The sequence below is a fragment of the Heptranchias perlo genome, chromosome 29 (genome assembly GCF_035084215.1).
Source record: "Heptranchias perlo isolate sHepPer1 chromosome 29, sHepPer1.hap1, whole genome shotgun sequence".
In the NCBI taxonomy this organism is placed as follows: Eukaryota; Metazoa; Chordata; class Chondrichthyes; order Hexanchiformes; family Hexanchidae; genus Heptranchias; species Heptranchias perlo.
In genome coordinates, this window is record NC_090353.1 from 2,800,163 (window position 1) to 2,871,158 (window position 70,996).

Consider the following 70,996-nt stretch of genomic DNA (forward strand, 5'->3'; position numbering starts at 1 on the left):
TTGTTCTGGGGGTGCCCGGGTTGTTCTGGAGGTGCCTGGATTGTTTTTAGGGTTGCCCGGGTTCTTTTGGGGGTGCCCGGGTTGTTCTGGGGGTGCCCGGGTTGTTCTGGGGGTGCCCGGGTTGTTCTGGAGGTGCCTGGATTGTTTTTGGGGGTGCCCGGGTTGTTTTGGGGGTGCCCGGGTTGTTCTGGGGGTGCCCGGGTTGTTCTGGAGGTGCCCGGATTGTTTTGGGGGTGCCCGGGTTGTTTTGGGGGTGCCTGGGTTGTTCTGGGGGTGCCCGGGTTGTTTGGGGGGTGCCTGGATTGTTTTGGGGGTGCCCGGGTTGTTCTGGGGGTGCCCGGGTTGTTTTGGGGGTGCCCGGGTTGTTCTGGGGGTGCCCGGGTTGTTCTGGAGGTGCCTGGATTGTTTTGGGGGTGCCCGGGTTGTTTTGGGGGTGCCCGGGTTGTTTTGGGGGTGCCCGGGTTGTTTTGGGGGTGCCCGGGTTGTTCTGGAGGTGCCTGGATTGTTTTGGGGGTGCCCGGGTTGTTTTGGGGGTGCCCGGGTTGTTCTGGAGGTGCCTGGATTGTTTTGGGGGTGCCCGGGTTGTTTTGGGGTTGCCCGGGTTGTTTTGGGGGTGCCCGGGTTGTTTTGGGGGTGCCCGGGTTGTTTTGGGGGTGCCCGGGTTGTTTTGGGGGTGCCCGGGTTGTTCTGGAGGTGTTCGGATTGTACTGGAGGCGCCAGGATTGTTCTGGGATGCCCGGTTTCTTCTGGGTTTGCCCGGAATGTTCTGGGGGTGCCCGGATTGTTCTGGGGGTGCCCGGGTTGTTTTGGGGGTGCCCTGCAGTTTGAGCCTTTACATTGTGGGTTGTGTGCTGCATGGGGCTGTGATTCAGGGACATCAATGCAGAGATCACGGAGGGTCATGTCCATGTAGGAAGTCGAACAGCCTGTGTTGGAGGGATAGGCACTAACATTGGCCAGGGATTGGTTGCTGTGATTAGACAACACCTCCACTATCGTTGTATCATTGCGAGTACAAGGATGGTGGAAGGTGAACTAAATGGATCGTGGTCCTTTTTTTTGTCTAATATTTCCTATGTTCCTATGTTAACTTGTTCAATAGCATTCCAAGTGAATGGCTGCCTGCTTCCAATGCAAACTTCTGCACCTATACCATCTGTCTGTGGTGATGCCAAGTGGTACAACCCACAAACTGCATTAGGGTGCCAGGCGTCATTATATCTGCACTGCCGTAACTGTTACTGGCATTATCATAAAATATCCTCAGCTCTGCCTATGGCCTAGATATGTTTTCACGATGCACGGGCACGTTTCGAGGTGCCGATATGTCTCTGACCCTTTGCTAACAGCACCAGTGGAGGGGGCGCGGGGGGGACGGAGTCCCAGCCAAAAGGTGATGTTCAATTTGATGGAGGAATCAGCAGCAGTGGCCATGGGAGCACAAAATGGCCTGAACTCTCCGCCTGTCCAAGGGTTAGCGGCAGGCAGGACTTCTGCTCCTCATTGTTTAACCACTGCTGGAGGGAGGAACATTGAGTGCTGTTGCAGCCCTTTAAAATGCTGCAGCTAGTTAATGGGGGACCATCTTTACAGTTGCAGCCAGAAGAACTGCAAAAGTCTCTGAAGGAGCTGCAGCCTTGGGGGGAGGGGGAGGCGGTCAGTAGCAGGAAGGGCTCCCAGATCTACAGGTACACCTGTGGAGGTGTTACAGGCTGAAATCAGGGCCAGAAAGGAAGGACACTTGGGCACTGAGGGCAGGAGGCCCAATAAGAGGATGGTACAGGCTGTGTGGAGGGAGATGGCAATCAGTCAATGCAACTTCCACCACCTCAAGATCTGCCACATATGACAGGAAGTGGTACAATGACCTCACAAGGGCAACCAAGGTGAGTCAAGGCTCTGGGCTAACACAATAATCCAGCTTCACTCATCTCCCTACCTAGCCTACATTTGGATGTCAAAGATCGACCTCTGAAAACACTCAAGCACCATTCGAACTCACAACCACTCTGTCAACTCACATCGCCTACCACGAGGGAGTTCAAGGCCAAGTGATTTAAAGGGACAATGTACCTCCACCCCTCATTACCAAGGGGTCATGGGGGAAATCGTCTCCATGGCAGCCACATTCCTTCAACATTATCTTCTCTCCCCGCAAAGGAAAAGGTGATGCAAAACCACCGAGAGATACCAGCAACTGGGAGAGCAAAACCATGAGTCTGTTTGGACGGAAGGCTCTGCAGACAGACAGAAGAGACTGTGGGAGATGACAAGGTTACAGGTGAGGTGGCGAGAGAAGGTTGGTAAAGGCAGGCCGAGGCTCCTCGTAAGTAGTGTCAGCTGCATGTGCTTTCTCAAAGTATTGCAATACCCTTACACTCAGCTGCCATTTCTTCAAGGGAAAATGTCACTGTGTGCACAGCTAAACAAGCTTTTCTGTGTTTCACAGGACGTGCTGTGGGGGAAGGGGCTCACCACTCCCACAACTACCAGGCACTTCCAGAGTGGCTGCAGCCACTTCCACATCTGCAATTCCTTCCACTTCATCACCAACTCTGTCATTGCATCTTACCTGCACAAGTGCTAGCACTGAGACACCCACTTGGAAGGAAGTAGCTGGTGAGTCAGAAGGGTTTTCAGTGGGTGAATCACTGAACACTAGTGAGAGTGAGGACCTGGGAGTGGAAGAGGGGGATTGCCGTTCCTCCACGGCGGGGTGGGGGAGGGAGGAATCATAGAATCATAGAAAGTTACGGCACAGAAGGAGGCCATTCAGCCCATCGTGTCCGTGCCGGCCGAAAAAGAGCTATCCAGCTTGATCCCACTTTCCAGCACTTGGTCTGTAGCCCTGTAGGTTACGGCACATCCAGTACTTTTTAAATGAGTTGAGGGTTTCTGCCTCTCCCACCCTCTCAGGCAGTGAGTTCCAGACCCCCACCACCCTCTGGGTGAAAACATTTCTCCTCAGCTCCCCTCTAATCCTTCTACCAATTACTTTAAATCTATGCCCCCTGGTCACTGACCTCTCTGCTAAGGGAAATAGATCCTCCCTATCCACTCTATCTAGGCCCCTCATAATTTTATACACCTCAATTAAATCGCCCCTCAGCCTCCTCTGTTCCAAAGAAAACAACCCCAGCCTATCCAATCGTTTCTCATAGCTAAAATTCTCCAGCCCTGGCAACATCCTTGTAAATCTCCTCTGTACCCTCTCTAGTAGAGTCATAGAGTCATAGAGTTATACAGCACGGATAGAGGCCCTTCGGCCCATCGTGTCCGCGCCGGCCATCAAGCCCAGTCTAATCTAATCCCATATTCCAGCATTTGGTCCGTAGCCTTGTATGCTATGGCATTTCAAGTGCTCATCCAAATGCTTCTTAATCACATCTTTCCTGTAATGTGGTAAGGTATAGAGGAAGTGAGGGACCTTGGAGTGCATGTCCACAGATCCCTGAAGGTAGCAGGACAGGTAGATAAGAAGGCATACAGGATACTTTCCTTTATTACCCGAGGCATAGAATATAAGAGCAGGGAGGTTGTGCTGGAACTGTATAAAATATTGATTAGGCCACAGATTGAGTACTGCGCACAGTTCTGGTCTCGAATGACTGCCCTCGGCTAAGGAGCCCAGGAAACCAAATCTCAGGGGCCCAGGGCGTTAAATTGGACTGTGCAGTGCCCGTTGTTTCAGGGCTACGCAGCCTCCCGAAGTGGCAAGATGGCGTCTTGGATGTGCACGCACGTTTCCTGCGTGACGTACGCCGGATGCCATCTTGGTATAGGAGTTAGCTCAGGCGCAGATAACGAACGCTGGAATCATGTAAAGTAGGGAGAAAATGGCTTCAATCAGTGTGCAACGCTGATTTAAAGTGATAGACACCATTTTGGGACTTAACGCTCAACTCAACGCACAGTCTTATCCCTGACCATCTGAACGTGTCTTAGAGTGCCTGGAGGACCCCCCCCACCAGCGCTATTTAAAGGGATAATGCAGGACTTAGTGGCTGGATTATTGCTTCTGGCTGCCGAGACATTTGTAACTGTTTTTGGAGGTCTTCTAGACTTGAATACTAGGACACGGGGACATAGCCTAACATTTAGAGCCAGGACGTGCAGGAGTGAAGTTAGGAAATGCTTCTACACGCAAAGGGTGGGAGACGTTTGGAACACTCTTCTACAGACAGCAGTTGATGCTCGCTCACTTGTGAATTCTAAATCTGAGATTGATCGATTTCTGTGAACCAAGGGTATTAAGGGATATGGGGCTAAGGTGGGTATATGGAGTTAGGTCACAGGTCCACCATGATCTCATTGAATGGTGGAACAGGCTCGAGGGGCTAAATGCCACTGCCACTTGCTGCCTCCTGATATGCGCCACCTTCTCCTGCAAGAAAGCGGGACGTGTGTCTGGGTGATGTGCCTGTCATGGTTGAATAGCTGCCTGTGTGTGTGGCCTATGAGTTGTGGGTGGGCGGGTTGCAAGAATGGTAATGTGTAAGGGTGAGTTGAGTACTGATGGAAAGAGTTTGTTGGTATGTGGGTGATGGGGGTGTAGTGCGTGGTGCAGTTGATGGGAGACGCCACTTGACACTTGACCTCACTCACCTTGACCACTCCTGTCAAAGCATTGAACTTCTTCCTGCACTGCATCCATCTTCATGATGCTGTGCGCCTGGCATTGACTTCGTCCCCCGCTGCCTCCCGCCGCCTCCCACTGCCTTTTGAGTATATGTCTGGAGGGCCTCTTACCTTCACCACCCCCCCAACCTGTCGATATAGGATGTCCCTCCTTCTGTCCACCTCTTGCACCAAGGTCTGTAGTGCATCAGCAGAGAACCTTGGTACACGCTCTCTCACAGGCCTGGTAGCAACTCAGATCGGCAGATTGGTGAGGTCTGGTGTGCAGATTGGAGGATGTGGGATTTAGTAGTGCGCAACCTTTATTCAATGTTTGAACATAACTCATCTGTATTTTACGTGTGCGATATCTGATCTCCGTTCAGACTCTGTGCAGATAGCAGACTGTTATTTTCAGCAAATAACAGGTACCAGCTACCTTTAAGAGATTTCTAATGGACAGCCTGCCTTTAAGAGATTGGAGCTTCCCCTGCTGGTGGAAAGTGCGAATCGCATGGAATCCTCCTTCACGCTGATTCCCAATGCTGATTGCAGTAAGTCCTCAGGCCTGACGAAAGTCTCGTCCTGCCTACGCAGGGGCCATTGGGAGTGGGGTAAAAGCAGATTGTGCCTCCCCTGCCCAAAAACAGGCCCTATCCAATTTCCCCTCCCCAGTCTTCCAAAGAACTGTGATTAGGGGGCACTGATCTCATGAGCGAGCACTGGAGGAAGAGGCCAGCTGCTCGGAGGGAGGAACAGCTGGATACATCAAGATCCATAACTCTTGCCCCAGCTGTACCAACTCTGTCCTGGGATCTCACCCTGACCCAGCGCCTGCCCGGATACACCTACTCGGGAGGAAGTGGTGAGCGAGTCATTGGGTGCGGAGCCGAGCACTAATGAGCATGGGATTGGAGGAGGGGGAGAAACAATATCCTCAGCCAAGGACCCTGGGGACCCTGGTATCAGGTGCCTGGTCTTCAAAACAACATTGAATTGGGAGCATTGATCTCACTTGTAGGCAGTGGAGACGGTTTCTATGGATACGGCTGGGACGATGGAGTCCATTACTCGCTTCTGCATCACATTACAGGAGGTTTCTCACGACCTGCAGAACACCCTGGAGATAGCGACAATCCGGGAATTCTCCATAGCAACAAGGCGGAAAGAGGAGGGCCTAAAGATAGTGGTGGATTCAATAGATGCCTTGGGGGTCAGTCTGAACATTTTCACAGGGCTTCCAAGACCTGTTTGGGACTATTCATTCTGTAATAACACTAATCAGTCGTAACTCTGAGCCTGTGTCCAGCACCAGTGGGCTATGGGGAGTGGGCGCAGATATCACTGCCTTTCCGGAAGCCTGTTGTCTTAAGACCCCCTCCAATGCCTGCACATGAGGCAGCTTCAGACGTGGGCCTGGCACCCCTTGACACTGCAAGAGAAACGTCCCTCTGGGATAGCTAATTCACTGAGAGCACAGTCGCCTGAGGCCTCGACAGCTCCAGGGGAACCATCCCAACCACTCACCTCACTCAGGGCTGTGTAGACACAGCTGACCAAGGGCTTAAGCAGGAAGTTGGCACAAAGCGCAGACACAGAGCTGGACACTCCTTAAAATTGGGCGGCTAGCAGCGGAGAATGTAGTAACATTTTTTTTATTCGTTCATGGGATGTGGGCGTCGCTGGCGAGGCCGGCATTTATTGCCCATCCCTAATTGCCCTTGAGAAGGTGGTGGTGAGCCGCCTTCTTGAACCGCTGCAGTCCGTGTGGTGAAGGTTCTCCCACAGTGCTGTTAGGAAGGGAGTTTCAGGATTTTGACCCAGCGATGATGAAGGAACGGTGATATATTTCCAAGTCGGGATGGTGTGTGACTTGGAGGGAACGTGCAGGTGGTGTTGTTCCCATGTGCCTGCTGCTCTTGTCCTTCTAGGTGATAGAGGTCGCGGGTTTGGGAGGTGCTGTCGAAGAAGCCTTGGCGAGTTGCTGCAGTGCATCCTGTGGATGGCACACACTGCAGCCACAGTGCGCTGGTGGTGAAGGGAGTGAATGTTTAGGGTGGTGGATGGGGTGCCAATCAAGCGGGCTGCTTTGTCCTGGATGGTGTCGAGCTTCTTGAGTGTTGTTGGAGCTGCACTCATCCAGGCAAGTGGAGAATATTCCATCACACTCCTGACTTGTGCCTTGTAGATGGTGGAAAGGCTTTGGGGAGTCAGAAGGTGAGTCACTTGCCACAGAATACCCAGCCTCTGACCTGCTCTTGTAGCCACAGTATTTATATGGCTGGTCCAGTTAAGTTTTTGGTCAATGGAGACCCCAAGGATGTTGATGGTGGGGGATTCGGCGATGGTAATGCCGTTGAATGTCAAGGGGAGGTGGTTAGACTCTCTCTTGTTGGAGATGGTCATTGCCTGGCACTTATCTGGCGCGAATGTTACTTGCCACTTATGAGCCCAAGCCTGGATGTTGTCCGGGTCTTGCTGCATGCGGGCACGGACTGCTTTATTATCTGAGGGGTTGCGAATGGAACTGAACACTGTGCAATCATCAGCGAACATCCCCATTTCTGAATTTATGATGGAGGGAAGGTCATTGATGAAGCAGCTGAAGATGGTTGGGCCGAGGACACTGCCCTGAGGAACTCCTGCAGCAATGACCTGGGGCTGAGATGATTGGCCTCCAACAACCACTACCATCTTCCTTTGTGCTAGGTATGACTCCAGCCACTGGAGAGTTTTCCCCCTGATTCCCATTGACTTCAATTTTACTAGGGCTCCTTGGTGCCACACTCGGTCAAATGCTGCCTTGATGTCAAGGGCAGTCACTCTCACCTCACCTCTGGAATTCAGCTCTTTTGTCCATGTTTGGACCAAGGCTGTAATGAGGTCTGGAGCCGAGTGGTCCTGGCGGAACCCAAACTGAGCATTGGTGAGCAGGTTATTTGTGAGTAAGTGCCGCTTGATAGCACTGTCGACGACACCTTCCATCACTTTGCTGATGATTGAGAGTAGACTGACGGGCAGTGACGTGTCCAACCCTCGCCGCCTGACCTATGTCTCCCTCCCCGCCCCCGCTGGGACCACTGCTGGCCTCTCCTTCCCCGCCCGCCTTGTGTAAATGGCAGTGGGGGCAGGGGATGGGGGGTGTGGTGGCGAGGGGACAGCGGGGCACGGGGGCAACGGGGGGGCACAGGGGCGAAGGGTTGGGGAGGGCAGCAGGTCCTGGCAGAGCTCCCTCCCGCCCGGGCACCTGTGTTTCCGCTGCTTCCAGGGGACGCGAAAAATAGGCAGTAAATCAAAGAGAAATCCTGCCCAGAGTGAGAGGTAGAGAAAGAGAGGGGGAGAGAGAGAGAGAGAGAGAGAGAGACACGGAGAGAGAGAGAGAGACGGAGAGAGAGAGAGAGAGAGAGAGAGACGGAGAGAGAGAGAGAGAGACGGAGAGAGAGACTGAGAGAGAGAGAGACGGAGAGAGAGAGAGAGAGACAGAGAGAGAAAGAGAGAGACGGAGAGAGAGAGAGAGAGACGGAGAGAGAAAGAGAGAGACGGAGAGAGAGAGAGACGGAGAGAGAGAGAGAGAGACGGAGAGAGAGAGAGAGAGAGAGACGGAGAGAGAGAGAGAGAGACGGAGAGAGAAAGAGAGAGACGGAGAGAGAGAGAGAGAGTCTGTCTACTTTATAGCTTCTATAAATATGTCAAGAGAAAAAGATTAGTGAAGACAAATGTAGGTCCCTTACAGTCAGAAATGGGGGAAATTATAATGGGGAATAAAGAAATGGCAGAACAATTAAACACATACTTTGGTTCTGTCTTCACAAAGGAGGACACAAATAACCTGCCAGAAATGTTAGGGAACCAAGGGTCTAGTGAGAGGGAGGAACTGAAGGAAACCAGTATTCGTAAAAAAAATAGTGCTAGGGAAATTAATGGGGCTAAAGGCTGACAAATGCCCAGGGCCTGATAATCTACATCCCAGAGTACTAAAGGAAGTGGCCCTGGAAATAATGGATGCATTGGTGATCATCTTCCAAAATTCTATAGACTCTGGAACAGTTCCTACAGATTGGAGGGTGGCAAATGTAACCCCACGATTTAAAAAAGGAGGGAGAGAAAAAACAGGGAATTACAGACCAGTTAGCCTAACATCAGTAGTAGGGAAAATGCTCGAGTCTATTATAAAAGATGTGATAACAGAACACTTATAGAATCATAGAATCATAGAAGTTACAACATGGAAACAGGCCCTTCGGCCCAACATGTCCATGTCGCCCAGTTTATACCACTAAGCTAGTCCCAATTGCCTGCACTTGGCCCATATCCCTCTATACCCATCTTACCCATGTAACTGTCCAAATGCTTTTTAAAAGACAAAATTGTACCCGCCTCTACTACTGCCTCTGGCAGCTCGTTCCAGACACTCACCACCCTTTGAATGAAAAAATTGCCCCTCTGGACCCTTTTGTATCTCTCCCCTCTCACCTTAAATCTATGCCCCCTCGTTATAGACTCCCCTACCTTTGGGAAAAGATTTTGACTATCTACCTTATCTATGCCCCTCATTATTTTATAGACTTCTATAAGATCACCCCTTAACCTCCTACTCTCCAGGGAAAAAAGTCCCAGTCTGTCTAACCTCTCCCTATAAGTCAAACCATCAAGTCCCGGTAGCATCCTAGTAAATCTTTTCTGCACTCTTTCTAGTTTAATAATATCCTTTCTATAATAGGGTGACCAGAACTGTACACAGTACTCCAAGTGTGGCCTCACCAATGCCCTGTACAACTTCAACAAGACATCCCAACTCCTGCATTCAATGTTCTGACCAATGAAACCAAGCATGCCGAATGCCTTCTTCACCACCCCATCCACCTGTGACTCCACTTTCAAGGAGCTATGAACCTGTACTCCTAGATCTCTTTGTTCTATAACTCTCCCCAACGCCCTACCATTAACGGCGTAGGTCCTGGCCCGATTCGATCTTCCAAAATGCATCACCTCACATTTATCTAAATTAAACTCCATCTGCCATTCATCGGCCCACTGGCCCAATTGATCAAGATCCCGTTGCAATCCTAGATAACCTTCTTCACTGTCCACAATGCCACCAATCTTGGTGTCATCTGCAAACTTACTAACCATGCCTCCTAAATTCTCATCCAAATCATTAATATAAATAACAAATAACAGCGGACCCAGCACCGATCCCTGAGGCACACCGCTGGACACAGGCATCCAGTTTGAAAAACAACCCTCTACAACCACCCTCTGTCTTCTGTCGTCAAGCCAATTTTGTATCCAATTGGCTACCTCACCTTGGATCCCATGAGATTTAACCTTATGTAACAACCTACCATGCGGTACCTTGTCAAATGCTTTGCTGAAGTCCATGTAGACCACGTCTACTGCACAGCCCTCATCTATCTTCTTGGTTACCCCTTCAAAAAATTCAATCAAATTCGTGAGACATGATTTTCCTCTCACAAAACCATGCTGACTGTTCCTAATTAGTCCCTGCCTCTCCAAATGCCTGTAGATCCTGTCCCTCAGAATACCCTCTAACAACTTACCCACTACAGATGTCAGGCTCACTGGTCTGTAGTTCCCAGGCTTTTCCCTGCCGCCCTTCTTAAACAAAGGCACAACATTTGCTACCCTCCAGTCTTCAGGCACCTCACCTGTAGCGGTGGATGATTCAAATATCTCTGCTAGGGGACCCGCAATTTCCTCCCTAACCTCCCATAACGTCCTGGGATACATTTCATCAGGTCCCGGAGATTTATCTACCTTGATGCGCGTTAAGACTTCCAGCACCTCCCTCTCTGTAATATGTACACTCCTCAAGACATCACTATTTATTTCCCCAAGTTCCCTAACATCCATGCCTTTCTCAACCGTAAATACCGATGTGAAATATTCATTCAGGATCTCACCCATTTCTTGTGGTTCCGCACATAGATGACCTTGTTGATCCTTAAGAGGCCCTACTCTCTCCCTGGTTACCCTTTTGCCCTTTATGTATTTGTAGAAGCTCTTTGGATTCACCTTTGCCTGATCTGCCAAAGCAATCTCATATCCCCTTTTTGCCCTCCTGATTTCTCTCTTAACTCTACTCCGGCAATCTCTATACTCTTCAAGGGATCCACTTGATCCCAGCTGCCTATGCATGTCATATGCCTCCTTCTTCTTTTTGACTGGTGCCTCAATCTCCCGAGTCATCCGAGGTTCCCTACTTCTACCAGCCTTCCCCTTCACTTTATAAGGAATGTGCTTACCCTGAACCCTGGTTAACACACTTTTGAAAGCCTCCCACTTACCAGACGTCCCTTTGCCTGCCAACAGACTCTCCCAATCAACTTCTGAAAGTTCCTGTCTAATACCATCAAAATTGGCCTTTCCCCAATTTAGAATTTTAACTTTTGGGCCAGACCTATCCTTCTCCATAGCTATCTTAAAACTAATGGAATTATGATCACTTGTCCCAAAGTGATCCCTCACTAACACATCTGTCACCTGCCCTTCCTTATTTCCCAAGAGGAGGTCAAGTTTTGCCCCCTCTCTAGTCGGGCCATCCACATACTGAATGAGAAATTCCTCCTGAATACACTCAACAAATTTCTCTCCATCCAAGCCCCTAATGCTATGGCTGTCCCAGTCAATGTTGGGAAAGTTAAAGTCCCCTACTATTACCACCCTATTTTTCTTGCAGCTGTCTGTAATCTCCTTACATATTTGCTCCTCAATTTCCCGTTGACTATTTGGGGGTCTGTAGTACAATCCTATCAAAGTGATCTCTCCCTTCTTATTTTTCAGTTCTACCCATATAGACTCCGTGGGCGAACCCTCGGATATATCCCCTCTCACTACTGCCGTGATGTTCTCCCTAATCAAGAACGCAACTCCCCCTCCTCTCTTACCTCCTGCTCTATCTTTCCTATAGCATCTGTACCCTGGAACATTGAGCTGCCAGTCCTGTTTCAGTAATAGCTATAACATCCCAGTCCCATGTACCCATCCATGCCCTGAGTTCATCTGCCTTGCCCATCAGACTTCTTGCATTGAAATAAATGCAGTTTAATCTAGACTTCCCTTGGTCTTTGCCCTGCTTTCTCAGACCATCTGTCCGGTCATGTTCTGTACACTCTCCCTTACTGCCTTTTGTTTCTGTCACCATTTTATTTCCCACTGACTTCCTGCATCGGTTCCCATCCCCTTGCCACATTAGTTTAAACCCTCCCCAACAGCACTGGCAAACACTCCCCCTAGGACATTGGTTCCAGTCCTGCCCAGATGCAGACCATCCAATTTGTACTGGTCCCACCTCCCCCAGAACCGGTTCCAATGGCCCAGGAATTTGAATCCCTCCCTCTTGCACCATCTCTCAAGCCACGTATTCATCTTAGCTATCCTGTCATTCCTACTCTGACTTGCCCGTGGCACTGGTAGCAATCCTGAGATTACTACCTTTGAGGTCCTACTCTTTAGTTTAACTCCTAACTCCCTAAATTCAGCTTGTAGGACCTCATCCTGTTTTTTACCTATATCGTTGGTACCTATATGCACCACGACAACTGGCTGTTCACCCTCCCCCTCCAGAATGTCCTGCAGCCGCTCCGAGACATCCTTGACCCTTGCACCAGGGAGGCAACATACCATCCTGGAGTCTCGGTTGCGTCCGCAGAAACGCCCGTCTATTCCCCTTACAATCGTGTCCCCTATCACTATAGCTCTGCCACTCTTTTTCCTGCCCTCCTGTGCAGTAGAGCCAGCCACGGTGCCATGAACCTGGCCACTGCCACCTTCCCCTGGTGAGCCATCTCCCCCAACAGTATCCAAAACGGTATACCTGTTTTGGAGGGAGATGACCGCAGGGGACCCCTGCACTGCCTTCCTACTCTTCCTCTGTCTGTTGGTCACCCATTCACTATCTCCCTCAGTAATTTTTATCTGTGGTGTGACCAACTCACTGAACGTGCTATCCACGACTTTCTCAGCATCGCGGATGCTCCAAAGTGAGTCCATCCGCAGCTCCAGAGCCGTCAAGCGGTCAAACAATAGCTGCAGCTGGACACACTTCCCGCAGGTGAAGGAATCAGGGATACAGGAAGGATCCCTGAATTCCCACATCCCACAAGAGGAACATGACACGGCTCTGGGATCTCCTGCCATGACTTAACCCTTAAGTTAGCTTAACAACAACTGCAATGTCAAGAGAAAAAAAAGGAAAGAAAAACTACTTACCACTCCCTTTAAGGAGTTTACTCCTTTAAATTGTTCTTAATTTAGAGAATGTTAACTACACTAGGGACCTTGATTCACTAAAAAATAAACGCTACTTCTTATAAGACCTGCAGACCTTCCCTTTCCTTTCACTTCAGTTACTGTCGATAAGTAGAAATACTCACCTGAACCTACTCACCAATCAGGTGCCTCCCCTGTGTCGCGTCCCGATCTTGGAAGGCATTAACGGGATTGGACAAAGTCAGCATGGGTTTATGAAAGGGAAATCATGCTTAACAAATCTACTGGAGTTTTTTGAGGATGTAACTAGTAGAATAGATAGGGGAGAACCAGTGGATGTGGTGTACTTGGATTTTCAGAAGGCTTTTGATAAGATCCCACACAAGAGGTTAGTGTGCAAAATTAAAGCACAAGGGATTGGGGGGAATATACTGGCATGGATTGAGAATTGGTTGACAGACAGGAAACAGAGAGTAGGAATAAACGGGTCTTTTTCCGGATGGCAGGCAGTGACTAGTGGGGTACCGCAGGGATCAGTGCTTGGGCCCCAGCTATTCACAATATATATCAATGATTTGGATGAGGGAACGGAATGTAACATTTCCAAGTTTGCAGATGACACAAAGCTGGGGTGGAATGTGAGCTGTGAGGAGGATGCAAAGAGGCTCCAATGTGATTTAGACAAGTTGGGTGAGTGGGCAAGAACATGGCAGATGCAGTATAACGTGGATAAATGTGAGGTTATCCACTTTGGTTGTAAAAACAGAAAGGCAGATTATTATCTGAATGGTGATAGATTGGGAAAAGGGGAGGTGCAACGAGACCTGGGTGTCCTTGTACACCAGTCGCTGAAAGCGAGCATTCAGGTGCAGCAAGCAGTTAGGAAGGCGAATGGTATGTTGGCGTTCATTGCAAGAGGATTTGAGTACAGGAGCAGGGATGTCTAACTGCAGTGTACGGGGCCTTGGTGAGACCACATCTGGAGTAATGTGTGCAGTTCTGGTCTCCTTAGCTGAGGAAGGATGTCCTTGCCATGGAGGGAGTGCAACAAAGGTTTACCAGACTGATTCCTGGGATGGCAGGACTGACATATGAGGAGAGATTGGGTCGACTAGGCCTATATTCACTAGAGTTTAGAAGAATGAGAGATGATCTCATCGAAACATATAAAATTCTAACAGGACTAGACAGACTAGATGCAGGGAGGATGGTCCCGATGGCTGGGGAGTCCAGAACCAGGGGTCACAGTCTCAGGATACGGGGTATGCCATTTAGAACCGAGATGAGGAGAAATTTCTTCACTCAGAAGGTGGTGAACCTGTGGAATTCTCTACCACAGAAGGCAGTGGAGGTCAAGTCATTAGATGTGTTCAAGAAGGAGATAGATATATTTCTTAATGTTAACGGGATCAAGGGATATGGGGAAAAAGCGGGAACAGGGTACTGAGTGAGACGATCAGCCATGATCATTGCGAATGGTGGAGCAGGCCCGATGGGCCGAATGGCCTACTCCTGCTCCTATTTTCTATGTTTCTATGTTTTATTTGATCATTGTCATGTGGACAATCTCGTGAAACTACTTCAGTGACAAATAAATATTGTTTTTAACCACGCTCTCTGCTGACTGTAGAGCCAACACAGAGAGAGAGAGAGAGGGTGAAGGAGAGAGAGAGGGTGAAAGAGAGAGAGAGGGTGAAGGAGTGAGGGTGAAGGAGTGAGGGGGGGAAACAGTGAGAGAGTAAGAGAGGGTGAAAGAGAAAGAGAAAGAAGGTGAAAGAGAGAGAAGGTGAAAGGGAGAGAGAGGCCAAATCCATCGATGAAGGAAAAGTGATGAGTGCAGAAACACAGCGCGGGGTACCTATAAGAACTGGTCAGATTCTTAATGGAAAGTCAAAACTATACCTGTGCAAACTGGGGTTGCCAACTCTGGCTGGACGTATTCCTGGAGATTTTATCACATGACCTCCACCCACCCCACCCCGTCAAACAGCCTTTCCCCCGTCTCCAATATTTTTCGAACTAATAAATGAAAGCTGTGAAAGAGAATGAAGAGAGGATTTTTTGAATGTCCCTGTGATGTTTGTGACAGTAATGTCGAGGAGATGAGGAGATGAATGTTTAATTGGTGGAGTGTAAGTTGGGGTTGTAGTTTGTGTGTGGGGGAAGCTGAGCAGCAAGAGAGCACGGTGGGGAAGGGGGGAGAGGAAAAAACAGGAATATAAGGTCTCAAAAAGAATGAGCGACAGGACTGCAAGCCTTTTAGTAAAGAGAAAAGCAGCCCACTCCTGCCTACAGCCACACTAGGCTCAGCACACCCGAGGGAGTAGCTGGAGTGAACAGGTGTGAGCAGGTGTGAGCAGGAGTGCTTGGTGCACGATTCCTGTGGGCAGTTTGAGTGAGTTTGGAAAAAGTTGGTGATGAATTTTGATTTATTTCTTTGGGTGGTTTTAGGGCCTTTTTGGGCCATAAACAGTAGCTGAATGGTGGCGGAGAGGCCCAGAGAGTCAGAGAGGCCCAGAGAGTCAGTGAGGCCCAGAGAGTCAGTGAGGCCCAGAGAGTCAGAGAGGCCCGGAGTGTCGGAGAGGCCCGGAGAGTCGGAGAGGCCCGGAGTGTCGGAGAGGCCCAGAGTGTCAGAGAGGCCCAGAGAGTCAGAGAGGCCCAGAGTGTCAGAGAGGCCCGGAGTGTCGGAGAGGCCCAGAGAGTCAGTGAGGCCCAGAGTGTCGGAGAGGCCCAGAGAGTCAGAGAGGCCCAGAGTGTCGGAGAGGCCCGGAGAGTCGGAGAGGCCCGGAGAGTCGGAGAGGCCCGGAGAGTCGGAGAGGCCCGGAGAGTCGGAGAGGCCCGGAGAGTCGGAGAGGCCCGGAGAGTCGGAGAGGCCCAGAGTGTCGGAGAGGCCCAGAGAGTCAGAGAGGCCCGGAGAGTCAGTGAGGCCCGGAGAGTCGGAGAGGCCCGGAGAGTCGGAGAGGCCCAGAGAGTCGGAGAGGCCCGGAGTGTCGGAGAGGCCCGGAGTGTCGGAGAGGCCCGGAGTGTCGGAGAGGCCCGGAGTGTCGGAGAGGCCCGGAGAGTCGGAGAGGCCCGGAGTGTCGGAGAGGCCCGGAGTGTCGGAGAGGCCCGGAGAGTCGGAGAGGCCCGGAGTGTCGGAGAGGCCCGGAGTGTCGGAGAGGCCCAGAGAGTCAGTGAGGCCCAGAGAGTCAGAGAGGCCCGGAGAGTCAGAGAGTCGGTCCCTCAGAGGGCGATACTCCCGGAGTGTCGGAGTGTCGGGGAGTCGGTCCCTCATAGAAACATAGAAAATAGGAGCAGGAGTAGGCCATTCGGCCCTTCGAGCCTGCTCCGCCATTCAATATGATCATGGCTGATCATCTATCTCAATACCATATTCCCGCTCTCTCCCCATACCCCTTGATGCCTTTTGTGTCTAGAAATCTATCTGGCTCCTTCTTAAATATATTCAGTGACTTGGCCTCCACAGCCTTCTGTGGTAGAGAATTCCACAGGTTCACCACCCTCTGAGTGAAGAAATTTCTCCTCATCTCAGTCCTAAATGTCCTACCCCGTATCCTGAGACTGTGACCCCTCGTTCTGGACCCCCCCAGCCAGGGGAAACATCCTCCCTGCATCCAGTCTGTCTAGCCCTGTCAGAATTTTATGTGTTTCAATGAGATCCCCTCTCATTCTTCAAAACTCGAGTGAATACAGGCCGAGTCGACCCAATCTCTCCTCATACGACAGTCCTGCCATCCCAGGGATCAGTCTGGTGAACCTTCGCTGCACTCCCTCTATGGCAACTATACCCTTTCTTAGGTAAGGAGACCAAAACTGCACACAATACTCCAGGTGTGGTCTCACCAGGGCCTGTATAACTGCAGTAAGACATTCTTGCTCCTGTACTCAAATGCTCTTGCAATGAAGGCCAACATGCCATTTGCCTTCCTAACAGCTTGCTGCACCTGCATGTTTGCTTTCAGTGACTGGTGTACAAGGACACCCAGGTCCCTCTGTACATCAACATTTCCCAATCTATCACCATTTAAATAATACTCTGCCTTTCTGTTTCTCCTTCTGAAGTGGAGAACTTCACATTTATCCACATTATACTGCATCTGCCATGTATTTGCCCACTCACTCAACTTGTCTAAATTGCCTTGAAGCCTCTTTGCATCCTCCTCACAACTCACGATCCCACCTAGTTTTGTGTTGTCAGCAAACTTGGAAATATTACATTTGGCTCCCTCATCCAAATCATTGATATATATTGTGAATAGCTGGGGCCCAAGCACTGATCCCTGCGGTACCCCACTAGTCACTGCCTGCCACCCCGAAAAAGAACCATTTATTCCTACTCTCTGTTTCCTGTCTGTTAACCAATTCTCAATCCATGCCAGTATATTACCCCCAATCCCATGTGCTTTAATTTTGCACACTAACCTCTTATGTGGGACTTTATCAAAGGCCTTCTGAAAATCCAAATAAACCACATCCACTGGTTCCCCCTTATCTATTCTACCAGTTACATCCTCAAAAAACTCCAGTAGGTTTGTCAAACATGATTTCCCTTTCATAAATCCATGTTGACTTTGTCTAATCCCGTTGATATTTTCTAAGTGTCAGAGGGCGATATTCCCGGAGAGTCGGTCCCTCAGAGGGCGATATTCCCGGAGAGTCGGTCCCTCAGAGGATGATATTCCCAGAGTGTCGGAGTGTCAGAGAGTTGGTCCCTCAGAGGGTGATGTTGGAGGTTGGGGTAAGATCATTAATGAAAGTGGGGAGATTCTAGAGACGGCTAGTAGTTTTTATCAAGAGTTATATAAAAAAGACATTTCCAAATTGGCAATGGACAAAGTCAGGGCTTTTATTGAAAAGGGTTTAAAGGAGGATGAGAGAAGCATGTGTGATGAAGAAGTAGGTTTAGCAGAAATAAAAGTAGCAATAAGTGGAAGGGGGAAAAGCCTTGGTTCCGATAGACTGACTGCAGAATCTCATAAAGAATTTTTAGAGACTTTAAGGAGATAGACCAAGAGAAAGCCTTTGATAGGGTCTCCCATGAGTTTTTATTTATGGTTTTGGAAGCATTTGGTTTCGGGAAAAGTTTTATTGAGGTATTATTGGATAAGGATTTTTTATTCAACTATTTAAATGGCTGTGTTAAATGCAATGGATTTTTATCAAAGTATTTTCCAATACAGAGGGCAGTGAGATAGGGTCGTCCCCTGGCCCCATTGCTGTACACATTGGTAACAGAACAGTTAGGTTACATGATGAAGAAAGAAAATGGAGTAGTGGGGATTGCAATTCCCAGTTCCGGGATTCACCAATATGCAGACAGAACCATAGAACCATAGAAAAGATACAGCACAGAAGGGGGCCATTCGGCCCATCGTGTCCACACCGGCTCAAAGAACAACCAGGTGCCCATTCTAATCCCACCTTCCAGCACCCAGTCCGTAGCCCTGCAGCTTACAGCACTTCAGGTGCAGGTCCAGGTACTTTTTAAAAGAGTTGAGGGTCCCTGCCTCTACCACCAACTCGGGCAGCGAATTCCATACACCCACCACCCTCTGGGTAAAAAAGTTTTTCCTCATGTCCCCTCTAATCCTGCCACCAATCAGCTATGTCCTCTAGTTCTTGAACTCTCCACCATGGGAAACAGGAACTTCCTGTCTACTCTATCTGGGCCCCTCATAATTTTGTACATCTCAATCAAGTCTCCCCTCAGCCTCCTCTGCTCCAAGGAAAACTCCAGCCTATCCAATCTCTCCTCGTAGCTGCAATTTTCAAGCCCTGGCAACAGTCTTGTAAATCTTCTCTGCACTCTCTCCAGAGCAATTACGTCCTTCCTGTAAAGTGGTGACCAGAACTACGCACAATACTCCAGCTGTGGCCTTACCAGCGTTTTATACAGTTCCATCATTACATCCCTGCTTTTGTATTCTATACCTCGGCTAATAACGGAGAGCATTCCGTATGCCTTCTTCACAACCTTATCTACCTGTACTGCCACCTTCAGGGACCTGTGCACATGCACTCCAAGGTCTCTCACTTCCTCAACCCCTCTCAATATATTCCCGTTTACTGCGTATTCCCTTTCACTGTTTGCCCTCCCTAAGTGCATTACCTCACACTTCTCCGGTTGAACTCCATTTGCCACTTTTCCGCCCACTCCACCAACCCATTGATATCTTCTTGGAGTCTACAGCTATCCTCTTCACTATCAACTACACGGCCAGTTTTTGTGTCATCTGCAAATTTGCCCATCATGCCCCCTACATTCAACTCCAAATCATTAATATATACCATAAACAGCAAGGGACCCAACACTGAGCCCTGTGGCACACCACTGGAAAACGGATTTCCATTCGCAAAAACATCCATCGACTTTTACCCTTTGTTTGCTGTTACTGAGCCAATTTTGGATCCAATTCGCCACATTTCCCTGTATCCCATGGGCTTTTACCTTTCTGACCAGTCTATCATGTGGGACCTTGTCAAATGCCTTACTAAAATCCATGTAGACAACATCCACTGCACTACCCTCATCAATCCTCCTCGTCACTTCCTCAAAGAATTCAATCAGATTTGTAAGGCATGACCTTCCCTGAACAAATCCATGCTGACTATCCCTGATTAAACCATGCCTTTCCAAGTGACAGTTTATCCCATCTCTCAGTATTGATTCTAATAGTTTGCCCACCACTGAGGTAAGACTAATCGGCCTATAATTGTTCAGCCTGTCCCTCGTACTCTTTTTAAACAATGGTACTACGTTTGCAGTCTTCCAATCCTTCGATACCTCCCCTGTATCTAGTGAGGATTGGAAATGATCCTCAGAGCATCCGCTATTTCCTCCCTGGCTTCCTTCAATAGCCCAGGAAACAATCCATCCGGCCCTGGTGACTTATCAACTTTCAAGGATTCCAGTCCCTCTAGTACTTCCTCTCTCGTTATGTTTACCTTATCCAATATTTCACACCTCTCCTCTTTAACTACTACGTCCGGATCATCCCTTTCCTTTGTGAATACGGAGACAAAATATTCATTTAAAACCCTACCCACATCCTCTGCTTCTACACACAAGTTACCCTTATCATCCCTGATAGATCCCACCTTTTCCTCAGCTATCCTCTTGTTCTTAATGTACTGATAAAACATCTTTGGGTTTTCTTTAATCTTACTAGCTAATATTTTTTCATGCCCTCTCTTTGCTTTCCTTATTTCCTTTTTTACGTCATCCCTGTACTTTCTATACTTCTCTAGGCTTTCTGCAGTATTTAGTTTTCTGTTTTATCTTGCCCCGTATACTTCTAGACAACTAGGGGGCTTTAAATTTGGCAGTCCCACCCTTTTTCTTTGAGGGCACGTGTCTGCATTGTACCCGTAGAATTTCACTTTTTTGTGCCTCCCACTGGCTTGCCACTGATTTCTCCTCAAGTAGATGTGTCCAGTCCACTTCTGCCAAATCACTTCTTGGTTCTGTAAAATTTGCCTTCCCCCAATTTAAAACATTTACTCCTGATTTAACTGTCCTTTTCCATAATAATGCTAAAACTAACTGAATTGTGGTCACTATCCCCAATATGGTCACCCACTGTCACTTCACCCACTTGCCCATCTTCATTTCCCAGGACTAAATCTAGAATTGCATCCCCTCTTGTTGGGCTTGTCACGTACTGGCTAAAAAAGTTCTCCTGGACACCGATCAAGAATTTTGCACCCTCTGTGCCCCTCACACTGTTTGAATCCCAGTTGATGTTAGGGTAGTTGAAGTCCCCTACTATTATTGCCCTCTTATTTTTGCACTCAGAAATTTGCCTGCATATTTGTTCTTCTATCTCCCTTTCGCTATTCGGGGGTCTATAGTACACTCCTAGTCGTGTGACTGCCCCTTTTTTATTTCTTAGCCCAACCCATATGGCCTTGATTGATGATCTATTTAGCATATCATCCCTTCTCACAACTGTAATTGATTCTTTAACCAATAATGCTACCCCCCTCCTTTTTTATTACCCATTCTATCCTGCCTGAAAACTCTATATCCAGGGATATTGAGCTGCCAATTATCCCCCTCTTTAACCAGGTTTCCATTATGGCAATGATATCATGCTCTCTCGTTTTATCTATCTCTCGCTCTCTCTGTCTCGTTCACTTTCCACGGCTCATTTGCTTGCAGCATGTTCGCAGGAACAGGAGGAGGCCATTCAGTTAGACTGTATCTTGACTCCATTTACCTGCCTTGGTTCTGTGTCCCTTAATACTCTTGTCTAACAAAAATCTATCAATCTCTGTTTGAAATTTTCAATTGACCCCCAGCCTCAACAGGTTTTTGGGGGAGAGAGTTCCAGATTTCCACTCCCCATTGTGTGAAGAAGTGCTTCCTGACATCACCCCTAGCTCTAATTTTAAGGTTATGCCCCCTTGTTGCCCCAGTACCATTCTGGTGAATCTGCACTGCACCTCCTCCAAGGCCAATATATCCTTCCTGAGATGAGGTGCCCAGAACTGAACACAGATTGGGTCTAACCAGAGCTCCATACAGCTGGAACGTAACTTCCACCCATTTCCAACCATCCACCCCTGAGATGAGCTTCCGACCCCATGTCCACTCCATCACTAAGACCGCCTACTTCCACCTCTGTAACATCGCCCGTCTCCGCCCCGCCTCAGCTCATCTGCTGCTCCCGGTCCAACACCACCTCGATTTTTAAATTCTCATCCTTGTTTTCAGTTCCCTCCATGGCCTCACCCCCTCCCTATCTCTGTAACCTCCTCCAGCCCTACAACCCCCCCGAGATCTCTGTGCTCCTCCAATTCTGACCTGCTTTTATCCATGTATGGAAAGGCCATCTTCTTCCGGTCTGAATTGAGCAAAGGTGACTGGAAGTGAGGCCTGGGCCCTTTCTGAGCTGTGGGGCCTGGGAGAGGAGAAAAGGCTGCTCCCCAATCATCTGTATTTTGAGACATGAAGCAGCAGCGTTTTTACAGGAGTGAGTGAATGGGTGAGTGAGTGAGTGAGTGAGTGGATGAGTGAGTGAGTGAGTGGGTGGGTGAATGAATGGGTGAGTGAGTGAGTGAATGGGTGAGTGAGTGAGTGAGAGAGTGGATGAGTGAGTGAGTGAGTGGGTGGGTGAATGAATGGGTGAGTGAGTGAGTGAATGGGTGAGTGAGTGAGTGAGTGAGAAAGTGGATGAGTGAGTGAGTGAGTGGGTGGGTGAATGAATGGGTGAATGAGTGAGTGAGCAAATGGGTGAGTGAGTGAGTGAGTGAGTGAGTGAATGGGTGAGTGAGTGAATGGATGGGTGAGTGAGTGGGTGGATGGGTGAATGGGTGAGTGAGTGAGTGAGTGAGAGAGTGGATGAGTGAGTGAGTGAGTGGGTGGGTGAATGAATGGGTGAATGAGTGAGTGAGCGAATGGGTGAGTGAGTGAGTGAATGGGTGAGTGAGTGGATGACTGAGTGAGTGGGTGAGTGAGTGAGTGGGTGAGTGAGTGGATGGGTGAGTGAGTGAGTGAATGGGTGAGTGAGTGAGTGGATGGGTGAGTGAGTGAGTGAATGGGTGAGTGAGTGAGTGGATGGGTGAGTGAGTGAGTGAATGGGTGAGTGAGTGAGTGGATGGGTGAGTGAGTGAGTGAATGGGTGAGTGAGTGAGTGGATGGGTGAGTGAGTGAGTGGGTGTGAGAGGGTGGGTGTGAGTGGATGGATGGGTGAGTGGGTGGGTGTGAGTGGTGAGTGAGTGGATGGGTGAGTGAGTGAATGGATGGGTGAGTGAGTGGGTGGATGGGTGAGTGAGTGTGAATGGGTGAGTGAGTGGGTGTGAGTGGGTGAGTGAGTGAGTGGGTGGGTGTGAGTGGGGGGTGAGTGAGTGAGTGGGTGTGAGTGGGTGGGTGAGTGAGTGAGTGGGTGGGTGTGAGTGGGTGAGTGAGTGGATGGGCCAGTGAGTGAGTGGGTGGGTGTGAGTGGGGGTGAGTGAGTGAATGAGTGGATGGGCCAGTGAGTGAGTGAATGAGTGAGTGGGTGGGTGAGTGAGTGAGTGGGTGGATGGGCCAGTGAGTGAGTGAGTGAGTGGATGGGTGTGAGTGGGTGAGTGAGTGGATGGGCCAGTGAGTGAGTGAGTGAGTGAGTGAAAGAATGGTGAGGCTAATGCGCTTTTGAAGGATGCGGCAAGGGGCAGGCAATGAAGGGTCGGTGGGGGTTGCCAGCTCTGGTTGGATGTATTCCTGGAGGTTTCATCACATGACCTCCTGCCTCCAACCGCCCCACCTGGTCAAACAGCCTTTTTCCCATCACCAATATTTTTCTAATTTATAATCAGAAATGTTCAAAGAAAATGAAAAACACACAATTTTGTTTAATTCCCCTATGATGTTTCTCCCGGGTTTCTCGCAGCTGTGTCCAGGAGATCAATCTTTAAATCCTGGAGGGTTGGCGACCCTATTGCAAATCGGATGGGATAACGGGGGAAAATGCAGGAAAATCAGGCTGTGAGACCGACTGTCACATCGCCAACTGATGTCGAGTTTCCCGCCCCCTGCCCCAGTCGGGGGACGCTGCCTGCTGCCCTATCACCACCTGCCTCGTTGAAGTGATGGGGAGTTGGGGCTTGGCCCTTTGCCCAATGACCCTCCTTACTGCCCCTGGTAGTGACTCCAGGAGCCATTGGGAGAGGGTCATGGTGGCAGCAAGTTCCCTATTTGATTGGTCAAAGGGAGAGGGTCTGGCAGTGGCCTCCTCTCCCTCCAAAACGGCCACAAACACTTAACCTGTTGAAGGCCTCAATCCAGTCTGGGGTCTTCAGTAAATAACGGGTTCTTCTGCCCCTTCAGTTGTGGCTCCCTCCTCTCCTGGTGCTGCCGGCACGCCCCCTGCACCATCACTCCACTTCCCCCCTCGGCTGCTGTGGGATCACCCTCGGTTGGTGGGGATCCCACCCTGCATATCTAACAAGGCCCGAGGAGGAAGCAGGGCTGTGGTGGAGGGAGCGGGTGGAAGTCTGGCCCTGACCCTCCTCTAGCAGGGTGGGGGTGGGAAGGATCCAGGCCTTGGTGTCTCTCACCTCCCTTGTGAGAGTCCATTGTTTAGGGTGAGGCCCACAGTCCAGGAGAAGCCTTTCTATTCACTGAGCACCAGGGTTACTGACAAGACTCTTATGGGTAAGGTTTTCTCCTGCCCTTTGTCCAGATGTGTAACAGGTTAGCAATGTATGACGCAGTTTGACCCGACTCCTAACCCCTGTTAATATGTAAGGGACAGGACGTGTTCAACAATTGCCTTGAACTGGATCTAATTCCATCTCGTGCCACTGATGTGATTTCCTCCTGTCTAATTAACAGATTAAAAGGAAAAGACAAAGGACAATGTGATAAAGGGGAAATAATTTGCAGAGTCCCAGGAATTTTCTCAGCCTGCAGTCCCGCCCAAGCTCTGAGCTTCAGGCAGACATTTGCTGGCTGGACCTTTTTGTCGATGTTGCTGCTGAGACTCTAAAGAGACTTTGACCTTTGAACAGAGTCAGTCGAACATTCGTCACCAACTGTGCACTCGCACTGTGGCAGAGAAAGGTATTGAGGGATGAGGTCGTTTCTTCAGTCTATAAACTGGATGGGAATGGAATCGGTTATTATTAAACCACATTTTGGTGATTGTGAATACTCAGCAGGACTCCCTCCACTCACTCATCCGTGCCCTGGACTTGTAACAGTGATAGTTGGAGCACGGAGATTTTATTCTGTAGTCAGTATTCACCCTGTTTGCGATCGGGAGATGGGATCGGTAAGTCCTTCTTTGACTGAATTTTATTGGACTCATTTTCCAAACCATGGCCCACCTTCAGCATGGCTGTGGATTTTTTTATGCTGCAGTGTTTGTGCACCCTGGTGAGGATTGTGTGTAAACATTCGCTCACACCTGACTCGGTGTGGAGGGCACTTCTGCTATCATTTGTTTCTTTTCTATCCCAGTTTTTAATCCCCTTTCTCTAGACTCCTCCCCGCGAGTTCTTTGCCCCTCAGAATCATTCCACCAGTGAGGCCCAGCCTCTCCCTAACTGGGTACGGTAGGGTAGTGGAACTATGCTGGTAACCCAGAGGTCACAAGTTCAAGTCCCACCAAGGCGAGCTGTGAAACTGAATTCTATAAATCTGGTCATTTGTGGGCTGGCACCATGAAAGCTGCTGGATTGTCACTGCTTCACTAATGTCCTTCAGGGAATTACTGGTCAGCCTCCCACCCTCCGAAAACTTCAGCTCATCCAAAACCCCATCCTAACTCGCACCGAGTCCCGTTCACCCACCACCCCTGAGCTCGCTGACCGACATTGGCTCCCGGTCCGAGAACACCTCAGATTTAAAATTCCCATTCTTGTTTTCAAATCCCTCCATGGCCTCGCCCCTCCCTATCTCTGTAACCTCCTCCAGCCCCACAACCCTCCGAGACCTCTGCACTCCTCCAATTCTGGCCTCTTGTGCATCCCTCACTTCCTTCGCCCACCATTGGCGGCCGTTCCTTCAGCTGTTTAGGCCCTAAGCTCTGGAATTCCCTCCCTAAACCGCTCCACCTCTCTCTCCTCCTTTAAGATGCCTCTTAAAACCGACCTCTTTGACCAAGCTTTTGGTCACCTCTCCTAATGTTCTTTGGCTCGGTGTCAATTTGTGTCTGATTTCACTCCTGTGAAGCATCTTGGGATGTTTTACTACATTAAAGGTGCTATATAATTGCAAATTATTGTTGTTGAACCTACTTATTAGTGATTACCCGGTCTGGGCCTACATGTGACTCCAGTCCCACACTATGTAGTTGACTCTTAATGGCCTCTGAAGCCTTATTGGCCTAGCAAGTCACTCAGTTGTTAAACACTGGCTACAAATTCACCACAACCGCCTCAAGGCAATGAGGGATGGGCAATAGATGCGGCCTTGTCAAATCCACCCACATCTGGAGAACAAAGCAGACAAAAAGACCTCTGCCTATCTTGTTCTTCATTGATCGCAAGGGCCTGTGGTGACTTGGTTGGGAAATTTCCTTCCCATTTTAAGGAATGTCTTCAAGTGTAGTGTTCTCAGTCAGTGTCTCACCACCATGACCAGATTGAGAGTGGGTTTTTTCCAGTATTTTTATTGGGTTTCATAATGCAAATGGTGACACACAAAATGTCCTGTGTTTGTCTTAAACCATCATTTAACTGAGGGAGTGCTGCACTGTGGGAGGTGCCATCTTTCAGATGAGACATTAAACCAAGGCCCCCAATGCCCTCTCAGGTGCTCCATTAGTTGGTTAGTTCACTGGTTGTTTCAAACCCATATCCCGTCTGTGACAACAATCTTTGGGATTTTTTTAGTGGATTTTTTTTCTTCTGTTCAAAGTGAAGGATGTCACTCCTGGGAAATGCTGCTCTGCTTTTGGCGGTCGGTGTCAGCATCCATTGCTCCCATGGCTGTCCTTTCCCCTCCCACCCCAGGCTCGCTGGGACCACTTGGAGGACCCCAGCTGCTACCCTGTCTGACAGCAGTTATCTCAGCACAGACCACGGATCAAAGCTGGGCCCTCCTGCTGAAGTGGCTCTAGTACTGCACCCAAGGGAGCATGTCCACAAACACTCATAGAGGGAGCCCCATCATTTCAGTGGGTTTGCATTCAATGCCCACATTTCCTGTCTTGAAATAACTTTAGCTAATCACTACTTTCTGCTCTGCTCATATTCCCTTTACCCTCTTTTCAACCTTTGTAGAACCATAAAAAATTACAGAAGAGGGAGGCCATTTGACCCATTGTGTTAGTGCTAGCTCTTTCCGACAATAATCCGACAATAATCCCACTGCCCCACTCTCCCCACAGCCCTATCTCTTCCTCTGCTTTAAATATTGACCCAATTTTCCCTTAAGAGATCCAGCAGTCTCTGCATCAACCATTCCCTGAGGTAAAGTCCCAACAACCCTCTGTGTAAAGAAATTCCTCCTAACTCTGTCCTCTCAGTGACAATTTTAACCCGAGGAAATTGTCCCTTATCAAAACCATTCAGAATTTTTAAAATCTCTATTAAATCTCCTCTTAGCCTTTTCTGCTTCATTGGAAACAGTCCCAGTATCTCAAGACTCTCCTCATAACGAGTTTCCCATCCCTGGCCTCATCCTGGTGAATCTTCGCTGCACGCTCTCTATGGCTTTAATGTCCTTTCCATAATGGGTCATTCAAAACTGCACACTCTATATTGTTTTGTATAAAATTATTAACTCTTGTACACTATTCCCCTATTTATAAACCCCAACATGCAGTTGACCTTTTTGAAGTCTTTATCTACTGGGACACACACTTTCAGAGAGTCATCGACCTGAATTATTAAATCTGTTTCTCTCTGCATGGATGCTGCCTGACCTGCAGTGTGTTTCCCACATTTTCTGTTTTTGTTCAGATTTCCTGCATCAGCAGTATTTTGCTTTTACAGTTGAACCCCTCGGTCTCTCCATCCACACACTCCCACTCCCAATCCTTGTTTTTCCTCTCAAAATATACTGCCCTCACATCAATCTGCATAACATTTCATCTGACACCTGTCTGCCCAAAGTCTCTGTCAGTCCATCTGGTTGTTTGGCGGTGTGGTGACCTGCACTGGGGGCCCTGACCTTACCACTCACCTGGTTGTGTGGTGACCTGCACTGGGGGCCCTGACCTTACCACTCACCTGGTTGTGTGGTGACCTGCACTGGGGGCCCTGACCTTACCTGGTTGTGTGGTGACCTGCACTGGGGGCCCTGACCTTACCTGGTTGTGTGGTGACCTGCACTGGGGGCCCTGACCTTACCTGGTTGTGTGGTGACCTGCACTGGGGGCCCTGACCTTACCTCTCACCTGGTTGTATGGTGACCTGCACTGGGGGCCCTGACCTTACCTGTCACCAGGTGCTCACTCACCTGGTTGTGTGGTGACCTGCACTGGGGGCCCTGACCTTACCTGGTTGTATGGTGACCTGCACTGGGGGCCCTGACCTCACCTGGTTGTGTGGTGACCTGCACTGGGGGCCCTGACCTTACCTCTCACCTGGTTGTGTGGTGACCTGCACTGGGGGCCCTGACCTCACCTGGTTGTATGGTGACCTGCACTGGGGGCCCTGACCTCACCTGGTTGTATGGTGACCTGCACTGGGGGCCCTGACCTCACCTGGTTGTATGGTGACCTGCACTGGGGGCCCTGACCTCACCTGGTTGTATGGTGACCTGCACTGGGGGCCCTGACCTCACCTGGTTGTATGGTGACCTGCACTGGGAGCCCTGACCTCACCTCTCACCTGGTTGTATGGTGACCTGCACTGGGGGCCCTGACCTCACCTCTCACCTGGTTGTATGGTGACCTGCACTGGGGGCCCTGACCTCACCTGGTTGTATGGTGACCTGCACTGGGGGCCCTGACCTTACCTGGTTGTATGGTGACCTGCACTGGGGGCCCTGACCTTACCTCTCACCTGGTTGTATGGTGACCGGCACTGGGGGCCCTGACCTTACCTCTCACCTGGTTGTATGGTGACCTGCACTGGGGGCCCTGACCTCACCTGGTTGTATGGTGACCTGCACTGGGGGCCCTGACCTCACCTGGTTGTGTGGTGACCTGCACTGGGGGCCCTGACCTCACCTGGTTGTATGGTGACCTGCACTGGGGGCCCTGACCTTACCTGGTTGTATGGTGACCTGCACTGGGGGCCCTGACCTTAAGAACATAAGAACATAAGAAATAGGAGCAGGAGTAGGCCAATCGGCCCCTCGAGCCTGCTCCGCCATTCAATAAGATCATGGCTGATCTGATCCCAACCACAAATCTAAAGAACACAAGAAGTAGGAGCAGGACCCGGCCACACAGACCCTGGGCCCTCTCCGCCACCCACAGGGCATTGACCGATCCGAACTCAGCTTCATGTCCAATTTCCTGCCCGCTCCCCATAACCCCTAATTCCCTTTGCTTCTAGAAAACTGTCTATTTCTGTTTTAAATTTATCTAATGATGTAGCTTCCACAGCTTCCTGGGGCAGCAAATTCCACAGACCTACCACCCTCTGAGTGAAGAAGTTTCTCCTCATCTCAGTTTTGAAAGAGCAGCCCCTTATTCTAAGATTATGCCCCCTAGTTCTAGTTTCACCCATCTTTGGGAACATCCTTACTGCATCCACCCGATCAAGCCCCTTCACAATCTTATATGTTTCAATAAGATCGCCTCTCATTCTTCTGAACTCCAATGAGTAGAGTCCCAATCTACTCAACCTCTCCTCATATGTCCACCCCCTCATCCCCGGGATTAACCGAGTGAACCTTCTTTGTACTGCCTCGAGAGCAAGTATGTCTTTTCTTAAGTATGGAGACCAAAACTGTATGCAGTATTCCAGGTGCGGTCTCACCAATACCCTATATAACTGCAGCAATACCTCCCTGTTTTTATATTCTATCCCCCGAGCAATAAAAGCCAACATTCCGTTGGCTTTCTTGATCACCTGCTGCACCTGCATACCAACTTTTTGATTTTCTTGCACTAGGACCCCCAGATCCCTTTGTACTGCAGTACTTTCCAGTCTCTCGCCATTAAGAAAATAACTTGCTCTCTGATTTTTCCTGCCAAAGTGCATAACCTCACATTTTCCAATATTATATTGCATCTGCCAAATCTCCGCCCACTCACCCAGCCTGTCTATATCCCCCTGCAGGTTTTTTATGTCCTCCTCACTCTCTACTTTCCCTCCCATCTTTGTATCATCTGCAAATTTTGATATGTTGCACTCGGTCCCCTCCTCCAAATCATTAATATAGATTGTAAAGAGTTGGGGACCCAGCACCGACCCCTGTGGAACACCACTGGCTACTGGTTGCCAGTCCGAAAATGAACCATTTATCCCAACTCTCTGCTTCCTGTTCGATAACCAATCCTCCACCCATGCCAGAATGTTACCCCCAATCCCGTGATTTTTTTATCTTAAGTAATAATCTTTTATGTGGCACCTTGTCGAATGCCTCTGGAAGTCTAAATACACTATGTCCACTGGTTCCCCTTTATCCACCCTGTACGTTATATCCTCAAAGAACTCAAGCAAATTTGTCAGACATGACTTCCCCTTCATAAAGCAATGCTGACTTTGTCCTATTAAATTATGCTTATCTAAATGTTCCGTTACTGTCGCCTTAATAATAGACTCCAAAATTTTACCCACCACAGATGTTAAGCTAACTGGCCTATAATTTCCAGCCTTCTGCCTACTACCCTTTTTAAATAACGGTGTTACATTAGCAGTTTTCCAATCTGCCGGGACCTCTCCTGAGTCCAGGGAATTTTGGAAAACTATCACCAAAGCATCCACAATCCCTACTGCCACTTCCCTCAAGACCCTAGGATGGAAGCCATCAGGTCCAGGGGATTTATCCGCCTTGAGTCCCATTATTTTACTGAGTACCATCTCCTGAGTGATTTTAATCATATTTAGCTCCTCCCCCCGTAGAGTCCCCTGTTTGTCCAGTGTTGGGATATTCTTAGTGTCCTCTACTGTAAAGACTGAAACAAAATATTTGTTCAGCATTTTTGCCATCTCCATGTTTCCCACCATTAATTTCCCGGTCTCATCCTCTAACGGACCTATGTTTGCCTTAGCCACCCTTTTTCTTTTTATATAACTATAGAAACTCTTGCTATCTGTTTTTATATTTTTTGCTAATTTCTTTTCATAATCTAACTTCCCTTTCTTAATCAATCCTTTAGTTACTTTTTGCTGTCTTTTGAAGAATTCCCAATCTTCTATCCTCCCACTAAGTTTGGCTACCTTATATGTCCTTGTTTTTAGTCGGATACTATCCTTGATTTCTTTACTTAGCCACGGATGGCTGTCATTTCTTTTACACCCTTTTTTCCTCAGTGGAATATATTTATTTTGAAAGTTGTAAAATAACTCCCTAAATGAACACCACTGCTCATGTACCGTCTTACCCTTTAAACTATTTTCCCAGTCCACTTTAATCAATTCCGCTCTCATACCATCATAGTCTCCTTTATTCAAGCTCAGTACGCTTGTTTGAGAATCAACCTTCTCACCCTCTAATTGGATATGGAATTCAACCATGTTGTGGTCGCTCGTTCCAAGGGGATCCTTAACTAGGACATTATTAATTAATCCTGACTCATTACACAGAACCAGGTCCAAGGTTGCCTGCCCCCTTGTAGGATCAGTTACATACTGCTCAAGAAATCCATCCCTGATGCACTCAATGAACTCGTCCTCAAGGCTGCTCTGCCCAATTTGATTTGTCCAGTTAATATGATAATTAAAATCCCCCATAATTATAGCTGTTCCCTTATTACATGCCCCGACTATTTCCTGATTAATACTTCTTCCTTACCTCTCACCTGGTTGTGTGGTGACCTGCACTGGGGGCCCTGACCTTACCTCTCACCTGGTTGTATGGTGACCTGCACTGGGGGCCCTGACCTCACCTCTCACCTCTCACCTTTGGCGTTGCAGCGCCCTCTAACGGCGACGCGCGGTATCTCCGGGGCATGCGCACTGAGTTGACTGGGATCGACAGGCGCAGTGAGGCCGATGCTGGTTGGGGCCTCGGGACCGGGTATCGGTGGCCTCCGCCTGTCAGAGCGGTGACAGCGGGCCCGGCGCGGCCGGGATGCGCAGGATGTCGGTGCTGAGCCCGGTGCAGATCAAAGAGGCGAACGCGCACCTGGCGGCCGTTCACCGCCGTGTGTCGGAGCTGGAGCGCCGGCTGGAGGCGGCCGAGCGGACGGTGCGGGAACAGGCCGAGCGGCTGATGGGCAAAGACCGGGAGCTGCAGGCCGCAGTCCGGGAGCTGGCACTGCGCAAGGACCGGTGAGCGCGCATCCGCCCACCCGCGGGGCGCCGGGACCGCGCAGGGGGACAAAGGAGCGCGCGTCCGTGGCTTCGTCGAGTCCGCGCGAGAACAAGTACCGGGAGCGCGCGCCCGCAGGTGGGGAGGTGAGGGGAGGAGGGGATGGGGAGGTGAGGGGAGGAGGGGATGGGGAGGTGAGGGGAGGAGGGGATGGGGAGGGGAGGAGGGGATGGGGAGGTGAGGAGTGGAGGGGATGGGGAGGTGAGGGGTGGAGGGGATGGGGGTGGAGGGGATGGGGGAGGTGAGGGATGGAGTGGAGGGGATGGGGGAGGTGAGGGATGGAGTGGAGGGGAGGGGATGGGGGAGGTGAGGGGAGGAGGGGATGGGGGAGGTGAGGGGTGGAGGGGAGGGATGGGGGGGGGGTGGGGAGGGGATGGGGGGAGGTGAGGGGGAGAGGGGATGGGGGTGGAGGGGATGGGAGGGGAGGGGTGGAGGGATGGAGTGGATGGGAGGGGAGGGGTGGAGGGATGGAGTGGATGGGAGGGGAGGGGTGGAGGGATGGAGTGGAGGGGGAGGGATGTAGTGGAGGTGAGGGGAGGAGGGGATGGGAGGTGAGGGGTGGAGGGGATGGGGTGGAGGGGAGGGATGGGGTGGAGGGGAGGGGATGGGGGAGGTGAGGGATGTAGTGGAGGGGATGGGGGAGGGGATGGGGGAGGGGAGGGGATGGGGGTGGAGGGGATGGGGGAGGTGAGGGATGGGGGTGGAGGGGATGGGGGAGGTGAGGGATGGGGGTGGAGGGGATGGGGGGGGAGGGGAGGGATGGGGGGGAGGGGAGGGGATGGGGAGGTGTCGTTCCCTGCGGTGAAGTGTCAGTGATCTCTCCTGTCGTCCTTGTTTTGCAGGGAGATGGTTGATGTGCAGGAGAAGCTGCAGGACTGTGAGGGGACGGTGCAGAGGCTGCAGACCATGATGAAGGAGAAGGACGGTGTGATTGCCCAGCTCAGGCACCGCAGCCAGCTGCTGGATAAAATCACCCGCAGCCGGCCCCTCCTCGACAACCTGCTATCCTACATGGCCGAGGCCGAGCGGTCACAGAGCGTGCACATCCCACACCTGGACCCATTCCCCGACCACCTCCACACACCCTCCCTCCTCTCAGGCACCAACGGATTCATGAACCCCGGCCCCAATGACAGGAATTTCTCCGTCAGCGAGGATGATACAGAGGAGCCGGGCCAAGACGATGCAATCTTTGGGACCACGGTTTAAACCTCCTCTCAATCCAGAGCGCCTCACCTGCTCCCACCGAGCGAAGTCAGGAAGAGCCCACAAGTGCCTGTCACTCCTGCAGAGCCACTCCGAAATCTGTGAATATCATACCTTAGATCAGTGGCATTAGTTAAAGGAAGTGGGAGCCAGAAGCACTCCGAAACTGTGTGATCTGATTGCTGGACTTACTGACACTTCATTCCAAAGATTCTGGGATTTTTCATTCTTCTTTAACTGGGATCTGAAGGGTTACTTACCTGAATGTAAAAAAACTGCCTTGGAGTAGGGGAGTGTGAACCCATTTATCGATCTCTATGCAATAATGGACAGTGGTGTTGCAGTATCTCTGGGGTAGAGGCTGGGTTTAGGCAAATGTCAGCTTTACTCCAGAAGCCTGGGAGAAGGATTCAGGAGGAGCCAAGCAGTGACCTTGCAGGTAGAGCACAAAAAGGAAACTCTGGGCTCCTCCCTTTCTAGGTTTCTCCCAACATCTGGAGTTTATAGAAGGGAATTATATCACCAGGATAGTAAAAGTGGGGATTGTTCCCAAAGTTTTTGACTTTAGCCAGATGCATCGTGTGTTTGGAGGGGTGACTATCTGTTACAATACTGTGACCGACATTTCCATGTTTAGAGCCCAACTGTTTACAAGATACAGCAGCGTGTTACTGTTTGTGTGGGAGGGTTAGACAGTGGAGTAGTTTTAGTGAATCGGTCTTTTGTCTCTGGGACCTGAGATCAAGTCCAGCCCGGATTTGGTGAAGGTCTCTGCTCTTTGATAGGGTATTGGGCAGTGTGGGGTGTTTAAATATTATCTTTTACACCTGGTTGGAGATCCCCACTTACTGAGCTGCCTGAACTGTCACTGCTTGTTACGGCATTTGTGTGACCACACATATTCTGCTTATTCATGAACCCGCAACACAGAACTATCTAGACTGACACTGTTTCGACAATCTCTGTACATCAGGATGAGAGCTGCGGGCCTGGGAATGTGTTGATTGGGAACTTCGCACTGGTATGGTGGCGAGTGTCCAGCAAAGCAATTTTTCAGGGTAATGCAGCTTGCCTTGTCCGACTTGTGCTGCCCCTGTCCTGATACCGCTCACCGCAGAAGCTGGTTGCAAGGTGCAGTGTAATCGGGTTCCCTGACCGAGTCCTTCTGTTAGATTCCATCGTCTGCCCACCTTCAAGAATTTAGACATCTGTTTTTTTCTCCCCCAGAGTTAACCAGGTGTTTGTGATGCCGAGACATTGGCTGGGAATTTCCTCTGCTGTCACATTGCCGGAAGTGCGGCTGATGCCCATGTTTCCGGGACTTCCAGCGAAGTTATCATGGCGGTGGAGCGGGAGCAGCACTGGAGGAAATTCCTGGCCCACTGAGTTAGGTTCTGTCACTTGGCTCTTTCGCACGGACTAGGTTAGATCGTTAAAATCAGGGAAACCGCAAACATATGAAGAATGACGAACTGGAAAAGACCCACTGGTCCATCCAGCCTGTCCCACACGTTGTAATGTTTTGTGCATCGCAGTAATAGTGAGAAGAAACCTTCTAGAGAAAGTTCCTGCAACATTTGTACCCTGATTCAAACTCTGCCTTGACCCAGAGCAGTGTCCAGCGTTATTACTGTCCGAATGTTTTTTATAGGTCATTTTGTTTCTATTCCCTCGGGTCTCGATGTCTGTCACTCTGTAACTGCCCACTGCAGGCCCTCGCACAGCATGCAGACTGGCCAGTGCCCCCTGGGGAGATTTCGACTTGATTTTTCCCTCCTATTCCCAGATTGGTTCAGCTGAACTTCAAGAAACTCGTGGACTGGAGCCTGCATTGTACAGGTTATTGGGGAAACGCACTAGTGCAGGAAAACTCCATTCCACGGACTCGTATTGCAGCAAAATAACTGGATGAGGGTGGGGAGTTGGCACTGGGTTCGGGGATGGTACAGTGTGAGGGTCAGGGTCGTATTGGTTAAAGGTGTCCAAATACAAAAATCCCCTTTGTGGTAAAACCTCATCACCATCTTTACAATCGTTCCTGTTCAGAACGGAACTCTCACCAGTTTACAGTCACGGGTCACCTTTTATTATATTAATTACAGCAGTGTATGTACAGGAAGCTTCACTCTCACTTCTATAGGTTTCTAGGCGGTTATCTTATTTCTACCTCAGGCCCTTAGATTTAAACTGATATGAGTGAGTGACTCTGCCCTGGGAGTGTGGGGATGGACAGTGAGTGATTGACCCTCTCCTGGGAGTGTAGGGATGGACAGTGAGTGATTGACCCTCTCCTGGGAGTGTGGAGATGGACAGTGAGTGATTGACCCTCTCCTGGGAGTGTGGAGATGGACAGTGAGTGATTGACCCTCTCCTGGGAGTGTGGAGATGGACAGTGAGTGATTGACCCTCTCCTGGGAGTGTGGGGATGGACAGTGAGTGAGTGACCCTCTCCTGGGAGTGTGGGGATGGACAGTGAGTGAGGGACCCTCTCCTGGGAGTGTAGGGATGGACAGTGAGTGAGGGACCCTCTCCTGGGAGTGTGCGGATGGACAGTGAGTGAGGGACCCTCTCCTGGGAGTGTGGGGATGGACAGTGAGTGAGTGACCCTCTCCTGGGAGTGTGGGGATGGACAGTGAGTGATTGACCCTCTCCTGGGAGTGTGGGGATGGACAGTGAGTGAGGGACCCTCTCCTGGGAGTGTGGGGATGGACAGTGAGTGAGTGACCCTCTCCTGGGAGTGTGGGGATGGACAGTGAGTGATTGACCCTCTCCTGGGAGTGTGGGGATGGACAGTGAGTGAGTGACCCTCTCCTGGGAGTGTGGGGATGGACAGTGAGTGAGGGACCCTCTCCTGGGAGTGTGGGGATGGAGAGTGAGTGAGTGACCCTCTCCTGGGAGTGTAGGAATGGACAGTGAGTGAGGGACCCTCTCCTGGGAGTGTGGGGATGGAGAGTGAGTGAGGGACCCTCTCCTGGGAGTGTGGGGATGGACAGTGAGTGAGGGACCCTCTCCTGGGAGTGTGGGGATGGAGAGTGAGTGAGGGACCCTCTCCTGGGAGTGTGGGGATGGACAGTGAGTGAGTGACCCTCTCCTGGGAGTGTGGGGATGGAGAGTGAGTGAGTGACCCTCTCCTGGGAGTGTGGGGATGGACAGTGAGTGAGTGACCCTCTCCTGGGAGTGTGGGGATGGACAGTGAGTGAGTGACCCTCCCAGGAGTGTGGAGATGGACAGTGAGTGAGTGACTCTGCCCTGGGAGTGTGGGGATGGACAGTGAGTGAGTGACCCTCTCCTGGGAGTGTGGGGATGGACAGTGAGTGAGTGACCCTCTTCTGGGAGTGTGGGGATGGACAGTGAGTGAGTGACCCTCTTCTGGGAGTGTGGGGATGGACAGTGAGTGAGGGACCCTCTCCTGGGAGTGTGGGGATGGACAGTGAGTGAGTGACTCTGTCCTGGGAGTGTGGGGATGGAGAGTGAGTGAGTGACCCTCTCCTGGGAGTGTGGGGATGGAGAGTGAGTGAGTGACCCTCTCCTGGGAGTGTGGGGATGGACAGTGAGTGAGTGACCCTCTCCTGGGAGTGTGGGGATGGACAGTGAGTGAGTGACCCTCTCCTGGGAGTGTGGGGATGGACAGTGAGTGAGTGACTCTGTCCTGGGAGTGTGGGGATGGAGAGTGAGTGAGTGACCCTCTCCTGGGAGTGTGGGGATGGACAGTGAGTGAGTGACCCTCTCCTGGGAGTGTGGGGATGGACAGTGAGTGAGTGACCCTCTCCTGGGAGTGTGGGGATGGACAGTGAGTGAGTGACCCTCTTCTGGGAGTGTGGGGATGGACAGTGAGTGAGTGACCCTCTCCTGGGAGTGTGGAGATGGACAGTGAGTGAGTGACCCTCTCCTGGGAGTGTGGGGATGGACAGTGAGTGAGTGACCCTCTCCTGGGAGTGTGGAGATGGACAGTGAGTGAGTGACCCTCTCCTGGGAGTGTGGGGATGGACAGTGAGTGAGTGACCCTCTCCTGGGAGTGTGGGGATGGAGAGTGAGTGAGGGACCCTCTCCTGGGAGTGTGGGGATGGAGAGTGAGTGAGTGACCCTCTCCTGGGAGTGTGGGGATGGACGAGCTGATGTCCAGTCCGCAGAATGGACAGAAATAGTTTACAGACGTTGTGCAGCCAATACCTTGTTTTTATGAATCCTGATTAATTATCCTGTATGAGCAGCTTCAGCCAAGGGCAGGAGCACTCCTCCCCTGCCACTGTCTTTCGGATGAGACGTTAAACCGAGGCCCCGTCTGCCTCTCAGCTGGATATAAAAGATCCCATGGCACTATTAGAAGAGCAGGGGAGTTCTCCCCGCTGTCCTGGGGCAACATTTATCTCTCAACCAACTTTGCTACAAAAACAGATTATCTGGTCATTATCTCATTGCTGTTTGTGGGATCTTGCTGTGCACATATTGACTGCCATGTTTCCTAAATTACAGTTGTGAGTACACTTCATAAAGTACTTCATTGGCTGTAAAGCGCTTTGGGACACCCTGAGATGGTGAAAGGCACTATAGAAATGCTGAACTAAGCTGGTGACCATGAGGTTCCTTACAGGAACCCGGTGGCACCTCTCCCTCCCACATAGGTTCGAATCCTGGCTTCCACTGGAGGCTGAGCTCAGGAAGGCAGATTGGGGAGACGAGCCCTACCTCCTCCACTCTGTGGCACTGCCCATCACTGCTACAATGGGCTGCACAAGATGCCTTTTTGGCCACACTGAATAAGTATGATTTTTAATTTCCCCCATAGTAAGTTATGCACTTTAACCCGTTGGGATTGCACAGCAGTGGTCTGAACTCTGGCTGGACATGCAATCTTCCTCCTTATCAGGCTTTCGGATACTCGTATATTAGTTATGGAGCAGATTGAAATTGTGAATTGTTGGTGCAGGTTTGGGGTGTTTTGATTTTCAGTGGTTATAGAGCTGTGTAACTGATTAGCAGAGAACACACTCATTTCATTGGACCCAGGAGTCCTGGATGCTCCTGTTCTGGTTTGTGATGGGATTAAAGTGTCATCACATCCACCAGCTGAGACCTCGTCTGTGAACAGAAATGTCAAACTGTAACTTAAAGGGACACAAAAATAAAAAAACATCCTCGTTGTGGAGACCGTGCTGGGTGTCCAACGTGTGGTGTCTGAGGCCTGGCAGTCAGCCCCTTAACCCGGGCAACTCCGTCCTACTTTATAGTTGTTTGTTGCTTTGGACAACTGCTGTCTCATTAATGCATAAATACTAAATCACAGCACCAAGATACGTTTGTTTCAACACCTTGAGATATCTGGGAATATACAGAAATGGCGACATGAGAAACAGACAGAGCAAAACGTGGGCACCCACCCCCTCGCTGTAGAACATGGTGACTGATTTCTGATTTAAAAAAATTGCACATTATCATCTGATAGGTTCCCAGTGAGGCTGGCATCAGGCAGAGACTTGGTGTGACCCATCCGGCACTGGGGGGGAGGGAGGGGAGGGGAGGCCCCTCTCACGCTGCAATGCTCTGGGTTCAATGACACTCACTCTTTGCTGTTGTGCTCTGTGAACTCTCGATAAAGTTTGTAATCACTCCCAGGCCTGCATATAAATTACTTCTAGAAATCCATTATTGTCTAATCGCTGCTGTGTAATCGCCCTCTGATAGCCATTATTCTGTGTAATCATCCTCTGATAGCCATTATCCTGTGTAATCGCCCTCTGATAGCCATTATTCTGTGTGATCGCCCTCTGATAGCCATTATCCTGTGTAATCACCCTCTGATAGCCATTATTCTGTGTAATCGCCCTCTGATAGCCATTATTCTGTGTAATCGCCCTCTGATAGCCATTATTCTGTGTGATCGCCCTCTGATAGCCATTATTCTGTGTAATCATCCTCTGATAGCCATTATTCTGTGTAATCGCCCTCTGATAGCCATTATTCTGTGTAATCACCCTCTGATAGCCATTATTCTGTGTAATCATCCTCTGATAGCCATTATTCTGTGCAATCGCCCTCTGATAGCCATTATCCTGTGTAATCGCCCTCTGATAGCCATTATTCTGTGTAATCACCCTCTGATAGCCATTATTCTGTGCAATCGCCCTCTGATAGCCATTATCCTGTGTAATCGCCCTCTGATAGCCATTATTCTGTGTAATCGCCCTCTGATAGCCATTATTCTGTGTAATCACCCTCTGATAGCCATTATTCTGTGCAATCGCCCTCTGATAGCCATTATCCTGTGTAATCGCCCTCTGATAGCCATTATTCTGTGTAATCGCCCTCTGATAGCCATTATTCTGTGTAATCGCCCTCTGATAGCCATTATTCTGTGTAATCGCCCTCTGATAGCCATTATTCTGTGTAATCACCCTCTGATAGCCATTATTCTGTGTAATCACCCTCTGAAGCCATTATTCTGTGTAATCGCCCTCTGATAGCCATTATTCTGTGTAATCACCCTCTGATAGCCATTATTCTGTGTAATCATCCTCTGATAGCCATTATTCTGTGTAATCACCCTCTGATAGCCATTATTCTGTGTAATCACCCTCTGATAGCCATTATTCTGTGTAATTGCCCTCTGATAGCCATTATCCTGTGCAATCGCCCTCTGATAGCCATTATTCTGTGTAATCACCCTCTGATAGCCATTATTCTGTGTAATCACCCTCTGAAGCCATTATTCTGTGTAATCGCCCTCTGATAGCCATTATTCTGTGTAATCACCCTCTGATAGCCATTATTCTGTGTGATCATCCTCTGATAGCCATTATTCTGTGTAATCATCCTCTGATAGCCATTATTCTGTGTAATCACCCTCTGATAGCCATTATTCTGTGTAATCATCCTCTGATAGCCATTATTCTGTGTAATCATCCTCTGATAGCCATTATTCTGTGTAATCGCCCTCTGATAGCCATTATTCTGTGTAATCACCCTCTGATAGCCATTATTCTGTGTAATCACCCTCTGATAGCCATTATTCTGTGTAATCATCCTCTGATAGCCATTATTCTGTGTAATCGCCCTCTGATAGCCATTATTCTGTGTAATCGCCCTCTGATAGCCATTATTCTGTGTAATCGCCCTCTGATAGCCATTATCCTGTGTAATCGCCCTCTGATAGCCATTATCCTGTGTAATCGCCCTCTGATAGCCATTATTCTGTGTAATCGCCCTCTGATAGCCATTATTCTGTGTAATCGCCCTCTGATAGCCATTATTCTGTGTGATCGTCCTCTGATAGCCATTATTCTGTGTGATCATCCTCTGATAGCCATTATTCTGTGTGATCGCCCTCTGATAGCTATTATTCTGTGTGATCGCCCTCTGATAGCCATTATTCTGTGTGATCGCCCTCTGATAGCCATTATTCTGTGTGATCGCCCTCTGATAGCCATTATTCTGTGTAATCATCCTCTGATAGCCATTATTCTGTGTGATCATCCTCTGATAGCCATTATTCTGTGTAATCGCCCTCTGATAGCCATTATTCTGTGTAATCGCCCTCTGATAGCCATTATCCTGTGTAATCGCCCTCTGATAGCCATTATTCTGTGTAATCGCCCTCTGATAGCCATTATTCTGTGTAATCGCCCTCTGATAGCCATTATCCTGTGCAATCGCCCTCTGATGGCCATTATCCTGTGCAATCGCCCTCTGATAGCCATTATTCTGTGTAATCGCCCTCTGATAGCCATTATTCTGTGTAATCGCCCTCTGATAGCCATTATCCTGTGTAATCGCCCTCTGATAGCCATTATCCTGTGTAATCGCCCTCTGATAGCCATTATCCTGTGTAATCGCCCTCTGATAGCCATTATTCTGTGTAATCGCCCTCTGATAGCCATTATTCTGTGTAATCGCCCTCTGATAGCCATTATTCTGTGTAATCGCCCTCTGATAGCCATTATTCTGTGTAATCGCCCTCTGATAGCCATTATTCTGTGTAATCGCCCTCTGATAGCCATTATTCCGTGTAATCGCCCTCTGATAGCCATTATTCTCTATAATATTTTGGATGACCATTATTTTCTACCAACCATAGAAATTCATTATTCTCCATGTCGTCTCTCTTGGATACCAATCTCAACACAATCACTAGGAAAACTAATGTTCACGTAATCACTCCTAGACCATTATTTTCCATATACTCAAAATCTAGATTATAATTATCTGTGTAATCATTCCTTGAAAGCCATATCTACTTAATGCTGGAATTTCATTATTATGTGAATCTACTGTAACCCTGTTTAGCAATATTTGCCTCTCCAATTCTCTCATAGTTTAAAGATGTTTGTTACAAAATACATGGACGGAAGTTACAAGACGGTTGGCCACCTTCGGCAAGTTCAGGCAACAGTGAACTTTCAAAGTAAATCTTCAGCAGATTTGGCACATTCTCTGAACCCAGAGGTTGAGCTAGAGAGTTAACCCACGTCTAGGGACTTTGTTACAATGCATCATTGCCCTTTTTTCGTTCAATGTTCATGTTACTGATTTAGCTTTGTAGCCGCACTGCACATTACCTGACTGCAGCAATGCACTAAGAGTCACATGCGAGCTAGACAGCTAGGAAACCATTCTGAAGTACGTACTGAAAATGGTAGCACTTGATTTTGAGGAGAAGGCACTCTCGAGATTGCTTGTAGTTTGCAGGGATGTGTCCAGTGTCCAGTACAATGACCATGGGATAGGTTTGGAAGCATGTTTGGGTTGCTGTACAAGCTCGACCATGTTCCCTTAAAACATAATGATGCTGTTTTGTTTAGAGGGATTCGGGACTGTGGTGTGATATTTCTTGTCCGAAGGTTACTGGGTGAATGTACCACAACTCGCTCAGGGCTAATGTTTCAGATATTTGCAATTTTTGATCATTGTTTGTAGACACAAAACTGGTAAATTAGTGCCTTTTATAAAACTGTGCAATAACTTTATAAGTAGTTTGTGTGAATTCCTGCACCAGTACAAGCTGTGTTTAAACTGTATACTACAATCTGCAAGGGTTTTTGCCATGAGCCCAGGCAGTGAGTCCGTGGCAGGCTATTCACCGTGGGGACATTACAGCGGGACCTGATCCCGTCTTCACCCGACGACCAGCAGAGGCCCGCATGCAGCGACCAGCAAAGGGATTTCTGAGGGGAATGAATGTCTTGTGAATATTCAACCCTTCTAATTGAATTCAAACATTCATCTAGGGTAAACTCCCCAAATAGAATGAGGAAAATGGAAGCTAAAGGCAGCTAGCTATTCTACCTCAGCGTGGTAACATGTCTCTGCCAGTCATCAGTCCCAGAGGGTGAGGAGCTGGAGGAACCTTCTACTGTAATAGCGGGAGGTGATGCAGCGACAGCAATGCAATAGAATCTTACAGCACAGAAGGAGGCCATTCTGTCCATCGTGCCTGTGCTGGCTCTTTGAAAAAGCTATCCAATTAGTCCCACTCCCCTGCTCTTTCCCCATTGCTCTGAAACTTTCTCCTTTTCAAGTATTTATCCAATTCCCTTTTTAAAGTTACTATTGAATCTGCTTCCACCGCCCTTTCAGGCAGCGCGTTCCAGATCATAACATCTCGCTGTGTGTAAAAAAAAAATTACCCTCATCCCGATTCTTTTGCCAATTACCATAAATCTGTGTCCTCTGGTTAACGACCCTTCTGCCAGTGGAAACAATTTCTCCTTATTTACTCTATCAAAACCAGTCATAATTTTGAACACCTCTATCAAATCTCCCCTTAACTGTCTCTGTTCTAAGAAGAACAATCCCAGCTTCTCCAGTCTCCACATAACTGAAGTCCCTCATCCCTGGTACCATTCTGGTAAATCTCTTCTGCACCCTCTCTAAGGACTTGACATTCTTCCGTAAATCTTAAAAGTAGAAATGATTTCAAGTCTCCCCGATAGGCCAGTGGGCAAAGGCAGCAAGCCTCCCTGGTTGAACATGGTGGGTTTGATGCCTGGTCTATACTGAGTTTGCTGATACCAGCTGCTGATGTGGTCCTGAGCACGCCCCCCCCACCCCACCCTGCCACACACACACACACACACACACACACACAGCAAGATCCCAGATTCCACCCCTGGGTCAATGCTGAGTTTGCTGATCCCTGCCTGGGGACTGTGCAGTTGGCCACAGTGCTTTCTGTGTTCGGGAGGTGGGAAACCAGCCTTGGCTTCCCACTCTGTTGCTGTCCACCGATCCCTGTCGGAGAGGATGTGTGTGGGTATCGGGCGACGCTGGGATCGAGGTGGCTGCAGCCTGTCTGGGCTCCCACATGAGGAATGGCCACATGGTGCCAGTTGGTAGCATTGCCACCTCTGGATCAGGAGGTGGTGGGTTCAAGCCCCTCTTGAGCACTAGTGTAGGCTGACACTTCAGTGCAGTACTGGCGCAGTGCTTTATATCAGGAGCTGCTGTTCTTCATGAGATATTCCTGGTGGTTCAGGTGGATGTTGGAGATCCCACCGCTCTACCTAAAGAAGAGCAGGGAGTTCTGGTATTCTGGCCAACATTCCATTCCCCACCAACACCACTAATTTGGTGGTCATTCCTCTCATTGCTGTTTGAGAGACTGTTACTAATTCGGGTTTGCCGCAGCTATCAATCTGGCTCAGTCAGTCAGTCGCTCCCTTAAGTGATCTTTTTCTCCTATAAAGTCAACTCCACCTGCCGTGTATCTGCACGCGGGGTAACGGAAGCTCCTGTGTGTTCTCTGTATTTTAAGCACGTATTCTCCTTTAATCTCTGAAGGCGGATGGAGTTAAATCTGTTTGCGTACAGTTACAAGAATAAGGAACATGGATGTGCCAGCCCACTTCGATGGGCCTCTTAATGTAAACACATGAACTCTTCCTGACCCGGGCAGAGGATCTCCTCTTGTAGGCTACTGCTGCCTCACTGACTTTTTTCATGTCTGTGTCCTGATTTTTTAAAAGTGCCTCTCCCCTGACCTACAAAGATCAAAAGAGTCTGCCAACAAGAAGGTAGGAACATAGAAACAGGAGGAGGCCATTCAGCCCCTCGCGCCTGTTCTGCCATTCAATTAGATCATGGCTGATCTGTATCTCAACTCCATTTACCCGCCTTTGTTCCATTTCCCTCGATACCCTTACCCAACAAAAATCGATCAATCTCAGTCTTGAAAGCTCCATTTGACCCCCAGCATCCACAGCCTTTTAGGGGGGAGAGAGTTCCAGATTTTCACTACACTTTGCGTGAAAAAATTCTTCCTGATTTCACTCCTGAACGGCCTAGCTCTAATTTTAAGATTATGCCCCCTTGTTCTGGACTCCCCCACTGGAGGAAATAGTTTCTCTGTATCCATCCTATCGAATCCCTCTATCATTTATATCAGCCCTCAACCTTCTAAACTCAAGGGACTACAAACCAAGTTTATGCAACCTGTCCTCATAAATTTAACCCTTAATATCCCTGGTATTATTATCATAGGGATTACTAGAAGCAAAAAGACCAAGGTCCATCTAGTCCACCTTGTACCATCCTGGTATATGCTGATAAAATGGAGTTGTTGACTAATCATAGCAACCAATCTCAATGAATCTACAACAGACCCAGACATGAGGCAAGGAAACCCCCAGTGGTGGAGAGCTTTGGGAACCAGAGGTCCAAAGTCACCTGTTCCTCCCGAGCCTGTTACACTCAACACACGTCAGGTTTCAAATTACTCATATACTGTATCCCAAAATGTTATTTTCTGACAGAAATCTATCTAATTTGAATTTGAATGAATCAATACTAACTGTTTCCACCGTCTCCCGAGGGAGCCTGTTCCATAGATTGACCGCTTGCTCACTGAAACAATGTTCCCACAGATTCGTTTTGAATTTACCCCCTTCAAGTGCAGGCCGTGTCCTCTGGTTCTACTGTTCTGGACAAGGTGAAACAGCTCGTCATGGTCTACGTTATCTTTTAGAAACATAAAAACAGCAATCACATCATCTTTCAACCTTCTTTTCCAGTGAGAACCAAGTTAGATAATCGCTCCTCATAATCCAATCCCTCCATCCCCTCAATCATTCTGGTTGCTCTCTTCTGTATCCTTTCAATAACTGCAATATCCTTTCAGTGGTGACCAGAACTGCACGTTATTCTAACTGCACACGGTATTCTGGTGAATCTGTGCTGTACCCCCTCAAAGGCCAATATATCTTTCCTGAGGTTCGGTGCCTAAAACTGAACGCAGTACTGCAGACGGGGTCTGACCAGGGCTCGAAAAACTGAAGCATCACTTTCTCACTTTTGAATTTGCTAGAGGACTTCCTGATTGCCAGACATCGTTAGCGAATGCGCCATTGTTTGAGACCTTTGAAAAACTGACCGTCCCACATTTAAATCACTTCTCGTCTGTCTATGGATGGCCAACCTAGCCTGGGGCTGTCTGGGGAAACTACTCCCTTTCAGGCAAAACTTCTGCCCAAAACACACGTTAAAATCGCTGAAAGTCTGTTTCATGAAAAATTGGCCAAAGAATTTCGAACCATGATGGGGGACCTTGCTGTGTGCAAAATATCTGAAGCATGTACCCAAGTATTAGCAATGGCTGCACAATATGATTCATTCCATGTCCAGATGTTTGTGAGAGATGTGACGAGGTGCTTTGTAAATATAAATTCTGTCACTCCGGTGAGGAATCTGCCATCATCGAATGAACTGAACCTCAGCGTGATTCCACCTTCAGGAAAGCATGGGAGAACATCGATGCTTGGAAATACTCGGGGATTACATAGAATTTACAGCACAGAAACAGGCCATTTGGCCCAACTGATCGATGCCGGTGTTTATGCTCCAGACGAACCTCTTCCCTCCCGACTTCATCTCACCGTCTCAGCATATCCATCTATTCCCTTCTCCCTCGTGTACTGATCCAGATGCCCTTTAAATGAATCTATAATTTTTGCCACAACCACTCCTCGTAACGAGTTCCACATTCTAAACACTCTCTGGGTAAAGAAATTTCTCCTGAATTGTTTATTAGATATATTAGTGACTATCCTATATTTATGGCCCCGACGTCTAACCTATCAAACTCCTTCATAATTCCCCCCCGATTCCCCATCACTCCCCCCGATTCCCGATCACTCCCCGATTCCCCATCACTCCCCCGATTCCCATCACTCCCCCGGTTCCCCATCACCCCCCCGCCGATTCCCCATCACTCCCCCCGATTCCCCATCACTCCACCCCCCCGATTCCCCATCACTCCCCCCCCCGATTCCCCATCACTCCCCCCCCGATTCCCCATCACTCCCCCCCCGATTCCCATCACTCCCCCCCGATTCCCCATCATTCCCCCGATTCCCCATCACTCCCCCCCGATTCCCCATCACTCCCCCCCGATTCCCCATCACTCCCCCGATTCCCCATCACTCCCCCCGATTCCCCATCACTCCCCCCCCCGATTCCCCATCACTCCCCCCCGATTCCCCATCACTGCCCCCGATTCCCCATCACTCCCCCCCCGATTCCCCATCACTCCCCCCCCCGATTCCCCGTCACTCCCCCCGATTCCCCGTCACTCCCCCCCCGATTCCCGTCACTCCCCCCCGATTCCCCGTCACTCCCCCCCCCCGATTCCCCGTCACTCCCCCCCCCGATTCCCCGTCACTCCCCCCCCCCGATTCCCCGTCACTCCCCCCCCGATTCCCCATCACTCCCCCCCCCGATTCCCCGTCAATCCCCCGATTCCCCGTCACTCCCCCCCCGATTCCCCGTCACTCCCCCCCCCGATTCCCCGTCACTCCCCCCCCGATTCCCCGTCACTCCCCCCCCCGATTCCCCGTCACTCCCCCCCCGATTCCCCGTCACTCCCCCCCCCGATTCCCCGTCACTCCCCCCCCCCGATTCCCCGTCACTCCCCCCGATTCCCCGTCACTCCCCCCCGATTCCCCGTCACTCCCCCCCCGATTCCCCGTCACTCCCCCCCCGATTCCCCGTCACTCCCCCCCCGATTCCCCATCACTCCCCCCCCGATTCCCCATCACTCCCCCCCCCGATTCCCCATCACTCCCCCCCCGATTCCCCATCACTCCCCCCCCCGATTCCCCATCACTCCCCCCCCCCGATTCCCCATCACTCCCCCCCCCGATTCCCCATCACTCCCCCCCCGATTCCCCATCACTCCCCCCCCCGATTCCCCGTCACTCCCCCCCCCGATTCCCCGTCACTCCCCCCCCCGATTCCCCATCACTCCCCCCCCCGATTCCCCATCACTCCCCCCGATTCCCCATCACTCCCCCCCCGATTCCCCATCACTCCCCCCCCGATTCCCCGTCACTCCCCCCGATTCCCCGTCACTCCCCCCCCCGATTCCCCGTCACTCCCCCCCGATTCCCCGTCACTCCCCCCCCCGATTCCCCGTCACTCCCCCCCCCGATTCCCCGTCACTCCCCCCCCCGATTCCCCGTCACTCCCCCCCCGATTCCCCGTCACTCCCCCCCGACACCCTCCGAACCGGAACTGAGCCTCTCCGCGATTTGCATTGTGGGAAACAACATGGCTGCGCCCACGGTGAGTGGATGGAGAGAATAAAAAGAGAGAGAGAGAACGGGGGACAGGACTGGGAATAGAGAGAGAGAGAGAGAACGGGGGACAGGACTGGGAATAGAGAGAGAGAGAGAGAGAACGGGGGACAGGACTGGGAATAGAGAGAGAGAGAGAGAGAGAACGGGGGGATAGTACTGGGAATAGAGAGAGAGAGAGAGAGAGAACGGGGGACAGTACTGGGAATAGAGAGAGAGAGAGAGAGAGAGAGAACGGGGGGACAGTACTGGGAATAGAGAGAGAGAGAGAGAGAGAGAACGGGGGGATAGTACTGGGAATAGAGAGAGAGAGAGAGAACGGGGGGACAGTACTGGGAATAGAGAGAGAGAGAGAGAGAGAGAGAACGGGGGGATAGTACTGGGAATAGAGAGAGAGAGAGAGAGAACGGGGGGATAGTACTGGGAATAGAGAGAGAGAGAGAGAGAGAGAGAACGGGGGACAGTACTGGGAATAGAGAGAGAGAGAGAGAGAGAACGGGGGATAGTACTGGGAATAGAGAGAGAGAGAGAGAGAGAACGGGGGGACAGTACTGGGAATAGAGAGAGAGAGAGAGAGAGAGAGAACGGGGGGACAGGACTGGGAATAGAGAGAGAGAGAGAGAGAGAATGGGGGACAGTACTGGGAATAGAGAGAGAGAGAGAGAGAGAACGGGGGATAGTACTGGGAATAGAGAGAGAGAGAGAGAGAGAACGGGGGGACAGGACTGGGAATAGAGAGAGAGAGAGAGAGAGAGAGAACGGGGGGATAGTACTGGGAATAGAGAGAGAGAGAGAGAGAGAACGGGGGACAGTACTGGGAATAGAGAGAGAGAGAGAGAGAGAACGGGGGATAGTACTGGGAATAGAGAGAGAGAGAGAGAGAGAACGGGGGGACAGGACTGGGAATAGAGAGAGAGAGAGAGAGAGAGAGAACGGGGGGATAGTACTGGGAATAGAGAGAGAGAGAGAGAGAGAGAGAACGGGGGACAGTACTGGGAATAGAGAGAGAGAGAGAGAGAACGGGGGACAGTACTGGGAATAGAGAGAGAGAGAGAGAGAACGGGGGGACAGGACTGGGAATAGAGAGAGAGAGAGAGAGAGAACGGGGGGACAGTACTGGAATAGAGAGAGAGAGAGAGAGAACGGGGGACAGTACTGGGAATAGAGAGAGAGAGAGAGAGAACGGGGGACAGTACTGGGAATAGAGAGAGAGAGAGAGAGAACGGGGGATAGTACTGGGAATAGAGAGAGAGAGAGAGAGAGAACGGGGGGACAGGACTGGGAATAGAGAGAGAGAGAGAACGGGGGACAGTACTGGGAATAGAGAGAGAGAGAGAACGGGGGACAGTACTGGGAATAGAGAGAGAGAGAGAGAGAACGGGGGGACAGTACTGGGAATAGAGAGAGAGAGAGAGAGAGAACGGGGGGACAGTACTGGGAATAGAGAGAGAGAGAGAGAGAGAACGGGGGACAGTACTGGGAATAGAGAGAGAGAGAGAGAGAACGGGGGACAGTACTGGGAATAGAGAGAGAGAGAGAGAGAACGGGGGGACAGTACTGGGAATAGAGAGAGAGAGAGAGAGAGAACGGGGGGACAGTACTGGGAATAGAGAGAGAGAGAGAGAGAGAGAACGGGGGGACAGTACTGGGAATAGAGAGAGAGAGAGAACGGGGGGACAGTACTGGGAATAGAGAGAGAGAGAGAGAGAGAACGGGGGGACAGTACTGGGAATAGAGAGAGAGAGAGAGAGAGAGAACGGGGGGACAGTACTGGGAATAGAGAGAGAGAGAGAGAGAGAACGGGGGGACAGTACTGGGAATAGAGAGAGAGAGAGAGAGAGAGAACGGGGGGACAGTACTGGGAATAGAGAGAGAGAGAGAGAGAGAACGGGGGGACAGTACTGGGAATAGAGAGAGAGAGAGAGAGAGAGAACGGGGGGACAGTACTGGGAATAGAGAGAGAGAGAGAGAGAGAGAGAGAACGGGGGACAGTACTGGGAATAGAGAGAGAGAGAGAGAGAGAGAGAACGGGGGACAGGACTGGGAATAGAGAGAGAGAGAGAGAGAGAACGGGGGACAGTACTGGGAATAGAGAGAGAGAGAGAGAGAGAGAACGGGGGGATAGTACTGGGAATAGAGAGAGAGAGAGAGAGAGAACGGGGGGATAGTACTGGGAATAGAGAGAGAGAGAGAGAGAGAACGGGGGGATAGTACTGGGAATAGAGAGAGAGAGAGAGAGAGAGAACGGGGGGATAGTACTGGGAATAGAGAGAGAGAGAGAGAGAGAACGGGGGACAGTACTGGGAATAGAGAGAGAGAGAGAGAGAGAGAGAACGGGGGGATAGTACTGGGAATAGAGAGAGAGAGAGAGAGAGAGAACGGGGGGATAGTACTGGGAATAGAGAGAGAGAGAGAGAGAGAGAACGGGGGGATAGTACTGGGAATAGAGAGAGAGAGAGAGAGAGAACGGGGGACAGTACTGGGAATAGAGAGAGAGAGAGAGAGAGAGAGAGAACGGGGGGATAGTACTGGGAATAGAGAGAGAGAGAGAGAGAGAGAACGGGGGGATAGTACTGGGAATAGAGAGAGAGAGAGAGAGAGAGAGAACGGGGGGATAGTACTGGGAATAGAGAGAGAGAGAGAGAGAGAGAACGGGGGGATAGTACTGGGAATAGAGAGAGAGAGAGAGAGAGAACGGGGGACAGTACTGGGAATAGAGAGAGAGAGAGAGAGAGAGAGAACGGGGGGATAGTACTGGGAATAGAGAGAGAGAGAGAGAGAGAGAACGGGGGGATAGTACTGGGAATAGAGAGAGAGAGAGAGAACGGGGGGACAGTACTGGGAATAGAGAGAGAGAGAGAGAGAGAGAGAACGGGGGGATAGTACTGGGAATAGAGAGAGAGAGAGAGAGAACGGGGGGATAGTACTGGGAATAGAGAGAGAGAGAGAGAGAGAACGGGGGACAGTACTGGGAATAGAGAGAGAGAGAGAGAGAGAACGGGGGATAGTACTGGGAATAGAGAGAGAGAGAGAGAGAGAACGGGGGGACAGTACTGGGAATAGAGAGAGAGAGAGAGAGAGAGAGAACGGGGGGACAGGACTGGGAATAGAGAGAGAGAGAGAGAGAGAATGGGGGACAGTACTGGGAATAGAGAGAGAGAGAGAGAGAGAACGGGGGATAGTACTGGGAATAGAGAGAGAGAGAGAGAGAGAACGGGGGGACAGGACTGGGAATAGAGAGAGAGAGAGAGAGAGAGAGAACGGGGGGATAGTACTGGGAATAGAGAGAGAGAGAGAGAGAGAACGGGGGACAGTACTGGGAATAGAGAGAGAGAGAGAGAGAGAACGGGGGATAGTACTGGGAATAGAGAGAGAGAGAGAGAGAGAACGGGGGGACAGGACTGGGAATAGAGAGAGAGAGAGAGAGAGAGAGAACGGGGGGATAGTACTGGGAATAGAGAGAGAGAGAGAGAGAGAGAGAACGGGGGACAGTACTGGGAATAGAGAGAGAGAGAGAGAGAACGGGGGACAGTACTGGGAATAGAGAGAGAGAGAGAGAGAACGGGGGGACAGGACTGGGAATAGAGAGAGAGAGAGAGAGAGAACGGGGGACAGTACTGGGAATAGAGAGAGAGAGAGAGAGAACGGGGGACAGTACTGGGAATAGAGAGAGAGAGAGAGAGAACGGGGGACAGTACTGGGAATAGAGAGAGAGAGAGAGAGAACGGGGGATAGTACTGGGAATAGAGAGAGAGAGAGAGAGAGAACGGGGGGACAGGACTGGGAATAGAGAGAGAGAGAACGGGGGACAGTACTGGAAAGAGAGAGAGAGAGAACGGGGGACAGTACTGGGAATAGAGAGAGAGAGAGAGAGAACGGGGGGACAGTACTGGGAATAGAGAGAGAGAGAGAGAGAGAACGGGGGGACAGTACTGGGAATAGAGAGAGAGAGAGAGAGAGAGAACGGGGGACAGTACTGGAATAGAGAGAGAGAGAGAGAGAACGGGGGACAGTACTGGGAATAGAGAGAGAGAGAGAGAGAACGGGGGGACAGTACTGGGAATAGAGAGAGAGAGAGAGAGAGAACGGGGGGACAGTACTGGGAATAGAGAGAGAGAGAGAGAGAGAGAACGGGGGGACAGTACTGGAATAGAGAGAGAGAGAGAACGGGGGACAGTACTGGGAATAGAGAGAGAGAGAGAGAGAGAACGGGGGGACAGTACTGGGAATAGAGAGAGAGAGAGAGAGAGAGAGAACGGGGGGACAGTACTGGGAATAGAGAGAGAGAGAGAGAGAGAACGGGGGGACAGTACTGGGAATAGAGAGAGAGAGAGAGAGAGAGAACGGGGGGACAGTACTGGGAATAGAGAGAGAGAGAGAGAGAGAACGGGGGGGACAGTACTGGGAATAGAGAGAGAGAGAGAGAGAGAGAACGGGGGGACAGTACTGGGAATAGAGAGAGAGGGAGAGAGAGAGAACGGGGGGACAGGACTGGGAATAGAGAGAGAGGGAGAGAGAGAGAACGGGGGGATAGTACTGGAATAGAGAGAGAGGGAGAGAGAGAGAACGGGGGGACAGGACTGGGAATAGAGAGAGAGGGAGAGAGAGAGAGAACGGGGGACAGTACTGGGAATAGAGAGAGAGAGAGAGAGAACGGGGGGACAGGACTGGGAATAGAGAGAGAGAGAGAGAGAGAACGGGGGGATAGTACTGGGAATAGAGAGAGAGGGAGAGAGAGAGAACGGGGGGACAGGACTGGGAATAGAGAGAGAGAGAGAACGGGGGGATAGTACTGGGAATAGAGAGAGAGGGAGAGAGAGAGAGAGAGAACGGGGGGACAGTACTGGGAATAGAGAGAGAGGGAGAGAGAGAGAACGGGGGGATAGGACTGGGAATAGAGAGAGAGAGAGAGAGAGAGAACGGGGGGACAGGACTGGGAATAGAGAGAGAGAGAGAGAGAGAACGGGGGGATAGGACTGGGAATAGAGAGAGAGAGAGAGAGAGAACGGGGGGACAGTACTGGGAATAGAGAGAGAGAGAGAGAGAGAGAGAACGGGGGGACAGTACTGGGAATAGAGAGAGAGGGAGAGAGAGAGAACGGGGGGACAGGACTGGGAATAGAGAGAGAGGGAGAGAGAGAGAACGGGGGGATAGTACTGGGAATAGAGAGAGAGGGAGAGAGAGAGAACGGGGGGACAGGACTGGGAATAGAGAGAGAGGGAGAGAGAGAGAGAACGGGGGACAGTACTGGGAATAGAGAGAGAGAGAGAGAGAGAGAACGGGGGGACAGGACTGGGAATAGAGAGAGAGAGAGAGAGAGAACGGGGGGATAGGACTGGGAATAGAGAGAGAGGGAGAGAGAGAGAACGGGGGGACAGGACTGGGAATAGAGAGAGAGAGAGAGAGAACGGGGGGATAGTACTGGGAATAGAGAGAGAGGGAGAGAGAGAGAGAGAGAACGGGGGACAGTACTGGGAATAGAGAGAGAGGGAGAGAGAGAGAACGGGGGGATAGGACTGGGAATAGAGAGAGAGAGAGAGAGAGAACGGGGGGACAGGACTGGGAATAGAGAGAGAGAGAGAGAACGGGGGGATAGGACTGGGAATAGAGAGAGAGAGAGAGAGAGAGAGAACGGGGGGACAGGACTGGGAATAGAGAGAGAGAGAGAGAGAGAGAGAACGGGGGGATAGGACTGGGAATAGAGAGAGAGAGAGAGAGAACGGGGGGACAGTACTGGGAATAGAGAGAGAGGGAGAGAGAGAGAACGGGGGGATAGTACTGGGAATAGAGAGAGAGGGAGAGAGAGAGAACGGGGGGACAGGACTGGGAAGAAGAGAGAGGGAGAGAGAGAGAGAACGGGGGACAGTACTGGGAATAGAGAGAGAGGGAGAGAGAGAGAACGGGGGGACAGGACTGGGAATAGAGAGAGATAGAGAGAGAGAGAACGGGGGGATAGGACTGGGAATAGAGAGAGAGAGAGAGAGAACGGGGGGACAGTACTGGGAATAGAGAGAGAGGGAGAGAGAGAGAACGGGGGGATAGGACTGGGAATAGAGAGAGAGAGAGAGAGAGAGAACGGCGGGACAGTACTGGGAATAGAGAGAGAGGGAGAGAGAGAGAACGGGGGGATAGTACTGGGAATAGAGAGAGAGGGAGAGAGAGAGAGAGAGAACGGGGGGACAGGACTGGGAATAGAGAGAGAGAGAGAGAGAGAGAACGGGGGGATAGGACTGGGAATAGAGAGAGAGAGAGAGAGCGAACGGGGGGATAGGACTGGGAATAGAGAGAGAGGGAGAGAGAGAGAACGGGGGGACAGGACTGGGAATAGAGAGAGAGGGAGAGAGAGAGAACGGGGGGACAGGACTGGGAATAGAGAGAGAGAGAGAGAGAGAACGGGGGGATAGGACTGGGAATAGAGAGAGAGAGAGAGAGAGAGAGAACAGGGGGACAGTACTGGGAATAGAGAGAGAGGGAGAGAGAGAGAACGGGGGGATAGTACTGGGAATAGAGAGAGAGGGAGAGAGAGGGAGAACAGGGGACAGTACTGGGAATAGAGAGAGAGGGAGAGAGAGAGAACGGGGGGATAGGACTGGGAATAGAGAGAGAGAGAGAGAGAACGGGGGGACAGTACTGGGAATAGAGAGAGAGAGAGAACGGGGGGATAGTACTGGGAATAGAGAGAGAGGGAGAGAGAGAGAGAACGGGGGACAGTACTGGGAATAGAGAGAGAGAGAGAGAGAGAGAACGGGGGACAGTACTGGGAATAGAGAGAGAGAGAGAGAACGGGGGGATAGGACTGGGAATAGAGAGAGAGAGAGAGAGAGAACGGGGGGACAGGACTGGGAATAGAGAGAGAGAGAGAGAGAGAGAACGGGGGGACAGGACTGGGAATAGAGAGAGAGAGAGAACGGGGGGATAGTACTGGGAATAGAGAGAGAGAGAGGGAGAGAGAGAGAACGGGGGGATAGTACTGGGAATAGAGAGAGAGGGAGAGAGAGAGAGAACGGGGGACAGTACTGGGAATAGAGAGAGAGAGAGAGAGAGAGAACGGGGGACAGTACTGGGAATGGAGAGAGAGGGAGAGAGAGAGAGAACGGGGGGACAGTACTGGGAATAGAGAGAGAGAGAGAGAGAGAGAACGGGGGACAGTACTGGGAATAGAGAGAGAGAGAGAGACAGAACGGGGGACAGTACTGGGAATAGAGAGAGAGAGAGAGAGAGAGAGAACGGGGGACAGTACTGGGAATAGAGAGAGAGAGAGAACGGGGGACAGTACTGGGAATAGAGAGAGAGGGAGAGAGAGAGAGAACGGGGGACAGTACTGGGAATAGAGAGAGAGCGAGAGAGAGAACGGGGGACAGTACTGGGAATAGAGAGAGAGAGAGAGAGAGAACGGGGGACAGTACTGGGAATAGAGAGAGAGAGAGAGAGAGAACGGGGGGACAGTACTGGGAATAGAGAGAGAGAGAGAGAACGGGGGGACAGTACTGGGAATAGAGAGAGAGGGAGAGAGAGAGAGAACGGGGGGACAGTACTGGGAATAGAGAGAGAGAGAGAGAGAGAACGGGGGGACAGTACTGGGAATAGAGAGAGGGAGAGAGAGAGAGAGAGAACGGGGGACAGTACTGGGAATAGAGAGAGAGAGAGAGAGAGAGAACGGGGGGACAGTACTGGGAATAGAGAGAGAGAGAGAGAGAGAGAACGGGGGACAGTACTGGGAATAGAGAGAGAGAGAGAGAGAGAGAACGGGGGGACAGTACTGGGAATAGAGAGAGAGAGAGAGAGAGAGAGAGAGAACGGGGGACAGTACTGGGAATAGAGAGAGAGAGAGAGAGAGAACGGGGGACAGTACTGGGAATAGAGAGAGAGAGAGAGAGAACGGGGGACAGTACTGGGAATAGAGAGAGAGAGAGAGAGAGAACGGGGGGACAGGACTGGGAATAGAGAGAGAGAGAGAGAGAGAGAACGGGGGACAGTACTGGGAACAGAGAGAGAGAGAGAGAGAGAACGGGGGGACAGTACTGGGAATAGAGAGAGAGAGAGAGAGAGAGAACGGGGGACAGTACTGGGAATAGAGAGAGAGAGAGAGAGAGAGAACGGGGGACAGTACTGGGAATAGAGAGAGAGAGAGAGAGAGAACGGGGGGACAGTACTGGGAATAGAGAGAGAGAGAGAGAGAGAGAGAACGGGGGACAGTACTGGGAATAGAGAGAGAGAGAGAGAGAGAGAACGGGGGACAGTACTGGGAATAGAGAGAGAGAGAGAGAGAACGGGGGGACAGGACTGGGAATAGAGAGAGAGAGAGAGAGAGAGAACGGGGGACAGTACTGGGAACAGAGAGAGAGAGAGAGAGAGAGAACGGGGGGACAGGACTGGGAATAGAGAGAGAGAGAGAGAGAACGGGGGACAGTACTGGGAACAGAGAGAGAGAGAGAGAGAGAACGGGGGGACAGTACTGGGAATAGAGAGAGAGAGAGAGAGAGAGAACGGGGGACAGTACTGGGAACAGAGAGAGAGAGAGAGAGAACGGGGGACAGTACTGGGAATAGAGAGAGAGAGAGAGAGAGAACGGGGGACAGCACTGGGAATAGAGAGAGAGAGAGAGAGAGAGAGAGAACGGGGGGACAGTACTGGGAATAGAGAGAGAGAGAGAGAACGGGGGACAGTACTGGGAATAGAGAGAGAGAGAGAGAGAACGGGGGACAGTACTGGGAATAGAGAGAGAGAGAGAGAGAGAGAGAACGGGGGACAGCACTGGGAACAGAGAGAGAGAGAGAGAGAGAGAACGGGGGACAGCACTGGGAATAGAGAGAGAGAGAGAGAGAGAGAACGGGGGGATAGTACTGGGAATAGAGAGAGAGAGAGAGAGAGAAGGGGGGACAGTACTGGGAACAGAGAGAGAGAGAGAGAGAGAGAACGGGGGACAGTACTGGGAATGGAGAGAGAGAGAGAGAGAGAGAGAGAGAACGGGGGGACAGCACTGGGAATAGAGAGAGAGAGAGAGAGAGAGAACGGGGGGATAGTACTGGGAATAGAGAGAGAGAGAGAACGGGGGACAGCACTGGGAATAGAGAGAGAGAGAGAGAGAGAGAGAACGGGGGACAGCACTGGGAATAGAGAGAGAGAGAGAGAGAGAGAACGGGGGACAGTACTGGGAATAGAGAGAGAGAGAGAGAGAGAGAACGGGGGACAGTACTGGGAATAGAGAGAGAGAGAGAGAGAGAGAACGGGGGACAGCACTGGGAATAGAGAGAGAGAGAGAGAGAACGGGGGACAGTACTGGGAACAGAGAGAGAGAGAGAGAGAGAGAACGGTGGACAGTACTGGGAATAGAGAGAGAGAGAGAGAGAGAGAACGGGGGGATAGTACTGGGAATAGAGAGAGAGAGAGAGAGAGAGAACGGGGGACAGTACTGGGAATAGAGAGAGAGAGAGAGAGAGAGAGAGAACGGGGGGACAGTACTGGGAATAGAGAGAGAGAGAGAGAGAGAACGGGGGGACAGTACTGGGAATAGAGAGAGAGAGAGAGAGAGAACGGGGGACAGGACTGGGAATAGAGAGAGAGAGAGAGAGAGAGAACGGGGGGATAGTACTGGGAATAGAGAGAGAGAGAGAGAGAACGGGGGACAGTACTGGGAATAGAGAGAGAGAGAGAGAGAGAACGGGGGACAGTACTGGGAATAGAGAGAGAGAGAGAGAGAGAACGGGGGGATAGTACTGGGAATGGAGAGAGAGAGAGAGAGAACGGGGGACAGCACTGGGAATAGAGAGAGAGAGAGAGAGAGAGAGAACGGGGGGACAGTACTGGGAATAGAGAGAGAGAGAGAGAGAACGGGGGGACAGTACTGGGAATAGAGAGAGAGAGAGAGAGAGAACGGGGGATAGTACTGGGAATAGAGAGAGAGAGAGAGAGAGAGAACGGGGGACAGCACTGGGAATAGAGAGAGAGAGAGAGAGAACGGGGGATAGTACTGGGAATAGAGAGAGAGAGAGAGAGAGAGAACGGGGGACAGTACTGGGAATAGAGAGAGAGAGAGAGAACGGGGGGACAGTACTGGGAATAGAGAGAGAGAGAGAGAGAGAGAGAACGGGGGGACAGTACTGGGAATAGAGAGAGAGAGAACGGGGGGACAGTGCTGGGAATAGAGAGAGAGAGAGAGAGAGAACGGGGGGATAGTACTGGGAATAGAGAGAGAGAGAGAGAGAGAGAACGGGGGATAGTACTGGGAATAGAGAGAGAGAGAGAGAGAGAGAACGGGGGACAGTACTGGGAATAGAGAGAGAGAGAGAGAGAACGGGGGGATAGTACTGGGAATAGAGAGAGAGAGAGAGAGAACGGGGGACAGGACTGGGAATAGAGAGAGAGAGAGAGAGAGAGAGAGAACGGGGGGACAGTACTGGGAATAGAGAGAGAGAGAGAGAGAACGGGGGACAGTACTGGGAATAGAGAGAGAGAGAGAACGGGGGACAGTACTGGGAATAGAGAGAGAGAGAGAGAGAGAGAACGTGAGAGAGAGAGAGAGAACGGGGGACAGTACTGGGAATAGAGAGAGAGAGAGAGAGAGAACGGGGGGACAGTACTGGGAATAGAGAGAGAGAGAGAGAGAACGGGGGGACAGTACTGGGAATAGAGAGAGAGAGAGAGAGAGAGAACGGGGGACAGTACTGGGAATAGAGAGAGAGAGAGAGAGAGAGAACGGGGGGATAGTACTGGGAATAGAGAGAGAGAGAGAGAGAGAACGGGGGACAGTACTGGGAATAGAGAGAGAGAGAGAGAGAGAGAGAGAACGGGGGACAGTACTGGGAATAGAGAGAGAGAAGAGAGAGAACGGGGGGATAGTACTGGGAATAGAGAGAGAGAGAGAGAGAGAACGGGGGACAGCACTGGGAATAGAGAGAGAGAGAGAGAGAGAGAGAGAACGGGGGACAGTACTGGGAATAGAGAGAGAGAGAGAGAACGGGGGGACAGTACTGGGAATAGAGAGAGAGAGAGAGAGAGAGAACGGGGGATAGTACTGGGAATAGAGAGAGAGAGAGAGAGAGAGAACGGGGGACAGCACTGGGAATAGAGAGAGAGAGAGAGAGAGAACGGGGGATAGTACTGGGAATAGAGAGAGAGAGAGAGAGAGAGAGAACGGGGGACAGTACTGGGAATAGAGAGAGAGAACGGGGGGACAGTACTGGGAATAGAGAGAGAGAGAGAGAGAGAGAACGGGGGGACAGTACTGGGAATAGAGAGAGAGAGAGAGAGAGAACGGGGGGACAGTACTGGGAATAGAGAGAGAGAGAGAGAGAACGGGGGGATAGTACTGGGAATAGAGAGAGAGAGAGAGAGAGAACGGGGGATAGTACTGGCAATAGAGAGAGAGAGAGAGAGAGAGAGAACGGGGGACAGGACTGGGAATAGAGAGAGAGAGAGAGAGAGAGAGAACGGGGGGATAGTACTGGGAATAGAGAGAGAGAGAGAGAGAACGGGGGACAGTACTGGGAATAGAGAGAGAGAGAGAGAACGGGGGACAGTACTGGGAATAGAGAGAGAGAGAGAGAACGGGGACAGCACTGGAATAGAGAGAGAGAGAGAACGGGGGACAGTACTGGGAATAGAGAGAGAGAGAGAGAGAGAGAGAGAACGGGGGGACAGTACTGGGAATAGAGAGAGAGAGAGAGAACGGGGGACAGGACTGGAATAGAGAGAGAGAGAGAGAGAGAACGGGGGGACAGGACTGGGAATACACAGAGAGAGAGAGAGAGAGAGAGAACGGGGGACAGTACTGGGAATAGAGAGAGAGAGAGAGAGAGAGAACGGGGGACAGTACTGGGAATAGAGAGAGAGAGAGAGAGAACGGGGGGACAGTACTGGGAATAGAGAGAGAGAGAGAGAGAGAGAGAACGGGGGACAGTACTGGGAATAGAGAGAGAGAGAGAGAGAGAACGGGGGACAGTCCTGGAATAGAGAGAGAGAGAGAGAACGGGGGACAGTACTGGGAATAGAGAGAGAGAGAGAGAGAGAGAACGGGGGACAGTACTGGGAATAGAGAGAGAGAGAGAGAGAACGGGGGATAGTACTGGGAATAGAGAGAGAGAGAGAGAGAGAACGGGGGGACAGTACTGGGAATAGAGAGAGAGAGAGAGAGAGAGAGAACGGGGGGATAGTACTGGGAATAGAGAGAGAGAGAGAGAGAGAGAGAACGGGGGGACAGTACTGGGAATAGAGAGAGAGAGAGAGAGAGAGAACGGGGGACAGTACTGGGAATAGAGAGAGAGAGAGAGAGAGAGAACGGGGGACAGTACTGGGAATAGAGAGAGAGAGAGAGATAGAACGGGGGGACAGGACTGGGAATAGAGAGAGAGAGAGAGAGAGAGAGAACGGGGGATAGTACTGGGAATAGAGAGAGAGAGAGAGAGAGAGAACGGGGGGACAGGACTGGGAATAGAGAGAGAGAGAGAGAGAGAGAGAACGGGGGGATAGTACTGGGAATAGAGAGAGAGAGAGAGAGAGAGAGAACGGGGGACAGTACTGGGAATAGAGAGAGAGAGAGAGAGAGAGAACGGGGGACAGTACTGGGAATAGAGAGAGAGAGAGAGAGAGAACGGGGGACAGTACTGGGAATAGAGAGAGAGAGAACGGGGGGACAGGAGTGGGAATAGAGAGAGAGAGAGAGAGAACGGGGGGACAGGACTGGGAATAGAGAGAGAGAGAGAGAGAGAGAGAACGGGGGACAGTACTGGGAATAGAGAGAGAGAGAGAGAGAGAGAACGGGGGACAGTACTGGGAATAGAGAGAGAGAGAGAGAGAACGGGGGGACAGTACTGGGAATAGAGAGAGAGAGAGAGAGAGAGAGAGAACGGGGGACAGTACTGGGAATAGAGAGAGAGAGAGAGAGAACGGGGGGATAGTACTGGGAATAGAGAGAGAGAGAGAGAGAGAGAGAACGGGGGATAGTACTGGGAATAGAGAGAGAGAAAGAGAGAGAACGGGGGGATAGTACTGGGAATAGAGAGAGAGAGAGAGAGAACGGGGGACAGTACTGGGAATAGAGAGAGAGAGAGAGAGAGAACGGGGATAGTACTGGGAATAGAGAGAGAGAGAGAGAGAGAACGGGGGGACAGGACTGGGAATAGAGAGAGAGAGAGAGAGAGAGAACGGGGGGATAGGACTGGGAATAGAGAGAGAGAGAGAGAGAGAGAACGGGGGACAGCACTGGGAATAGAGAGAGAGAGAGAGAGAGAGAACGGGGGACAGTACTGGGAACAGAGAGAGAGAGAGAGAGAATGGGGGGACAGGACTGGGAATAGAGAGAGAGAGAGAACGGGGGACAGTACTGGGAATAGAGAGAGAGAGAGAGAGAGAACGGGGGATAGTACTGGGAATAGAGAGAGAGAGAGAGAGAGAACGGGGGACAGGACTGGGAATAGAGAGAGAGAGAGAGAGAGAGAACGGGGGACAGTACTGGGAATAGAGAGAGAGAGAGAGAGAGAGAGAACGGGGGATAGCACTGGAATAGAGAGAGAGAGAGAGAGAGAGAACGGGGGACAGGACTGGGAATAGAGAGAGAGAGAGAGAGAGAGAGAACGGGGGATAGTACTGGAATAGAGAGAGAGAGAGAGAGAGAACGGGGGACAGGACTGGGAATAGAGAGAGAGAGAGAGAGAGAACGGGGACAGGACTGGGAATAGAGAGAGAGAGAGAGAGAGAGAACGGGGGGACAGTACTGGGAATAGAGAGAGAGAGAGAGAGAGAGAACGGGGGGACAGGACTGGAATAGAGAGAGAGAGAGAGAGAGAGAACGGGGGACAGGACTGGGAATAGAGAGAGAGAGAGAGAGAGAGAGAGAACGGGGACAGGACTGGGAACAGAGAGAGAGAGAGAGAGAGAACGGGGGACAGTACTCGAATGGAGAGAGAGAGAGAGAGAGAGAACGGGGACAGGACTGGAATAGAGAGAGAGAGAGAGAACGGGGGACAGGACTGGGAATAGAGAGAGAGAGAGAGAGAGAGAGAGAACGGGGGGACAGTACTGGGAATAGAGAGAGAGAGAGAGAGAACGGGGGGACAGTACTGGAATAGAGAGAGAGAGAGAGAGAACGGGGGACAGGACTGGGAATAGAGAGAGAGAGAGAGAGAACGGGGGACAGGACTGGAATAGAGAGAGAGAGAGAGAGAGAGAACGGGGACAGTACTGGGAATAGAGAGAGAGAGAACGGGGGACAGGACTGGGAATAGAGAGAGAGAGAGAGAGAGAACGGGGGACAGTACTGGAATATAGAGAGAGAGAGAGAGAGAGAGAACGGAGGGACAGTACTGGGAATAGAGAGAGAGAGAGAGAGAGAGAGAACGGGGGGACAGGACTGGGAATAGAGAGAGAGAGAGAGAGAGAGAACGGGGGGACAGGACTGGGAATAGAGAGAGAGAGAGAGAGAGAGAACGGGGGGACAGTACTGGGAATAGAGAGAGAGAGAGAGAGAATGGGGGGACAGTACTGGGAATAGAGAGAGAGAGAGAGAGAACGGGGTGACAGTACTGGGAATAGAGAGAGAGAGAGAGAGAGAGAGAGAACGGGGGGACAGTACTGGGAATAGAGAGAGAGAGAGAGAGAGAGAACGGGGGACAGGACTGGGAATAGAGAGAGAGAGAGAGAGAACGGGGGACAGTACTGGGAATAGAGAGAGAGAGAGAGAGAGAGAGAACGGGGGACAGTACTGGGAATAGAGAGAGAGAGAGAGAGAGAGAACGGGGGGACAGGACTGGAATAGAGAGAGAGAGAGAGAGAGAGAACGGGGGGACAGTACTGGGAACAGAGAGAGCGAGAGAGAGAGAACGGGGGGACAGTACTGGGAATAAGAGAGAGAGAGAGAGAGAGAGAACGGGGGACAGGACTGGGAATAGAGAGAGAGAGAGAGAGAGAACGGGGGACAGTACTGGGAATAGAGAGAGAGAGAACGGGGACAGTACTGGGAATAGAGAGAGAGAGAGAGAATGGGGGGACAGTACTGGGAATAGAGAGAGAGAGAGAACGGGGGGACAGGACTGGGAATAGAGAGAGAGAGAGAACGGGGGACAGTACTGGGAATAGAGAGAGAGAGAGAACGGGGGGACAGGACTGGGAATAGAGAGAGAGAGAGAGAGAGAGAACGGGGGGACAGTACTGGAATAGAGAGAGAGGGAGAGAGAACGGGGGACAGGACTGGGAATAGAGAGAGAGAGAGAGAGAGAACGGGGGACAGCACTGGGAATAGAGAGAGAGAGAGAGAGAGAGAACGGGGGACAGTACTGGGAATGAGAGAGAGAGAGAGAGAGAGAGAACGGGGGACAGGACTGGGAATAGAGAGAGAGAGAGAGAGAGAGAGAGAACGGGGGACAGGACTGGAATAGAGAGAGAGAGAGAGAGAGAACGGGGGACAGGACTGGGAATAGAGAGAGAGAGAGAGAGAGAGAGAACGGGGGGGACAGTACTGGGAATAGAGAGAGAGAGAGAGAGAGAGAGAACGGGGGGACAGTACTGGGAATAGAGAGAGAGAGAGAGAACGGGGGACAGGACTGGGAATAGAGAGAGAGAGAGAGAGAGAGAGAACGGGGGGACAGTACTGGGAATAGAGAGAGAGAGAGAGAGAACGGGGGGACAGTACTGGGAATAGAGAGAGAGAGAGAGAGAGAGAACGGGGGGACAGGACTGGGAATAGAGAGAGAGAGAGAGAGAGAACGGGGACAGGACTGGGAATAGAGAGAGAGAGAGAGAGAGAACGGGGGACAGTACTGGGAATAGAGAGAGAGAGAGAGAGAGAACGGGGGGACAGTACTGGGAATAGAGAGAGAGAGAGAGAGAGAGAGAGAACGGGGGACAGGACTGGGAATAGAGAGAGAGAGAGAGAGAACGGGGGACAGGACTGGGAATAGAGAGAGAGAGAGAGAGAGAACGGGGGATAGTACTGGGAATAGAGAGAGAGAGAGAGAGAGAACGGGGGACAGGACTGGGAATAGAGAGAGAGAGAGAGAGAGAGAGAACGGGGGGATAGTACTGGGAATAGAGAGAGAGAGAGAGAGAGAACGGGGACAGTACTGGGAATAGAGAGAGAGAGAGAGAGAGAGAGAACGGGGGACAGTACTGGGAATAGAGAGAGAGAGAGAGAGAGATAACGGGGGACAGTACTGGGAATAGAGAGAGAGAGAGAGAGAGAGAACGGGGGGACAGGACTGGGAATAGAGAGAGAGAGAGAGAGAGAACGGGGGGACAGGACTGGGAATAGAGAGAGAGAGAGAGAGAGAGAGAGAACGGGGGACAGTACTGGGAATAGAGAGAGAGAGAGAGAACGGGGGACAGTACTGGGAATAGAGAGAGAGAGAGAGAGAGAGAGAGAACGGGGGGACAGTACTGGGAATAGAGAGAGAGAGAGAGAGAGAGAACGGGGGACAGTACTGGGAATAGAGAGAGAGAGAGAGAGAACGGGGGATAGTACTGGGAATAGAGAGAGAGAGAGAGAGAACGGGGGATAGTACTGGGAATAGAGAGAGAGAAAGAGAGAGAACGGGGGGATAGTACTGGGAATAGAGAGAGAGAGAGAGAGAGAACGGGGGACAGTACTGGGAATAGAGAGAGAGAGAGAGAGAGAACGGGGGATAGTACTGGGAATAGAGAGAGAGAGAGAGAGAACGGGGGGACAGGACTGGAATAGAGAGAGAGAGAGAACGGGGGACAGTACTGGGAATAGAGAGAGAGAGAGAGAGAGAGAGAACGGGGGACAGTACTGGGAATAGAGAGAGAGAGAGAGAGAATGGGGGGACAGGACTGGGAATAGAGAGAGAGAGAGAACGGGGGACAGGACTGGGAATAGAGAGAGAGAGAGAGAGAGAACGGGGGATAGTACTGGGAATAGAGAGAGAGAGAGAGAGAGAGAACGGGGGACAGGACTGGGAATAGAGAGAGAGAGAGAGAGAGAGAACAGGGGACAGGACTGGGAATAGAGAGAGAGAGAGAGAGAGAGAACGGGGGACAGGACTGGGAATAGAGAGAGAGAGAGAGAGAGAGAACGGGGGACAGGACTGGGAATAGAGAGAGAGAGAGAGAGAGAGAACGGGGGGACAGTACTGGGAATAGAGAGAGAGAGAGAGAGAACGGGGGGACAGGACTGGGAATAGAGAGAGAGAGAGAGAGAACGGGGGATAGTACTGGAATAGAGAGAGAGAGAGAGAGAGAGAGAGAACGGGGGACAGGACTGGGAATAGAGAGAGAGAGAGAGAGAGAGAACGGGGGACAGGACTGGAATAGAGAGAGAGAGAGAGAGAGAACGGGGGGACAGTACTGGGAATAGAGAGAGAGAGAGAGAGAACGGGGGACAGGACTGGGAATAGAGAGAGAGAGAGAGAGAGAACGGGGGACAGGACTGGGAATAGAGAGAGAGAGAGAGAGAGAACGGGGACAGGACTGGGAATAGAGAGAGAGAGAGAGAGAACGGGGGACAGTACTGGGAATAGAGAGAGAGAGAGAGAGAACGGGGGACAGGACTGGGAATAGAGAGAGAGAGAGAGAACGGGGGACAGTACTGGAATAGAGAGAGAGAGAGAGAGAGAGAACGTGGGACAGTACTGGGAATAGAGAGAGAGAGAGAGAGAGAGAGAACGGGGGACAGGACTGGGAATAGAGAGAGAGAGAGAGAGAACGGGGGACAGGACTGGGAATAGAGAGAGAGAGAGAACGGGGGACAGGACTGGGAATAGAGAGAGAGAGAGAGAGAGAGAACGGGGGACAGTACTGGGAATAGAGAGAGAGAGAGAGAACGGGGGACAGTACTGGGAATAGAGAGAGAGAGAGAGAACGGGGGACAGGACTGGGAATAGAGAGAGAGAGAGAGAGAGAACGGGGGACAGGACTGGGAATAGAAAGAGAGAGAGAGAGAGAAAGGGGGACAGGACTGGGAATAGAGAGAGAGAGAGAGAGAGAACGGGGGGACAGTACTGGGAATAGAGAGAGAGAGAGAGAGAACGGGGGACAGTACTGGGAATAGAGAGAGAGAGAGAGAGAACGGGGGACAGGACTGGGAATAGAGAGAGAGAGAGAGAGAGAGAACGGGGGGACAGTACTGGGAATATAGAGAGAGAGAGAGAGAGAGAGAACGGGGGGACAGGACTGGGAAGAGAGAGAGAGAGAGAGAGAACGGGGGACAGGACTGGGAATAGAGAGAGAGAGAGAGAGAACGGGGGACAGGACTGGAATAGAGAGAGAGAGAGAGAGAACGGGGGGACAGTACTGGAATATAGAGAGAGAGAGAGATAGAACGGGGGGACAGTACTGGGAATAGAGAGAGAGAGAGAACGGGGGGACAGGACTGGGAATAGAGAGAGAGAGAGAGAGAACGGGGGGACAGGACTGGGAATAGAGAGAGAGAGAGAGAGAGAGAGAACGGGGGGACAGTACTGGGAATAGAGAGAGAGAGAGAGAGAACGGGGGGACAGGACTGGGAATAGAGAGAGAGAGAGAGAGAGAACGGGGGGACAGGACTGGGAATAGAGAGAGAGAGAGAGAGAATGGGGGACAGTACTGGGAATAGAGAGAGAGAGAGAGAGAGAACGGGGGGACAGTACTGGGAATAGAGAGAGAGAGAGAGAGAGAGAACGGGGGGACAGTACTGGGAATAGAGAGAGAGAGAGAGAGAGAACGGGGGGACAGGACTGGGAATAGAGAGAGAGAGAGAGAGAACGGGGGGACAGTACTGGGAATAGAGAGAGAGAGAGAGAGAACGGGGGGACAGTACTGGGAATAGAGAGAGAGAGAGAGAGAACGGGGGGACAGGACTGGGAATAGAGAGAGAGAGAGAGAGAGAGAGAGAACGGGGGTACAGTACTGGGAATAGAGAGAGCGAGAGAGAGAACGGGGGGACAGTACTGGGAATAAAGAGAGAGAGAGAGAGAGAGAGAGAACGGGGGACAGGACTGGGAATAGAGAGAGAGAGAGAGAGAGAGAACGGGGGACAGTACTGGGAATAGAGAGAGAGAGAGAACGGGGGACAGTACTGGGAATAGAGAGAGAGAGAGAGAATGGGGGGACAGTACTGGGAATAGAGAGAGAGAGAGAACGGGGGGACAGGACTGGGAATAGAGAGAGAGAGAGAACGGGGGGACAGTACTGGGAATAGAGAGAGAGAGAGAACGGGGGGACAGGACTGGGAATAGAGAGAGAGAGAGAGAGAACGGGGGGACAGTACTGGGAAGAGAGAGAGAGGGAGAGAGAACGGGGGACAGGACTGGGAATAGAGAGAGAGAGAGAGAGAGAGAGAACGGGGGACAGTACTGGGAATAGAGAGAGAGAGAGAGAGAGAACGGGGGACAGTACTGGAATAGAGAGAGAGAGAGAGAGAGAGAGAGAACGGGGGACAGGACTGGGAATAGAGAGAGAGAGAGAGAGAGAACGGGGGACAGGACTGGGAATAGGGAGAGAGAGAGAGAGAGAGAACGGGGGGACAGTACTGGGAATAGAGAGAGAGAGAGAGAGAGAGAACGGGGGGACAGTACTGGGAATAGAGAGAGAGAGAGAGAACGGGGGACAGGACTGGGAATAGAGAGAGAGAGAGAGAGAGAACGGGGGGACAGTACTGGGAATAGAGAGAGAGAGAGAGAGAACGGGGGACAGTACTGGGAATAGAGAGAGAGAGAGAGAGAGAACGGGGGGACAGGACTGGGAATAGAGAGAGAGAGAGAGAGAGAGAGAGAACGGGGGACAGGACTGGGAATAGAGAGAGAGAGAGAGAACGGGGGACAGTACTGGGAATAGAGAGAGAGAGAGAGAGAGAACGGGGGACAGGACTGGGAATAGAGAGAGAGAGAGAGAGAACGGGGGGACAATACTGGGAATAGAGAGAGAGAGAGAGAGAGAGAACGGGGGGACAGTACTGGGAAGAGAGAGAGAGAGAGAGAGAACGGGGGGACAGTACTGGGAATAGAGAGAGAGAGAGAGAGAGAACGGGGGGACAGTACTGGGAATAGAGAGAGAGAGAGAGAGAGAGAGAACGGGGGACAGTACTGGGAATAGAGAGAGAGAGAGAGAGAGAGAACGGGGGGACAGTACTGGGAATAGAGAGAGAGAGAGAGAGAGAGAACGGGGGACAGGACTGGGAATAGGGAGAGAGAGAGAGAGAGAGAGAACGGGGGGACAGTACTGGGAATAGAGAGAGAGAGAGAGAGAGAGAGAACGGGGGGACAGTACTGGAATAGAGAGAGAGAGAGAGAGAGAACGGGGGACAGTACTGGGAATAGAGAGAGAGAGAGAGAGAGAGAGAACGGGGGGACAGTACTGGGAATAGAGAGAGAGAGAGAGAGAGAGAGAACGGGGGGACAGGACTGGGAATAGAGAGAGAGAGAGAGAGAACGGGGGACAGGACTGGGAATAGAGAGAGAGAGAGAGAACGGGGGACAGGACTGGGAATAGAGAGAGAGAGAGAGAGAGAACGGGGGACAGGACTGGGAATAGAGAGAGAGAGAGAGAGAACGGGGGACAGTACTGGGAATAGAGAGAGAGAGAGAGAGAACGGGGGACAGTACTGGGAATAGAGAGAGAGAGAGAGAGAGAACGGGGGATAGTACTGGGAATAGAGAGAGAGAGAGAGAGAGAGAACGGGGGGACAGTACTGGGAATAAAGAGAGAGAGAGAGAGAGAGAGAACGGGGGACAGTACTGGAATAGAGAGAGAGAGAGAACGGAGGACAGTACTGGGAATAGAGAGAGAGAGAGAGAGAGAGAGAGAACGGGGGGACAGGACTGGAATAGAGAGAGAGAGAGAGAGAACGGGGGGACAGGACTGGGAATAGAGAGAGAGAGAGAGAGAGAGAACGGGGGACAGTACTGGGAATAGAGAGAGAGAGAGAGAGAGAGAACGGGGGGATAGTACTGGGAATAGAGAGAGAGAGAGAACGGGGGGACAGTACTGGGAATAGGGAGAGAGAGAGAGAGAGAGAGAACGGGGGACAGTACTGGGAACAGAGAGAGAGAGAGAGAGAGAACGGGGGACAGTACTGGGAAGAGAGAGAGAGAGAGAGAGAGAGAACGGGGGGACAGGACTGGGAATAGAGAGAGAGAGAGAGAGAGAGAACGGGGGGACAGGACTGGGAATAGAGAGAGAGAGAGAGAGAGAGAGAGAACGGGGGACAGTACTGGGAATAGAGAGAGAGAGAGAGAGAGAGAGAGAACGGGGGATAGTACTGGCAATCGAGAGAGAGAGAGAGAGAACGGGGGGACAGGACTGGGAATAGAGAGAGAGAGAGAGAGAACGGGGGGATAGTACTGGGAATAGAGAGAGAGAGAGAGAGAGAGAGAACGGGGGACAGTACTGGGAATAGAGAGAGCGAGAGAGAGAACGGGGGGACAGTACTGGGAATAAAGAGAGACGGAGAGAGAGAGAGAACGGGGGACAGGACTGGGAATAGAGAGAGAGAGAGAGAGAGAGAGAACGGGGGACAGTACTGGGAATAGAGAGAGAGAGAACGGGGGACAGTACTGGGAATAGAGAGAGAGAGAACGGGGGACAGTACTGGGAATAGAGAGAGAGAGAGAGAGAGAGAGAATGGGGGGACAGTACTGGGAATAGAGAGAGAGAGAGAACGGGGGGACAGGACTGGGAATAGAGAGAGAGAGAGAACGGGGGGACAGTACTGGAATAGAGAGAGAGAGAGAACGGGGGGACAGGACTGGGAATGGAGAGAGAGAGAGAGAGAGAGAACGGGGGGGACAGTACTGGCAATAGGGAGAGAGAACGGGGACAGGACTGGGAATAGAGAGAGAGAGAGAGAGAGAGAACGGGGGACAGTACTGGGAATAGAGAGAGAGAGAGAGAGAGAGAACGGGGGACAGTACTGGGAATAGAGAGAGAGAGAGAGAGAGAGAGAACGGGGGACAGGACTGGGAATAGAGAGAGAGAGAGAGAGAGAGAGAACGGGGGACAGGACTGGGAATAGAGAGAGAGAGAGAGAGAGAGAGAGAACGGGGGACAGGACTGGGAATAGAGAGAGAGAGAGAGAGAGAACGGGGGGACAGTACTGGGAATAGAGAGAGAGAGAGAGAGAGAACGGGGGGACAGTACTGGGAATAGAGAGAGAGAGAGAGAACGGGGGACAGGACTGGAACAGAGAGAGAGAGAGAGAGAGAACGGGGGGACAGTACTGGGAATAGAGAGAGAGAGAGAGAGAGAGAGAACGGGGGGACAGTACTGGGAAGAGAGAGAGAGAGAGAACGGGGGGACAGGACTGGGAATAGAGAGAGAGAGAGAGAGAGAACGGGGGGACAGGACTGGGAATAGAGAGAGAGAGAGAGAGAGAGAGAGAACGGGGACAGTACTGGGAATAGAGAGAGAGAGAGAGAGAGAGAACGGGGGGACAGTACTGGGAATAGAGAGAGAGAGAGAGAGAGAGAACGGGGGATAGTACTGGGAATAGAGAGAGAGAGAGAGAGTGAACGGGGGGACAGTACTGGGAATAAAGAGAGAGAGAGAGAGAGAGAACGGGGGACAGTACTGGGAATAGAGAGAGAGAGAGAGAGAGAACGGGGGACAGTACTGGGAATAGAGAGAGAGAGAGAGAGAGAGACAACGGGGGGACAGGACTGGGAATAGAGAGAGAGAGAGAGAGAGAACTGGGGGACAGGACTGGGAATAGAGAGAGAGAGAGAGAGAGAACGGGGGACAGTACTGGGAATAGAGAGAGAGAGAGAGAGAGAGAGAACGGGGGGATAGTACTGGGAATAGAGAGAGAGAGAGAGAGAGAGAGAGAACGGGGGACAGTACTGGGAATAGAGAGAGAGAGAGAGAGAGAACGGGGGACAGTACTGGGAATAGAGAGAGAGAGAGAGAGAGAGAACTGGGGACAGGACTGGGAATAGAGAGAGAGAGAGAGAGAGAGAACGGGGGACAGTACTGGGAATAGAGAGAGAGAGAGAGAGAGAGAACGGGGGGATAGTACTGGGAATAGAGAGAGAGAGAGAGAGAGAGAGAACGGGGGACAGTACTGGGAATAGAGAGAGAGAGAGAGAGAACGGGGGACAGTACTGGGAACAGAGAGAGAGAGAGAGAGAGAACGGGGGACAGTACTGGGAATAGAGAGAGAGAGAGAGAGAGAGAGAGAACGGGGGGACAGGACTGGGAATAGAGAGAGAGAGAGAGAGAACGGGGGGACAGGACTGGGAATAGAGAGAGAGAGAGAGAGAGAGAACGGGGGACAGTTCTGGGAATAGAGAGAGAGAGAGAGAGAACGGGGGGATAGTACTGGGAATAGAGAGAGAGAGAGAGAGAGAGAGAATGGGGGGATAGTACTGGAATAGAGAGAGAGAAAGAGAGAGAACGGGGGGATAGTACTGGGAATAGAGAGAGAGAGAGAGAGAGAACGGGGGACAGTACTGGGAATCGAGAGAGAGAGAGAGAGAGAGAGAGAGAACGGGGGATAGTACTGGGAATAGAGAGAGAGAGAGAGAGAGAGAACGGGGGGACACGACTGGGAATAGAGAGAGAGAGAGAGAGAGAGAACGGGGGGATAGTACTGGGAATA

At 51.0% G+C, this 70,996-nt stretch overlaps 3 protein-coding genes across 3 annotated transcripts in view; 2 read left to right on the top strand and 1 right to left on the bottom strand.

The window, feature by feature from the left end:
• Positions 1–878, bottom strand: part of LOC137299445 (basic salivary proline-rich protein 2-like) — a 1,131-nt gene extending 253 nt beyond the window's left edge. The window contains exon 1 of the mRNA XM_067968181.1: positions 1–878. This exon is cut by the window's left edge and continues 253 nt beyond it. Within this exon, the coding sequence (XP_067824282.1) occupies positions 1–878 (878 nt within the window).
• Positions 879–15,329: 14,451 nt separating this feature from the next.
• LOC137299447 (octapeptide-repeat protein T2-like) lies at positions 15,330–16,133 on the top strand. The gene has a single exon (XM_067968182.1). It carries the CDS (start codon positions 15,330–15,332, stop codon positions 16,131–16,133), a length of 804 nt encoding a protein of 267 aa, XP_067824283.1.
• Positions 16,134–31,347: 15,214 nt separating this feature from the next.
• Positions 31,348–41,880, top strand: LOC137299327 (vimentin-type intermediate filament-associated coiled-coil protein-like). The gene is made up of 2 exons (XM_067967976.1): positions 31,348–31,671; positions 32,554–41,880. Exons 1-2 carry the CDS (start codon positions 31,472–31,474, stop codon positions 32,918–32,920), a joined length of 567 nt encoding a protein of 188 aa, XP_067824077.1. The 5' UTR covers positions 31,348–31,471; the 3' UTR covers positions 32,921–41,880.
• Positions 41,881–70,996: the final 29,116 nt, after the last annotated feature.

Excerpts from the sequence above, each read along its gene's own strand:
- LOC137299447 (XM_067968182.1), top strand. The coding sequence starts at position 15,330 with ATGGTGGCGGAGAGGCCCAGAGAGTCAGAGAGGCCCAGAGAGTCAGTG.
- LOC137299327 (XM_067967976.1), top strand. The coding sequence starts at position 31,472 with ATGCGCAGGATGTCGGTGCTGAGCCCGGTGCAGATCAAAGAGGCGAAC. Across the intron at positions 31,672-32,553 it reads CTGGCACTGCGCAAGGACCG|GGAGATGGTTGATGTGCAGG; the intron begins GTGAGCGCGCAT and ends CTTGTTTTGCAG.